Consider the following 72,089-nt stretch of genomic DNA (forward strand, 5'->3'; position numbering starts at 1 on the left):
TTAAACTCTCCTTGTGAAAACCTTTAGTCAATTATCATAGATTGCCCCCAAAAAAACATTTAACTGTTACACAATGTGCCGTAACTATTTGCAGGTCCTGTGGGGATGTTTGTAATACTGATTGAGTGTCTGTTTGGGGTGTAACAAATTTGCTGCTCAGTGCTTCTTAGTTAAAATCCTGCCATATCGGGTTTGCTGTAGTATTGCTACATAGAGCAAATTTAAGATGTTGGAGGCACATACACTGAGCAATGACAGTCAAAAATATCTTGGGCATTGGCATCAGTGCAGATTGAGCGCAACATAAGGCATGGAAACATTCATTTTCCACGATTTTGAAAACAAGGCTGCAATTCCTTTTTGTTTTTTTCCTGTTTTGCTGTGATAACAAAGCTTCCCATAAATCAAGCAACAGTGTTTCAAAATGTCAGATTTATGAGGATATTTACAGCTTGTTTTTTTTTCTCCAGACTTAGCACAATTGCTTGATCGACCCCACATTCATCATAAAAATGCAAATTTCAGTTTAACGCTCGGCAATATTTTTGTCCCCACGCGTTAACTTTAATTGCCTGCAACTGACAACTGGACAATCACACAGCGATAACCATAAGCAGCACATGCCGTATTGTCCTCCGCTCTCCCAGACTTCTATGTGAAAGAGAAATAAAGCTTTTTTTAACTGCAGCTGTGAGAGTCAGACAGTGAGCACCATTATCAGAGATAGCCTTTCTTTCTGAGGCCAAGTTAAATGAGCACAAAGGCGGTGACGGGGTGCTGAGAGGAGATAAGGTGTATTTTCAACATTGCTCCAATTTACAGGCCTGTGGAATCAAAGGGAGGCTCGGGCTCTTGTGCTAAAGGTTTAAAATTGAGTGGCGTTCTTATTTCTTTTCCCTGGACCTGCTTTTTTTTATCTGTCGCGATACCGATGGTGCGATTGGTTTTTTCGAGTACAAAAGTGCTTCTGCCCCTCACTTCACTGGTTTGTCAGATTGTGTGTGTGTGTGTGTGTGTGTGTGTGTGTGTGTGTGTGTGTTCAAGAGCAAATGTGTTCCTAAGTTGTTTGTTGTTTATCAGACAGGGTAGCCCTCCTTCCTTTGAATAGGACGGTCAGAAACTGCACGTGAATTCTTTTCAGAAATGTTTGAATAAATATGCAACATTTGGCAATATTAAATAATTATGTAAAACCAAACAGACGAGCGTTGGTCAAATAAACACATGAATATACATGTTGGACCTTTTATTTATACTAGTATAAAAGAAGACAAGTTATGGAAGCAAAATAGCCAGACATCTCAAAATTGACCAGGGCTTGAAAAGACAATGTTTTTGTCTGCAGTGTCTCTCCTTAATGTAAGAATATAGCATCAACTGGGAGACTTTTCTCAGCAAGGCACCGACGTGTAAAAGATTACAAGGAGAAGAACATTGCTCTGAAACCACTAATACCTTTGATGTGGGAAGAAAAATAGAGTGAGTGTGAGAGAGAGGGCGGGTGTGATAATGCCTGGTGGTGGTGGAGGTAACGACACGCTGTCTGCAAGGTTAAGAAGAGAGAGCATGTTTCTGGTGATGGCTGACATTTTATTGATCTGTAGTGCAGACAAGTAGCCAAGCAGAAGATGAGAAAGATAATGTTACTCGATTGGACACTTTAAACCGTGATAATGAAAGACTCTTTCCCACTGGGTATTTATCTAACCCCTCTGTATTTTTCTTCATGTGGCGCTCCAAAATCAAAACCATTTCGGAATAGTAACGTCAATGCAGTGAGGCCATTCTCAAATCGCTTTTGGTACAGCCAATTCAAAAAAATACTGTACTCGAAATGCTAGCGTCAGATGCCTCAAATGAATATGGGCCTTAATACTAATACTTCCACTTTGTAGTCTGCTTTTTCAGCATCCAACCACAAGGCACTACAAGCGTGAATGCAGGATTTGAGGAAAAAACACATTTCTGAAGTTGACCTACAATTAAAGCTACAGCGCGTAACTTCTGTCGCCCCTATGAGGAATTCTGAGGAATTACAACAAGAGTGTCTGCGCATTTACACGAGGTAAGCCTTCGGTCATCGTGCATGGATTGTATTCATTCTACCGTACGTCCAGGTTTTTTCTTAGCAGTAGAATAAACTATTGAAACATGTCTTGGGTGCTTCTAAGTATTTTTCAGCACCAGTGTAGGGCGGATGACACCAATTTGTAAACGCTGCCATACCGAGAAATACAGAGAGAGTTTTGTGGATCTGATAGGCTTAATCAACTTTGGGTCAACTCATTTGCCGACGGCTTGAATGTAAGCTTTAATGAGATCTTTATTTGACTTTTAAGGAAACCTTTTCTTTCCTACTCTCTTACATTTATCGAAATAATTCGCAAAAGGTACAAAAAGTTCCAGAGATGCAGGAGACAATAGTGAGCTATGGCAACCATTGTGTGCTGTAATGTAGACCTTGGATACTCCTTATACTTTCTGTGCCCCGAGGGTCAACCATGTTTATTTCATTAAATACATGTTGCCCAGTCTCACAGGCACACACAGGTTCACACAAATAGAAAGAGTCGCACACCGAAATAATGAAAAAAGAAAGGCGTTCTCTTCTGCTTGGGAGGCAGGGACCTTGAGACAGCTGCTGTGAATGGCAGCAAAACAATGAAGCACTTTTCGTCCTCCAGTGAAGAGGCGTTGCCAGGCAGCAGTGGCGTGACGTTGCTACCCAACGCTAGTAGCTGGGAGGCGCAGGATGCATGGATGTAGGGGTGTGTGTGTGTGTGTGTGTGTGTGTGTGTGTGTGTGTGTGTGTGTGTGTGTGTGTGTGTGTGTGTGTGTGTGTGTGTGTGTGTGTGTGTGTGTGACTTTGGCGATGGGCATTCACAGGAGCTTCTCTATGCACTGCAAAACATTCTGAATCTTACCAGTAGGATATTGATATAGTCAAATATATACAGCTTCTCAATACAACACTCTAAAATATCAATTAATAATCTTATTTTAAGTATGTGATTATCTCGTGCCACTAATGTATTGCTACAAACAAGTTAAATTACACTTGAAAGTAAGTGACTAGCATAGACAAGTCAGGGGAAGAATAATGCTTTAGAGCATTACAGGCTTATTATGATACGTAACACCTTATAATTGTAAAATATAGCTCAGAATTAGTTTTCACAGCTATTTTCTAGATATCTTCTAAGTTGAAAGGCTTGAATATAGAATCTTATTTCAAGGAATCTTAAAAAGTTTATTTTCATTGTCAGATTGTGGAGGGATGCGGGACCGTGTTGCCAATGCATAACAGCCTTTATGCCTCTGTATGTGTGTGTGAGTGTGCAACTCTATTTACCGATGTTGAGGCTGAGATGGAGGGTCTTTTTGAACATCATGCCCCAGAGTCCAGCATCATTGCTTTTAATGAGCACTTCAATCCCACATACAGCCTACCATTTCTAGAAGTGGATATCGATTTTCAGGGTAGAGAAAGAGAGGCCGGGACAGAAAGTAATATAGCCTACTATTTATATGTTACAACGTATTGAACAGTAGTTAGGCATGACCCTTAAAAAATAGGGCTGGGTGTGGACCCTTAATGTATTCTTCATATCGAATGAAATATCTCCAAAACAAAAAAAATTGTATGTAAAAACAACACATTATTTATTTGTTGTACTTTTTTATCAGAATTTGTATTTGACATCAGTATCTTGTGGATTGGGTTGTTGTCTTTGCATGGCACTTGGGTTTTGCAACTGTCAAGTGCCAAAAACTAGCATTGAATATCTGGTCAGATTTGTGAATTGTTACTTATTAAGTAAACGATATATTTATGTTAATATATGTGTTAAATCGCTCTATATCCATACAGTGATCGCTTATACAGTAGGGATGGGATTCTCCGAATACTAGTATTTCCTGCGCCACTGCGCATGCACACCACACAAGTGCGAGTTGTTAAAAGTGGCGACAAAAAGGGCTGAGAGCAGCAAACCCATATGACCTTTACTGGCTTTGTGTCTGTTTATGTTTTTGTATGAGAGCTGAATTCCAAGCCATGCTTTTTGCACAATGTGTTGAAATGACATAGAACATAATAGAATAGAAATCCTATAGAAACATGATTTGCAAGAAGAGAAAGAAAATTTAAGTGAATCGGTTTAGTTTTTACATACTTCCATATTGTGTTGAAAGCTGCATTGATTATTGCACTGTTCATAGAAAGTCATATTTGTGACAAGAAAAGCTTTTTCTCTAATACAATATTAGAGAAGGCAATTCATCTGTTGATTGTATTTAATGATCATCACAAAAGTAGGAAGTGATTAGTAGGGATGCACCGAAATGAAAATTCTTGGCCGAAACCGAAACCGAATAAAATTAAACAGTTCGCCGAAAGGCCGAAACCGAATACCGAAAGAGGCTTTTGCATTTTTGTTTATTATTTAGTAAATTATTTCAACATTGCATAACTCCCAAATGTTCTGCTCAAACATAGCCTACAACTAAAAAGCCACCCTAAATAAATACATAAACAGTAAAACCTTCAAATCTAAGAGTAAAATTAATATTTTACTAGGAATTAATTTGTGAACCACTCACTGATTTTTACCTTGACTTATATGAGGATGAATCTACAAAAAGATCGACTTATTGCCTTTTTTCATTTTTTGCAGTGCAGTGCAGGTTGAGTTGCTCTAAAAAAAAAGCTGCACCACAGATCCCACCGTAATGTTCAGACTTCAGAATTTGCATCAAAGCCCTGATCATAACAATGAGAGGCTTTAAACGATGTCCATGCTTAGGAGGTGATAGTAACTTTTTCGTCTATAGACTGAAACTAACGGGGGGAGGCGGCTCGCTGTATTCAGGCTCGAGAAATGCAATCAGACCGTAGGAGCCTTTTCCCCCAACAGCGCTAACGGACAGGATATCTCCGGTTATCATTTTAGCTGTCAAACTAAAGTCTTTTTTGCGTGGCGGCCCTCACCGGCGAGGTGTCACTGTGAATGACACCGTTACCAACTGTCACAGAGTTTCACCGGGTGAATCGCTGCTTCGCTCGCGCAAGGCTTTTGTGTTTCTATGGTGTTTAAACATCAGTCTTGGACGAGCGTTTTAACTTTATGCTGCATAAAGCATTGCACTGTCTGCGCCGTGTTTCATCCATTTTGAAAAAATGCTCCCACACTGGACTCTGACATTTTCATGCACGCACCAAACTGCTCCTGCTGCGCGCTCACAAAGAGACGTGGACTCGCATACACGGTTACGTCTCTCTTTACTGCCATTTCCTGGTTTACAAGCGCGCAGCTCTTTATAAAAACATATTTCCTTCGTGTCATTTAGTTCGCCAATTTTCGGTAATGTTGTTCGGCTTTTTAACTGTTTCGGGCCGAAACCGAAAATGACTTATTTTGCCTTTTTCGGTGGCCGAATGTTCGGTGCATCCCTAGTGATTAGCAAACTCTGAGTAGCAAACTCAGATGCGTATACAAATATATTTTTGAAAATCACACAAGGGTATGTACGTAAAAAAAAATACATCGGGATGCATTGATAATCGATTTTGAATCGAACCGTTGACCTCTGAATCGGAATCGAATCGAAACGTGAGGTGCCAAGAGATTCCCACCCCTATTGTACAGTGTGCCCACTTCATAACACAGGTTTCTCAGTCACTCCGCTCTGCACGTAATCGGCGGATAAACTTTTCTGGTATCCCACAACCGTCTATCCAATCAAAAGACAGAACGCTACAAACGGGCACGTCTTTCTGCCTGTGCACGCGCAGAGAGCGACAGAGGGATGAACAATTACCCAATAATGGTGGAGTAGGTGGAAATCATACATAATGTTAGTTTTTATGGTTTTAATCTTGTTTTATTGCACTTACAGATCTGAGATGACGCTAGATAACTTGCTTGAATGTGCAATAATGTGGGGACGTAGGGACGAGGGAGGGGACCGCTAAATGCAGTTACTGACAGGGAGTTAGCTAAAAGAACCATTTTGCTTACTTCTCCTTTAACTTGGACTTTTAATCAATAAGTTCCTGATTTGGAGCCACATGTTGTTCACAGAGGTGGCTGTTGGTGGCTTAGCAGGTTTTTGATCACAAAGCAAAGTGCAGGACCAATTTTGACCTGCTGAATGGCGCTGGATAAAAAGTTACCGGATAACTACCTGAATGACTGCATGACTTTCACTGCCATTTATTCTCTAGTTGTAAACACATCTCCATCATTCCACCCACCTGTTCATCAGTCAGCCTGTAGAGTTGTTTATCAGGGTTTACCACTTCTGTACAACTGTCAGTTATACTCAATTAGTGTCTGTGAGTCACCGCAGAGCAGAACTGCTTTAAAATCCTCCATCTCATCTTTGGCTCTCTTTAATACGTTTTGTGTAAATATATTACATACTTTTTTTTATCTCTAAGTCACTAATGCTTTATAGATATTATCTGCAGCAAAAGCATTTCAGTGGATTTAGAGGTGTTGCCTTTTTAGGTATACAGTAGTTCACTGTATGTGCAAAGTCTCATGATAACACTGGATTAGAGTAAGAAGGAGACTGACGGGAGAGAGAGAGAGAGAGAGAGAGAGAGAGAGAGAGAGGCAGACGGATGGAAAGTCAGACATTAAAAACAGACAGGAAGGATTATGATAATGTATGATAACTTTGTGTTAATTTGCATTCCGAAGACCGCATGTCTCCAATGAAACAGCAAAAAGTCAGAGCTGACTTGTGCAGCTATATCTCCCTCTGTGTAATCTCCTCACACACACACACACACACACACACACAAAAAAAACTTTCCTAATTTGTAAACTCCGCTGTGTCCGTTTCATTTACACCCACTGGTGCTGCAGAGTTGAAAGCGACCTCACCAAGGCACAAATACACAAATGTATTAGGTAGATCAACCTTTACCTTCAGAATTTAAACATTTTGCTAAAATGAGGTTATGACGCAAAAACTGAAATGAAGCAGAGTAAACACAGCAGACTGATTATAAGAGTTAAATAATAGCGCAATCCAAGTGGAAGCAGCTATGTAGAATACAGATTGATTGACAACAAATATTTGAGTGAGAGAGAGAGAGCAAAGACAATTGCATTACCTATTCATGTAGTTAAAGTTATCTGCTGTGCTATTAATCCTCCAAAATGGCTTAAAGCTATATTGCGTAACTTCTGGCACCCCAATGTGGAATTCTGAGTAATCACAACAACACTGTAGGCACATCTACATGATGTAATCCTTTTATGGGATTTTATTCCTTCTGCTTTATGTCCAGGTTATTTCTTAGAAGTAGAATCAACAACTGAAACATTTCCTGCATCGCTTCTTGGTATTGTCTGCCATGCCTTCACCTGTTGCATGCAGTTCTCTTGGCCGCTGCTGCTCCTCTCTCTGTCTTGACATAATAGATCCCTTCCTGTCCACCCGAGCTCAATTACAAATGTTGTTGAACGACAACAGTTTGTAAAATCCCTATGTATTTCTCAGCCATTTGTGGATTTGTAAAGCTTGATCACTTGTGTCAACTAATTTGGCAATGGCTTGAATGTAACAGACATTCACCAATTATAAAAAGTTAAGCACTATAGTTTCAATAAATTACTGTTTTAATTAGAAGTGCAACGCTTTGTCAGGCTTCATGATCAGTGGGGGGACTAGTTTACTGCCTTCATGCACTTTCAGAATTTTGAAACATTTCCAGAATATGATGTGATTACAAGCAGGGATCATTGAGGTGTGAGAAACCCAGCTGAGTTTCACTGTGATCCAACTGTGGTATTGGATGTCTGGCAGACATTTCAGGAGACACCCCCCACACACACACTCATAGAATAAGCCTCTAACTGGCTCACCAACAGGACAAGGTGTCACTCAAAATGTAATAAGCACAATTTGTTCAAAACTGCATCTGCCACTTTCTGTTAAACGTCAATCCCGAAACACAGCTGTGGTTTTGTTTAATTTCAAGAAATAGGAGAATGGGGCTGCTGATGAATAGGAACCAAAACTGCGATTGCAGAACACACTCATCATTAAAAGCTTTCATATGTGTAATTACAAGTTTGCCCACTGTTTGATAGACATATAGCCTTCATTAAACCTCATGTTTGGCCCTTCTAAAGCCTTTGACACAAAGGAAAAGTCAAATATTAGGCCGCAGTTAATATATTAGCACAGTCTTTGCTTAAGTCTTGGAAAATAAGGTCAAATTCAGTTTGCCACGGGAGATTTGAAAGATGACTCATCATATAATACTGAGATCTTAAGATTTAAAGAACCTCCCTCACCAGAGAGTCAATGAACAAGTCGTCTCTTGCTGAATAATATTGAAATTATCGAATACTTTATTTTATTTTATTTTCAAAGATCTCGAGATCTTTGTCCAGTCACATAGGGTGTATTCACACATGCCGTGTTTAGTTCGGTTGAAACAAACTCAGTTGCACTTCCGCCTTCGGTGCGCATCTTTCAGGCAGGTGTGAATACAGCAATCGCACTCGGGGGCGGACCAAACAAGCGCTCCGAGACCCAGCTGAAGAGGTAGTCTCGGTGCGTTTCCAAACGCACTCTGCTGCAGTTCGTTTGTGGTGTGAATTTGTCCGGACTCGATCCGACCCAAATGCAGGAAGCACTGTGCCTTTTCTTTTTTAATAAATTGCCGTCAGCTTCACTTATGGGAAAGTGTTGTTGTCGCCATTGTTAGGACGATAAGTTGTGGTTTGACCGAGAGCCCAGAACAATATATTACATGCCAAAAGGTTCACGCTGCGCAAGAAGTGTGTGTTTTTATTTTGCTCCCCATGAACGGGACCGTCAATACTATCCCCGTGTCAGTTTGGCGCTGAACTGCGCCAAACTGACACCCAGCTGATACACAGCTTAATCAGCTGAGTGTAGGCAAGAGCCTATTCTTCTCGCGAGCCGCACGTCCAGCAGCAACAATACAGTACAAATTATGTTTCACATCGTAGACTACAAGCCACATAACGTGGCATTGTCATAGGGCTACATATTATAACCATATGAAACAACAATAATTTGATATTTTTCTTCTTTATTTATAGGCTAGATGTAGGCCTTTTTTATTATGTTTAACCCAATATTATATCAATGATATATTTCGCAGTTTTTACTTCATTCCTCCTGCTTCTCTCCACCCCAGAATGTCTGTCCAATGAATGAATGACCTCAGATCACGTGTGGTTTTGCTTCGTAATGCTGGTTCACTTACAAAAGGGGCAATATGAAAGTGGACCACACCAAACAAAAAACATCTAAACTGTATTTGGTCTGGACCAAAGCAAGTGAACTAGCGGACTTTCCCTGTGTGAATACACCCATAGTTCCATCTCATTAAGTCCAGCAGTGTAGAGAACCATTCCATTATTAGGGCTGCACAATATATCAAAAATGTATCGTTATCGTGAAAGTTGACAAAGACAACCTGAACTGTGATAAATTATACCCTTTCCCATGTGCCATGCATTCACTCTCTGCATGTCGATACATTTGGCCAATCAGATTAAGCCCTACTGTTCTAGATGCCCGCCTCGCATGTTGACGCTAGTGTGAATCAACACAGACAACGGCGCCAACGTCATGAAGGCACCAAACTCAGAAACTGGGTCACACTGTTCCGCTTAATTTGATAATATGCATAGGCTACTTACTTTCTGGGTTCTATATTGGCAGTGACCTCATAGCAGAGAGACATTAACACTGAACATTTAGGTATTTTGTTCAAATATCCCAAGTGATATTGTCATGGCAATATTCAACAGTGGTATCGCATATCCCATGTTTCCTGATATCATGCAGACTAACGGCCTCCACACACATCCTGCGTCTCTCTGACTTTTCCCGGCCACACATGGAACGTCTCAGCAGCTGCTGCAGTGCGTCTGAGGTTGGATGTGTGCCCGCTCTAGGTCGATTACACGGTCGGTGACAAAAAGTCAGATGCAGACGCTAAGTAGACGCGCAGTAGAGGTAGGAAGTGTGTGGAGGCCGTTACTCATTACAGCAGAGTAGAGGACCATCTCATTATGTCCAGCTCTGCAAAGTCTTCAAAACTCAAGCGAAAATTGCTCTCTGACATCTGAGGTCTACTGCTGATATACTTGAGGCATTGGAAGTATTAGGGTCTAGCTCTAAAGGCTCCTAAGGCTATGTGTTTTCCTTCCCCTGGTTGATAGGACAACGGTGGGCTTATCCTCTGCTCATGATTAGAGACACATTCTGACACTTTAAGGATTGAATGGTTTCATTGGTACATTTGTCCTCCATTTTTATCTTGGGGATTGTAAAACATGTTCAGATCACCAGGTCCCTGGCAGGAGACTACATTGAAAGGGAAAGCACCGTCCGAAGAAGAAAATACCGCAATGAATCCACTCAATGCCAGCGAGACAGGTTAAGTAAGTGGGGAGACCAGCAGAAAATGAATTACTGGGATGCCATGGGTGAAACACTTTTTCGAGCCACTGTAGGTAATACCTCCTATTTGCTTTTAAAGGTCACATATTATGCTAAATGCACTTTTTAAATGTGTTCTATCATATCCATGGGTCCACGGTGTGCCTAGAGACTGCCAAAATATTTTTAAAAATAACAATCTCTCCTTTTCTCACTCTCCCCCTTTCTGAAACCCCCACCCCTCCCCCCCAATATACTCCAGTCAGAATTCTCCTCGTTTCTGACCTCAAAAACTGGAAAGCCAGAAGCTTCCACTGTGCAGCCCACACCCCTATTTCTTATTGGTCCACGGCCCTGACAGACAGAGGGCGAGGCGTATCTGGCTTAGCTTCCGGACAGGGGGCGGGGGGAGCTCAAAGATTGTATATTTACGAGGGGAGCTGCAGCTCTTTTTAAAAAATAGGCCATTGTGAGATTAGCTGAACATCAGCATAGTACAATAAATTATCTGAAAGTTTTTTTCAGCAAACAATTAAAGAAAAACTTATTAGGGACCACTAAGACCATATAATATGGTGTATAATAGTACCGAAAAGTGTATAATATGGGAGCTTTAAGTGTTTTTCAATCGTAAAATTAGTGTATTGCTGGACAAACCAGAAAATACATCATGGTAAGGACGGTACATATATTTTTCAATCTTATACCTTGCCCCTCTGAAATCTTCAAAGATTCCAAAACCAAATATGGGGATGACAATGGAGCTGACTTTAGCTTTATTTCCCTCAACATACGTAGCGTTAAATTACTTCATATTGCATCTTGTTATAGTCAGTGACCCCTATAACAAGACAACCTTGAAATGAGGAGCTATGAAGGAGTTTGTTTTATTACATTTCGAAAGGATGTTTTGTATGAGTTGTAGTTGGGCAGTTCAATGACATTGAAGCTGACTTTACCTTTATTTTGTTCTCAACATACGTACAGTTAAATGACTTCATATTGCACATGGTTATAGTGAGTGACTCCCTTAACAAGCCTGATTGAAAGTATTTTCTGAACGGCCAGTATTTTTAATATAAATGTAATGTAATATTCCTATCGACTGAAGCCGTGGCAGTAAATGACTGAATCTCAATCTACAATCAAATTCAAGTGGCTGAACATTCAACACTTGATCACAGTGGCAGGGATCCTAGAAAGGGTCCCTGCCACTTACTGAATAAGAAAAGCCTTTTTTTTAGAAAGCCTGGTGCTGCTTTGTCCCGTTGTGACTCTGAGAAACCTTGACTCAAAGCTGCTACTGTCTGCTGCACATCACCGACTACCTCTGGACACACACACACCACTCTGCTGCCACCACTTGCTCTATTTCCCCTCCAAATGTGAATACTCTCCTCTGTCTTCCGTACTGCTTAGTGACAAGTGTTTCTGTTTCTATGCCAGCAAGGTAACCAGTTATGAGCCTGGGCAGCAGTGGCCCTTCCCCAGCCAAGTTTGATAAAAAACAAAACTTGTAACAAAAAATACATGTATAAAAATGCATGTGATTAAAAAAAATAATAATCATAACTTGATGTGCGTATAGCCAATTTAACGTAAGTACCACAAAATGTCTAAACAAACAGTCTTAATTGTGATATTGCACAGAAGCAATAGTTGAGGAAGACATAATGCCGCTGCCTCCACCCACCCGACTCAAAGCAGCCCAGTTCCTCAGACTCATTAGCACCCTGTGGTGAAGCCAGGCGCACCTGCTCCTGTGCTCTCAACGGGTGTGTTATACCAACTTCTACATGACCACTGCAATTTGAAAGAAAAATACACCTCTGGAACTACTCTCCATAACACAGCTGAAAATATACTAAGGCCTGAATATGATATAGTAGACAGGGTTTTGTCTGCATTGTGGTGTAGAGCTTTTATAAACTGGGCTTCATTGGTTGAGCATGTTGTGTAGCCTGTGTTTTTCTGTTATGGCCTTTATAATTTCAGATTGTTGCAAAGTCTAATTATCGCAATTTTTTTCTTCGTTTTGTCGAGAGTTGTCCTTTTTTCCACTTTAACGTTTTTTAAAAATCTTTGTTTTCCTATGTGAAAAGATGGCCCATCAATTTATATAAAAAAAAATAAAAGTAATGTCTACGCCACTGGTCCATGCGTGTTCAAACAATGTGTATATTGTATACTTGTTAATTTGGTCTGCTCCTTTATGCATTGTGTTTACTCCATATTTCTCCAACTCCCACATAATCCCCTTAGAATCAATTTCAATGGACTGTTTCTGTGTTTAATACCACTACGTGACTGTGGCTCTCTCATGAGGTGCAGAGGGACTGAAGGTCGGACATTTTGGCTAGCTTCCAATCCGATACAGTGTAATTCCTTGCTTCTTTTTTCCCCCTCAGGCTTGGTTGACATTTAATTTCTCAATCCCGGTGACCAATGCGTAAAAGAAAAGGGCTTGCTGCAATTACGGTCAAGGTTGGTCCGATGGGGTGTAGTGTGCCGTGATATTAAGATGTTGAATGGACGCTGTTATGGCATCAATATTATGCCGTGCTTAAAAACACACACACACACACACACATAGGCTACACACTAGCATGCAAATATGGGCAAGAGGGAAAGGCAGCCTTCATTTTCTTTAAACAAAGACCTAATTTTATTACCACAGAAATATATTGCAGAGGCCAAAACCTCCTGTGAAAACACAAATGTAATGCAGCATTTTGTCTCATTCTCTATACGTCAGTCAGGATGTTTGCATACTTAATTTAATCCATTTATAGCTATTTCATTCAACTGGCATGGAAGGCATGCATGTCACGAATCCAGCTTCCTGGTAATGGCTTTAACACAATGTTTTGGCTTTCTCATGTTCATTAATGACCTGTCAGTCACAGGAGAAGCAGCAAAATTGCAACCATTCGTCTACACACTCAGGCATTCGTACGTGTAATACACCGACATGCAAGCACCTACATGGACACACTCGTATGCAGATACAAAGGGCAAACAAGCGCATGCATACCTGCAGACATTTGTCCATCCATCTCTAGCGTGGTCATTAGAATGGGGCCTCTCTCTCTGTGTGCAGACGCTGCATGTTTGACTCTATAATCCTGCCTAAGCGTAACACACCAGCCTATCTGAACCTAACCAACTGAAGCAACCAAGCAACACCTTATTATAAGTTCAGCCATTTTTTTTAAAACCCCAATTACTGCAGCTCTCTGTCCTGCCAACGTGGTTTATCTCTCTCTCTCTCTCTCTCTCTCTCTCTCTCATTCTCTTTCTCTTAGCTCTTCTTATCCTCCACTCTCTTATTTTCTTCCCTATTGGATGCTCATTAAGAGCTTACGCTGGACTCATGCCCGGCCAGAGACATTGCCTGTCAAACTAGAACTAATGTGGGGTGTGAGGTGAAGCGGCAGTGAGCTACCACTGGAGGTCGGTAGTGTGACACAGAGTAATGGCCTCGTCACCTCTATTGTTCATTCTTTACAGAAATGTGCCAGAGCAGATATGACAACAGAATAATTTTAAAGTATGGAGATGATTCTGTTATTGTTAGGTTTCTTCGGGAGGATGAGGCTAGCCATGGCCCTGTTGTTGATGTGTTGGTACAGTGGACTTACATCCAGCCTATCATATCAAAAACTAAAGATGTTCTATTGATCTTAGGAGGGAAACTTACACTTACAAAGTCCTTTTGATAAAAGGTCAGACCATTGAGCATGTGCAATCTACGGAGCCCCTCTGGTGACATCTGTGAAGAAAAAAAATCTGTTTGCTCGATTTAGTGATCTGTTTGCGCGACTTAATAATCTGTGGCCACAATTTATTAAATTGTGGGAACGAGATAATTAATTTGTGGCCACAGTTTAATAATTTGTGGGAACGAGATACTTATGTTGTGGCCACAAATTAACAATTATAAAAGGAGTGTGTGCTGTGTTGTCTATCGTTGTAGTGTGTGTACTTCCGCCTGCACCGGATGCATGCGCACTCGTTGGTCATCAACGAGGTTGCAAAGTTGTAACTTCGGGCATATCTCTCCAAATAAATGTTTTTATTCTTCCTACGTGTTGACGATCTGTATTCAGTCATTGCGCCGCGGCCGAAGTGACAGCTGTCTACTGAACCAGCTGATCGTATTTTAAGGCTAATTCAAATTTCAGTTGCAACATCTGCCTTTCATTACCCTACACAAATAAATACGAAAAATAGCCAAACGGAATAATGGATAAATAAAGCCAGCTCAACTAGGTAGGCTACAGGTTGTGAAGGTAACGGAAGTAGGCTATCCTGTAAACCCTGTTGGCTCACGCATACGCCCCCTTCAGTGAGGCAGAGGAAGCCTACTTACTGGCTGCCTCATTTCATGCCTTTTTCAGCGCGGTTTTATGTTAGATCAGCATTTTATTTAGTCATGAAATAAAATGGCATTAAATAGGCTATCATTGTAAATCATTCCGAGGTTAAAATAGAACGATATTTCTTCTAGCTTGTCCATAGCCGACATGGTCTAACCCCTGCTGCAACGATAGACAGCACACACTCCTTTTATAATTGTTAATTCGTGGCCACAACATAGCCTAAGTAACTCGTTCCCACAAAGTATTAAACTGTGGCCACAAATTAATTATCTCGTTCCCACAATTTAATAAATTATGGCCACAGATAATTAAGTCATGCAAACAGATCACTAAATCGAGCAAACAGATTTTTTTTTTCTTTCACAGATGTCACCAGAGGGGCTCCGTAGCAATCATATAAATATCATTGATGATAATTTGAACTTTGAAGCTAACGGTGAGGCTGTGTGCACAAAGGGTTAAGGCAACTGTCGATTGAATTTGATCGAACCATCATGACCTTTTCCTTGGTGGCATGGTTCAGTCACACTCCCTTAAAAGAGAAAATTCACTGATCCAAATAATTAAATGGTCTAGCCAGCTACTCCCATCCTTTTACAGTGAATTTTAGCTTCTTACCTACGGACTGAGGTTTTTCGTCCCAAGGTGCAGGACAAAGTTGTTAAAAAATGAATTCATCCTTTTAGCACTATTTAGTTGGTTTTACATCTGCTTTTATCCTGGTTTTATTCCAGAGGATATTTATTCATTATTGGTTTTTATTGTCTTATTGATTGATATTCCGTTGCATATTTTCTGATTGGTGGGAACACAGAGTACTTGTGTATCTTGCTAGAGCAGGTTGCTGTTTTGTGTTATAGTTTGTTTCATGATCGGGTGCACATGGTAATCATCTTGCTGTACAATTAATGTACCCAAGGATATGAATAAATGTACCTTACCTTACAAATAAAGTCTTATTTCCATGCTCAAAATGCCCTCAACATTATTTTTTGCATCCAGCAGCAGATGGACGGACTGAATTAACAGCATTGTTTTCCCTGCACTCAATAGCAGATTGTGAGAGTCAAGCTTGTGTATTAAGCAACCCAAACATTACAAAGTATGTGAAGAGGCTGCGAAAGAAGGATGAAATGTAACCGAAGGCTGGGTAGCATGGGAGCGAGGGAAGATAGAAGGATGGAGCAGATGGCAGACAGATGGAGCGGGAGCGCAGAGAAGAGAGACTCAGAGAGAGAGAGGAGGAAAGGGCAGGATCCAGGGTGAATCCATCAGCGTCTTCCTGTGAGGCGTGACAGAGCGTCGGACAGCTAAATGGATGCCTGTAGGTGTGCTCACCGAGCTTCATAGCAGCTGCCTGGCCCACTCCCCCATCTTTTGTTGCAGTCACCTGGATAGCCTCATTGACACTTATGCTGACGCTGTACTGGTACCACACAAACACACACCCACCCACCCACCCACACACACATACATTCGTACCTTGCTAACAGGGGACTATTGGTCTAAAATGAGAAAGTGGGGCCCTGTATTTTTTGGTCCTTTAAAAAAACAAAAACAGATTGGAAAATTTTCTTTTAGCATAATCTGTCAAAATATTACTTCAAATTTACTTTTTAAAATCTTTTGCCAAGAGGGGACATCAGACAGCTAAATGGATGCATGTAGGTGTGGGTTAGGTTCATAGGAGCTGGCTGCTCACTGCTCACATCTTTTGATGGAGTCACCTGGATGGCCTGACAGTACTGGTACCACACACACACACACACACACACACACACACACACACACACACACACACACACACACACACACACACACAAGTATTCACCCACATGGCTGACAGCTAGTCACAAACATGCTCAAAGGTGCTGTAAGCGGAATGGTTCTTTTAGCTAACTTCCTGTCAGTTACTGCAGTTAGCAGTCCCCTCGCTCGTCCCTACGTCACCATATTAATGCACTGCGGTCTTCAATCAGCGAGTTATCTGGCATCATCTCTGATCCATAAGTGTGATAAAACATGATAAAAACCATCAAAACAGACATTGGGAAGGATTTTTACCTGCTCCGCCATTGTAGGCGCATAAACATTCACCCATCTGTCGCTCTGGCCTGCACCGGCAGTGAGACCATCAGTGAGACGGGTGTCGGTTTGTAGAGTTCTCTCTTGTGATTGGATATTAATTTTGGGATCCCCCGAAAAGTTTATATGCCGATTACATGCAGAGCAGCTGACTGAGAGATCGGCTTTATGAAACATGCACATTATGTAAGTGATCACTGTATGAATAAAAAGCGATTTAACACTTATATTAACATAAATAAATCGCTTACTTCACCTTTAAAATTCCGAGTACATCCTGTAGATGGAAGTAAAAAGGCAAAAGCACAGAGCAGCAGGGCAGACAACCACAGCGTTGTCTGCAATACAATTAATCTCAATGATGCAATTGCAATTCCAGGGCTTCACTTGATCAAGCTATCTTAAATGGAAGTTGATCCACTGTAGCTTTTTTCAGAACGGCAATTACACTTGGGAGCAAAGCCTATTGGCCGAAACCTGGGTGAAAACAGGACGCTCATAATTCTGCGGTGGCTCAGCGATTGGATGCAGAGATGGAAAGAGACAGGAGGGAGATAAGTTGGTGAAGTAGAAGTGGAATGCTGAGCAGGTTCTTCCCCGAGGGCTCTGAGCCCAATATCCGTCACCGTGGCATTAATTATATTCTCTATTCATTAGAGCACACCCTTGGGGCTGCAGTTATTAGACACAACCCAATTAGGCCTGTGGTGAGCTAACGACGCCGGGCTAGGGTGAGGGGCAGTCGGACGAATAAGGAAAGAGTTGCAGCAGTGCTTCCATCAGCTCCCTTCTCTGTGAGTGGGAGGATTCAGAGCAAAAAGAGGATGTAAGAGGAAATGTAATCATACAGGCCATATCCTCTGCCAGAGAAAAGAAATGACAAGGGTTTATATTATACGGAATATTAACATGAATGAAGGCTTGTGTCAGAGAATGAAGAGAAGGAATACATTTCTCACATTGGCGTTGGAATTTACACCAGAAATAAACCCTTTCAGTGAGAATAGCTCAGCAAAATCATGAAGTTGACATGATGGAATGTGATATGTGTGGGACAATGTCTTAGTGTTGACTGATTTATTGTATGCTGTAAACCTTTGTGCAAAAGTTACTGTCCCTTGAAAGGCAATTACATCTTCTATTGCTCCTTTCTAAGGTCCCACAAGGATACAGTGGACGTTAGGAGGCAGAGCCCTAATTCAAATGAGATAATACCTCATCTTTATGATTCCGTGATTTGCTTCCAGACATAGCTGGGTATTAGCAGATGAGAGGAGCTTTATAGTCAGCGTAGCGTCCTGGCTGACACATTCTAAATGAATTTATAAATTTCAATGTGACTCCAGTTTCAAGACAATATTGGTCTTTAAAATTAAGAGTCCGTCAGATTGAAGTGGAGGTCCAGGCAAGACAACTCCATCCTCTTCTGATATTAGAACACAGCACTGCTTAACATTTCATAATAATCTTCTAGTTGCACACACTGTCCTCGTTTTTGGCTCAATATCTTTCTCTCTGCCGTGACACATGTACTGTATGTATAGATGAAGATCGGGCAAATCCGGCTGTTATGGCTTGAGGTGAGATGAATCGATGTATCAGCACTTCTTTGACGCAGAGCCTGTTTCCCTATAGCACGTCTTTGGTTGATTAAACACATTGACTGGCCTGTCAGCGGGCTGGAGAGGGATGGCCCACTGCAGGACTCTGTGGCACCACTTCTTCACCATCTCTTAGCTTTAAGCTAGAGGCCAAAAGGTGAAGGCAACGCTGGATGGAACCTGATGTCAGCACAATGCATTTGCTTTGACAACACAAGAAAGCATGTGTTCATCTATTCTGTTTGGCCCTCTTATCCTGTACAACTCTACTGACAGAATACTGTCATAGTTTACCCTCCTCTTCCCCGCTACACATTCTGCAGCCTACTCCGAGCTCCAAGACTAGACAACCCAACTACCCATGGCAGTAGCGGTCCCATTTGAATGCTAAATAGACGGCCATACTCAGTAAATTGCCTCGGCTTGCTCACTGTCCATTACTGAATTAATTGTTTTAGACTTTTTTTTCTTTCTTCCCCCCTCTCACTATGGAATGAAATCAGTCTCAATATTAATGAATGCACAGAGAAGGATTCACACTTGTATTTTGTGATTTATATATAAATGACTCTCTTCTCACAAATACATTTCAATGCACACACAAATGAATACCGTTCCATAATGTGCCCTATATATACGTAGAGCAGCTTCTAAGGCATAAGGGTTGAGAAACATTTGGTTCAAGGCCTTGAAGAAGCGTCCTGCACCTTGGAGGCTCCAGAAGCACCTCGTTCCTGACCTGGAGAAAGTATTATTGTACAGGGACATGCACTGGTACAGCAAAAATGTTTTCATAGTAAAATGAATTTAGTTTATGCTCCTTCAACCAAGGTAAGCCATCACAGAATATAGATAAAGAGATTTGAGAGGTATAATACATTTGTTATTTACTGCACACCAATGTTATAAACTGCGACATACAATTTCAAATAGTTACTGTCGTCGTCTCGCACTCTCCACGGGAACACCTGCAAGTACAATATGTTGTTTGTTAATTGTTTATTGTACATACACTATAAGATTAGCATATGTATTCATAAGTACCTGATCTGCATCCAAAGTATGAAAATTAGACAACCAGTGGACACTCCTGGACAACACCTTCCAAGTTGGAGGTCTGGTACAGTGGGCTGAGCTTCAAGATGTCTTTGAGTAAAACCTTGTTTCTAGCCAAAGTTACTAAACTCTTCTTTGGAGAAATGGACGCTGCAAATGCTGGAATTGTTGGTGACTCGTTTATGATTCACCAAAAACGTGGTCCACTGCAGCAAAACAACTCCACGGCAAATAATGCATTGAGGTTGAGCTCATTCAGTCGTGCCGTACCGTCCTGTGTCTTTGGGCATAAGCGGACCCTTGTGAGACTGCGCTCATGTGATTGGCTGAAAACGAGGAAGACATCCGATTGGCTATAGGTAGTTCCTGGTTGAAAAAAAACACATTTGTGAATCCAGCGACGTCAGGGGAGTCTCATAATTCCACACACAAATACAGACCAATTCACACACAAATGCAAGGAAGTTCACAAATTAAAAGCATTTTGTAAATTCAAATGTAACAGTTTGTATATAAATGTAACAACATCCAAACACATTTTTGATGAAAATTGCAAATCTTTTTTAAATTAATATATTTATGGATTTATATTACATTTATTTAAAACAAGACACATTTGTGTGTGGATCGGAAATGTGTTTGTGAAACTTTTTTTTATAGATGGATTTATTTTACATTTATATATGACGGTATCCATTTGTGTGTGCACTGAAATGTATTTGTGAGAATAGAGTCATTTATATATAAATCACAAAATACAAGTGTGAATCCTTCTCTGTGCATTCATTAATATTGAGACTGATTTCATTCCATACTCATCCACCCTGTCAGGTAAATGTCTCTCTAACTACCTCTGTCCCTCTCTGTCCCGAGCTAATGTGATGATATCGATGGTTCTCTGACTGCAGTTCATGGGCTGATTATGCACTTTTCCCCTTCCAATCTAATCCGGCTAATGATCCAGGGATTTCATATTTATTAGGCAGCAAACCGTAATTTATCATTTCATAGCATCCAATATAAATAGCCATATTGGCGTTGGGTAAATGAGAAGCCAGGCAAAGGCAGGAGCTAACTGTCTGGAACCTTGGGAGGTATAATGCCCCCATCTACTTTAACGGGGCCATATCGGGCATTTGTCTCACAGATCGTTATTCTCTGCAAAAGAGAGTTAGGTTACCCCCCAGAACTGTCCATGCAATACGACAAATGTCCTTGCACATGTGTGTGGACGTTGATGTCTCATAAACACATGTGGCACAAGTTACCTACAAGGCATACCTTAAGATTTAAGTTAAAGAGGAACCAATTTTATAAAGTTAATTCAATTGCCACAGGGAGCACTGCTGCAGCCTGTGAAAACAGTTATTCGAGAGGAGCTCTATCATGTCTGAGACAATAACCCCTGATATTTCAAAGAAGATTATAGGACATTGGAGGCTACAGTTTTATAAGAAAAAGGTTCCAAACAGGGCTTTACAAAATGAGGGCATTTACCACACAGAGAGGTCTTAGAGAAAGATGCTATTGTGTAGGATTCAGTGCTTTTGGAGCTTAACCAATGCCAGTAGGGGCTAAAGAGGGATTTTGAGAGGTTATGGCGATCCTACATGCCACCGTGGTAACCCCCAGGTGGCATAGTTAACATGGACCTCCTCACAAATGCTATACACGTTAGGGCTGTGGTTGCTGCTTGAAGTTCCCGTAATCTTCTTATTTTTTCAATAACACATGCCCAGCAAATATTTTATCAATGCAAATATTGGCTATGAATAACAATGATAATATTTTTGTATATATGTCAATCATATCAAACAACACTTAATCAGTGGAGTACCCCTTTCACATCATCCAAAGGAGACAAGTTGGGTCCCCCCTTGCCCTTTGAAACATTCATCATGGCTGTCTCATACAAAGTGTGATTGCTGCCATGTTTGTTTTTGCCTCTGCTGCCAACTGAATTTCAATTGAACAGGATGTATGGCTTTCCTTGTGAATAAATAAATAAATATAAATACGATAAGCTACTTAAGTTGTTTTATACCATAATCTTAAATCCATATTTGAGTTCATTCTTTCTCTTTCTTTATCACATTTGCCTAGCTCACACTGCACTTCTGCCATTGTGGGGGAATTACCATCTTTTTTCCCCTTTCTCTTTCAAGGCATACCCTATGCTGATTTTTTAAGTATTCACATGCGCCCGTTAACACACACACACGTCGCACGCACACACACACACACACACACACACACACACACACACACACACACACACACACACACACACACACACACGCACACACACACACACACACATGCAAACACATACACACCACAAATGAAGAAACACATAGTGTATTAAAGATGGATTTGATATAGTATTTGCTTTAACTTGGGCCCTATGTTAATTGATTCCATTGATTGTGTCAGGCTGATCCAGAGCCTGCATCCACAGAGCCGCCCCACCTCTTTCAGCTCACATCCCCCCCCTCCCCACAGTCCCCATTTCATATTCCTTTAACCAAGACACACATACGCACACACACAGCATTCCACCGGTGCCACGTGCGGCATACAAATACATATTTCACAGGTCATGGAACTCCTATTTACTTTACTGCTTGCGCCGTAATGGCCACACACTGTTCTGTAATGGGAATTTCTGTTGTCTCAGCAAGTATGTGCGATGCGTTCATTCATATGCCTGAGCAACTGTAATATAATAAGAGGGGGGCCATGGGAATATGACAGATCACATATTGGAACTTCACACCACTGCTGGAGAGATTAACTGTGCATAGAAAAAGATGAATCGAGCTACAGTATGAGAACGCTTATTGTTATGGACAGTATGAAGTCTGTAGGTGAGGATCGATACCTGGCTGGGCTGTTCATGAGGTCACGTTGTATAGTCCCAGTCGTCAACACTGGAATGACGCTGACTATCTAAGGCAGCTCTGCTCTCTGTGCCCAGTACAAGCTTAACAGAGTGGGCACTTGCTAAAGGCTGAAATTATAAAGCAAGAGGTCACTCCAGAATAAATTCACAAGTTTGTATGGGGAAGTTGAATTGTTGTTATGCCCTACAAATATGGCAATTGATCAATGTTTTGCAGCCATTACAGTAAAAGGTCAGTAAGGCGTAAAGAGTGGAAATGGGTAATATGCAACCCTGTGTTGCTGAAATTCTATGTTACCAAATGCCAAAAGTCTATATGTTCTGTCTGTTTGATTATTTGCTCTGATGATTTCCATGTTTCCATAAAACCCCTTAGCTCTCTCCATCCATTCAACTCTCCAGCTCCGAGCCGGTGCACAGATTAAGGTGCAGGGAGACGTGGAATATGAAATCTTTTTCTGATGCAGCCTGCTGTGATATTGCAAACTCCCTCTGCCCTTGCACCTACACACACACACACACACCCTTTTACTTTTTAAGTTTTTTATTATACTTGCACACACGCACAGATTTGTGTTTTGATGGATGTCTGTGTGAGCGGGGGCCCCCCTCGCTCTCCCTCCACCAGTCGGAATAATAGGCACAGCTACTCCAGCTCAGCGGCATTTCTAATTACATGCAAAAGATCAAGGCAGCATTTCACTAGTTTCACAGTGAAAGCCCACAGTGCTTCTACATATTTGTCACCTGTTATAATTATGTAAGGCTGACAAATAGGGGGCCGTAACGGAGGTCCGGGCCAGATATGCAAAGTGTTTGGCTCTCATCCCTCTGTCTTGCTGGATAAATAAAGGAGAAGGGAAAGAAAGAAGGACAGATGAAAAGAAAGCGCAATGAAGAAGAAACCAAGGACATACAGTATACTAAAGCTGTATGCTAGAGCTGGAAGTGTGTGGAAGATAATGATATAGGCCTGGCTGGTCCAGATAAGATTTACTCCCCAACAATGTCAGACAGACAGTGAACTGTGGCTTTGATGCATCGAGTCATGGCTGGGCAGAGAAGATCCATGTTCACACTGATTTTCTCTAATGGGCTCACCCATGTTGAAGTGCAAAGTAGGGTGACATTAATTCTTAATGGGAGCATTAAAAGCTTAGTTAATGGAGAATAGTGAGCCTTTGTGATTAACTGGCCAAATTAATAGTGTCACATTAAAACTTTCAAAAATATATAGTTGTCAGTTTTTTTGAATGGTCAATTGTATTTATACACATTATGTGCTTAGAGTAGTGGGATGTTGTATGGGCAATTGTCTCTGGAAAAATAATAAAGTCCCCATGTTAACAGTATGGAAACATCATACTGTATCCCCCAGTGCAACAATGTGGCTCATTAGTGTGTTTTTGGACAACAAATGAGATAGGCCTATGATACATAGAAATGATTTAATACATCAGGGTTTTGCTACACCGCAGAATACTTGCTGCATGATAAATGTGTTTGTTGACAATAAGGAAAATATTAAATATTACCAGCCTCATCCTTAAAAAGACTTTGCACTACACTTGTTTAACACTCTTAGACTCAAGATGAAAAGCTGAAAACAAAACAAAATAGGATTTGAAAAAAAATAGATGCAGTAGAATCAAAGAGATCATCTTTTTTATTCAACATTTTCTTCTTCCTTGGCACACTCATTACCCACAATGCAACGGCTGCCAATTATTCAGTTGGAGATGTGGCTGTGCTATGCTAGTGGTTGCTAATGTCGCTTTGAGCCACCAGCTTCAAAGAGAGATGAAGGGGAAAAGCCACAGAGGTCTGGTGATTTCTCTACACCCCTGGAATCTTTTTCATTGTTTCAAACCTGTAGTCATCCCTAACTGAGGCTGACTCATGTGACATCTCTGGAAAAGGCTTTGAACAACTTTTTTTCACAAATGCAGTTGTACTCCCCAAGACCTTTGAATACACTTTGATGTGTAAAAAGCTCCTGCTATGTTCCTAGGTTTTTTGTTTTGTTCGTTGTTGTCATAAAGCTGCATGAGGTTGATCTCTTACTCTTAGTTCTGGATTTATCTGATTCATCAATTCAACCTTCATTGTTATGAATAGTACATGACACAGCCCTTGTACCTGCCTGCCTGTTTTGGAAGACTTCAAGCTTTAACTCTGCAGTCTCTTTGTATGAATCTATTACATGTCTGTGAATCACAGAGGTCTGTGTCAATGTTGTTGTTGTTGTTGTTGTTATGGGGTGGTCGTACTTTGGATGTGTTACACTGTAAAGTGGTGCATCATTCATTACATGAGATCAATACCCATTTAAAAGAGCAGTGTCTTTATATGTAGAACATATCATTTACAATCAAAAGACACAGCCCGCTTAATATTATACCTGTTTGTTTTCCTGCTGTTTATGCCAACTAGTGCAGAACATGTCAGATGAAAATGCTGCGAGCGGTTGAGATACTCTGACCTTAGGGAAGAGAATTCCAAAGCTGAAAAACAACTACTGTAGATTTAGCTTTCATGCTTTTAAACGGCTTCTTTCATGCTAATATTGCCAACGGGGTATGGACAAGCATACCAACAGATGCTTAATTAAAGTGCCTTTTATATTATTGACATCCTCTGCATATAAAATGGCCTTCAGTGGCCTCGCATGCCAAATGCATCATTCTTCAAATGATTTATGCCTCTCATCTATCTCTCTCATTGCATTGCCTCTTGCACTCTGATGTGATGCACGCAAATTAGCCGTTATGTTTTGTATGTTCCAAATAAAATCAAAGTTACACCCGGCTATGCATTGTAAAGAATTTGGTACATACTATTGCACTTTATGGATCAATTGTACATGGTATTAAATCCCATGATGAAATGAAGTATTTCTTGTTTAGCAAGTCAGAGCAGTTCAATATTAGCATTTCTACTGCAATGATCCCTAGGAGTAGTAGTGCATACATACATTAAGCACACATGAAGTACTTCTGAGTGTTTGTGTGTATGCATTTGAGTGAATGCAAGCTCATGTATGCTGCCCTGTGTGTCACTTCCCTTTCTGGAAAACCAGGAGCGGAAAGGTTAATGCATTGTTTCGGTTTTTGGCAGTAAATCTCCAGAGCATACAGTTCCACTCACACACACACACACACACACACACACACACACACACACACACACACACACACACACACACACACACACACACACACACACACACACACCTCACACTCATGCACTGTCATGCAACTCACACACAAATGTACCATACATCCGTGCTGGTTTATTTTGATAGAGCTCAATTGAGACACAGCCTACAGAGATGCACTCAGTCACTGATCCACTTCCTGACTTTTACGGTAGGGGTGGATCTGCAGGGAAGACCAAGTGCTTATCAGTCTAATTTGGTCCAATCCACTTGTTGCATAAAAACCCAGACTTTCTCCTTTAAGAATTCCGATCAGGCGTATTACAGGAATGTCTGGAGAACTATCCCCCCTCACTCCATGGGACACTCTCCATTCTTCTCCACGATCTTCGGTTAGACTAAAAATCAATCCCCCCGTGGAGCAGCGGCCCATTTGTCCTTGGCTTAGACAGAGGCTTGGGTCAATAAAGGCACTGCATCACCACTCTCCTGGTTGGGCCTCCCAGCAAAGCCTCTGCTTGGCACAGCAATACGCTGACTAGCGCCCGTGATAAATGGCGAAGGCATGAATGGAATTACTGGAGCAAGAGCAGAGCTACTGGGCAGCACTTGACACATTCTGTTGCCTCTCTCTGCTTTTATCTCATGGCGGTTGGTTGCATCGAATGGTAAAAGGCCATCAACTTTGACTCAGCCCAGCAGATATCACAGTGGATAACACCCTCTAAATCTTTTCCACTCGTGTAAAAGTTGTAAACTACTGTTGTCTAAATTAAGGTAACAGGGTCAGTGGTTTAATAGAAACAATTTATTTATGGTTACTCTACGATTCCTACTAGTATTTATTTTCACAGTAAATGACAGTACCACATAGACCATGCAACCATTTTGGTCAATTTCTTTCAGTTTACCATTTTGATCCAGACTGAAATATCTCACAACTATATACTACTGGATCGATTGCTCTGAAATGTACTACAGATAGATATCTATGATGCCTAGATGATAAATGTTCCTGACTTTGGTGATCCCCTGACTTTTCCCATAGTGCTACCATGAGGTTGGGATATTTGTTTTTTGTTGAAAATGTTGAACATTGGATTGATATTCAAATTTTGGTACACACATTTTGTGTTCACACAATGTTAGCATGCTAACACGCTGAAGGTGAATGGGGTAAACATTATACCTAGACATCAGAATGTTAGCGTGCTAGCTCAAAGCACTACTGTAAGGACATTCTTACAGAGATGCTAGCTTGATTTAAGACTTGTCATTCAGAAAATGTTGTCCATCACACATGGGATTACAATACTCTATTATAAAATGTCTCTTAAATGCACTGATGAGATAGTAAAAATCATTTATTTATTTCTAGCTTTTCGCTCATTAATAATGTTTTTCTTACAATATGCTAAAATGGCATCAGGCATGTGCGTGCTTGCCTCAGGCCTCACATTGAATATGTCGGTTACATATACAGTATAATGAATCAAAAATAATAAAAACAATATCATTGTGTGTAGGCCTACTTCTACTTCTGCTTTCAAGCAAAATGGTTGTATTTGCTAAATTCTAATTATTTGTGCACCAGATAAATACAAAAAAACTTGCCTCAAATTTACCCAGAGATGAAACATTTATCCTCATCTCTAGTTTCATCTCTCTCTCTCTCTCTCTCTCTCTCTCTCTCTCTCTCTCTCTCTCTCTCTCTCTCTCTCTCTCTCTCTCTCTCTCTTTCTTGTTTTTGTATGCATGCCTAAATAATCTTTTACGTGTTTTTGAATTAACCATGTTGAAGATCTCTGCCTGTTTTTCTTAGTGAACACACGGTTGCCTATAGTTTCCTGATGAAAAGGAGGAACTGAAAGATGTGGGAGACTTGTTTTAACCAATAAACGATCGTCATCTGCTTCAGAGCATGATAGGCTATTTACTTCTGATTCACTCAACTGCAGCTCTTCTTGCCTTGCCCCGTGGTGCCTATTTCTCAGACAATGTCTTGAACACAAGAGGACTTGAATTCTTCTTGGACCCCGTCGGTTGGTGGAGAATGTGTATCAAACAAGGATGGCAAATTAATTTCCTTGGTGTTAATAAAAGACAGCTTAGCCCGACTTAGAGGAACGTAATTAACAAAAATCCCTTCATTTACTTGAGTGTCCCTTGGATGAACATGTGATTTTCTAATTAACCTGCTGCAGCCCGCGCCGCTTCCGTCCCAGTAATGAGCAGACTGGTGAATGCAATCAGCCCTGACCCTATCATTATTATTTGTCATGAATAAATGTATGCGTTACCATTATTATCAATTACTTGCCCTGCATTATATAACCATGCAGAATTTATGCATATCTATTCAGTTCACCCCTCGCTATCAGCTATTTCCTGAAATTGCTCATTTAAAAAACATGAGATAACAGCTCGACTAACAGCTATAACAGTGTCCTAGAACACACACACACACACTCACACATACACACACACACACACACACACACACACACATGAACACACACATGAAGAGACAACACAACACACACACACACACACACACACACACATCACCTGCTCTGAGTGGAGTTTCACAGACTCTCCAAATGATGTCAAAAGCAAACAACTGTGGAAATTGTAAAAACATTTTGAGATTTGTACAATCCGACTGCATGGAACATTACAACACAATGGTTTTTTTAAACACCACAGTGGGAGAGGCCCTGTATCTCACACAAACCAAAAAACAGTTGTCAGTGTCACTTCCTATTCTCATAATAACTCTGTATATAACATGTGGCTCTTGGCCTGGCCCTACTTCCTCTTTTGCTACGTAACAGTATGCACTACACTATTTACTTTCCACCACATGCTTAGCGGAGACCTTGTGAAGACAATATTCATAGCAGCGTTTTAAACTTTTTTCATTACTGATTTATTTGAAGCGTGGCTCGACTATGGATGGAGACGTGTTGTCCTTGTCATCTTCCTCGTCACTGTCATGCCTGTCAGCAGCAGGGACACACAGAGATACGTTACCGAAGAGTGACAGCAGCCTCGCTCACAACCAACAGGAACACCCATCCACTGAAGAATTATGGTATGTATATGCTCGAAATGTACACAGACAGGCGATGAAACAAACATGTAATAGTGTAATCTTTGACAATTTATATAAAGAAACCCTACCACCTTTAATAATACTATGAAGTTAAGTCAACATCTCTGACTGAGTGTCAACACGTCTTTATTTTAGGTGAAATATTATTTTAAGTATATTGCATTTCAATGTTGAGTGATTCGTGTATTGTACTGTGTCCGTATCATGTTTTTACCAGGCTTTCTGAGTGATACAGTTTTAGACCTATCAAGTCATATGTGAAAGATTGGAAGGTTTCATTTGTTTACTATTGTCCGATCATTATACGTAGATAATCTCCGAGATTCTAGAAACAGCTTAAAGCACACATTACATTATTACATTATTTATGTTTCGTATCACATCGTCAGATATGCTCGGAAAGTTGGATTACGAAATGTCAGCAAAGTGAGACTGCGAGGAGGAATAAAGAGTGACTGTGGAGTTTCCCATGAGGTCATAGATATGTAGGCCTGAGTTCAATATTGCACAACACTGAAACTTCATTGTGTTGTGCAATAACATGCTATAAGGATGCTAATAATAGGCTATCACATTATTTTAAAACTCTTTAAATCTTTAAATTATGGTCCCTTCTTTTATATTTTAGTGACAGCTAGTTCTACATATGGGAATACTTTCTACATAAATGATCAGGCTGCCTTCAAATAACCGTGTTCTAATAGTTAAAGCTCCCATATTATACACTTTTCGGTTCTATTATACACCATATTATATGGTCTTAGTGGTCCCTAATACGTTTTTCTTTAATTGTTTGCTGAAAAAAACTTTCAGATAATTTATTGTACTATGCTGATGTTCAGCTAATCTCACAATGGCCTATTTTTTAAAAAAGAGTTGCAGGTCCCCTCGTAAATATACAATCTTTGAGCTCCCCCCGCCCCCTGTCCGGAAGCGAAGCCAGATACGCCTCGCCCTCTGTCTGTCAGGGCCGTGGACCAATAAGAAATAGGGGTGTGGGCTGCACAGTGGAAGCTTCTGGCTTTACGGTTTGTGAGGTCAGAAAAGGGGATAATTCTGACTGGAGTGTTTTTGGGGGGAGGGGTGGGGGTTTCAGAAAAGGGGAGAGTGAGAAAAGGAGAGATTGTTATTTTTTTTGATATTTTGGCAGTCTCTAGGCACACCGTGGACGCATGGATATGTTGGAACACATTTAAAAAGTGCATTTAGCATAATATGGGACCTTTAAAGTCCACACAGCTCTCCTCTGTAAGGATATCCGACTGTGGCCATCGACCGGTTGAAAAGCAGAAACAAATCTAGACTGATATTTGTCAGGGCTGCCAACAGCTAGACAGAGAGAGATATTATATCCCTCTTCATCATTCGCTATCGGGGTGAATTAACATATTGCTGCGGAAAGGAGTGGCATGTTGCTGGTGTCCTTCCAGCACGGCATACGATTGAAAACTTTGTTAAACTGGGTCAGACATTGTGTATTGGCTGTCAGAGAAGCCAAAAGAGAAAAAAGGCCATTGATCATGGAGACATGGAGAATGGTGTGGTCCCAATAGGGAGGCTGTATAAACAGTGTTGACTTGCCAAGACACGGTTTTGGACTGTGGTATGTTAGCATTCGTGCTCATACTGGCCACTAAAATAAGGCTCTATTTTATTTGTTTGAGCTTCTGCCTTCATACTCCCAAACAGAAGAACTGTTTGTTGTGTGTGGATGATTCGCTCATTAGTCGCTATAAACACTTTCCTCTAAATCTCTTTTTACTGTTGAGTTGAAACAAGAGGAATGACAGACTGTAGGCTATGGATGAGGTGTACGTCTGTAGATTTAGACATTTGGACAGTTTTGATCACACTATATTACCATTTTGAAATCTCCTTTGTATTTTTCGCAAAATTAGCAACTTATTGTATTTTCAAAATTGTTGAAATATTCCTTTAAACTTGACAGGTCCAAGGATTTTTATTCTCATCTTTCCATGATCCCACAAGGGACTACGTTGTTGTGCTAAATCTTTATTACCAACAGTATCGTGTTATGAATAAATAACTGAAGATTAACTCCGTAAATGTCATTCAGGCATTAAAATAGACCTGCATCAACTGTTTTGTAAAGCCTTGACCTGACAATGCAACTCTCTACAATTGTGTAACACCGGTGTTCACATAGCAGGACTCTGTACGTACAGTAAGTGGATACAAGCAAGTGTTTGCGGGGGAGTTTAGCCTTAAGGGGGATGAGAGGTGATCGCAGATTGTGATTCTTTGTAGTACTTATGTCTCAGAGGTTACAGCAGTCCTACACTGTGTTTGTGTTAAGAAGCCCTTGGGGGACTACATGCAGAGCTGTGTGTTCCTACATCAGCAGATTACCCCTAGGCTTTAGATCTCCGCTACCTCCCCTGTCAAGCTACTTCCTTCCAGACAATACCTCACAATATAGCTGGTGGAAAGGAAGTTAGTATCACTAATTCATCTTCACAAATATTTCCCTTCATTGCAAGTGGTTGAATGGACACCGACATTTTTCCAGGGATCATCACCCTCATTGTTTCCCAGGGATATCAATATGCAAATACATTCGATTGTAAACAGAGATTTCGATTGGCCGGGAGTCCAGGTGCAAAGAAATGCACCGAACTGTATGCCAGTGTCTTAAGTGCATAATGTGATTTGCATGCATTGTGTGTGAGTGGGTGTGCATAATAGCCACGATTCAGTTCTGTGCAAGTGCACTCTGCGCGAGTGGGTGTTCAGAAGTACTCTGACGGTCTTTTGTGCGCATATCTGTTCGCTTATTATTAATGGAAATCCAATGCTAATATTCTTCATCATGACTTTATTTATGGAATATACAGTATAAACTCTTGTCTATCAGTGCGTTGGTGAAATGTTTGTGTCTGTGTTCGTGTGTGTGTGTGTGTGTGTGTGTGTGTGTGTGTGTGTGTGTGCGTGCAGGACAGAGTTGGAATGCCCTGTGGGTGACAGGCTGCTGTCTACAGAGGAGCAGGTCACTCTGATCACAGAGAGCATGACTGTCACCTCCACTGACCAGGAGAAACTGCTACTACTCAACAGAAACACTGAGCTCCGCAGAGTCAACAAAGAGGTAGCCTCCACCATCCCTTTAAACTAGTGCAGGTACACTCTCTACAGGCTCACATTTGTATTGCTGATGTTGGCAATTACATTCAGTTCTCTCTGTAAAAACCAGAGGAGAATCGTGGGCGTTGTGTGAACACTGCTGCCTGCCAGGCTGTGAAGAATCATTACATTACATCGCATTTTTTTCCACAATTATACAACCTTCACTAGTTGATTTTAATGAAATGCCGCTTAGTAAAAAGAAAAGGAGACATGGGGGAAATCGTCCTTTCTAATGTGATGTACTGTACACTCAGAAAAATAATGAATTGGATGAAAATAATGTTTGTCATGCCATCTCTATTCCATCCAAACAAATCAAGTTAAGTCAGCCAACATTTATCGTATTATCTGAACACAGAATACATCTGTGGGTTAAACATAATGTTTATAATTCCGTTCAACTCATTTGCATCTTGTTGAATTTAGATGGGTTTTTTTCTAGTTATTTTGGTCAAATCAAATTGAGTGTATTCTACCTTGGTTAACCACTTATGTGTCACAATAGAACAAATCTATGAGAGAGCACACAAGAGTAAAAAGAAGATTGTCTCACCTCACTAAATTAACTTTCTGATGCCCACGTTGGTTTGTCCAACAGACTTTGAGTGACGGCCATGGCACTGATGGTTATTACATGATGATGATGATGTGTTCTAGCTGATGAAGCTGAACCAGGACTGGGACCAGGTGTACCGCAGTGCCACGCTGGGTCTGCAGCACAGATTGGAGGCTGTGGAGCTGGAAAACACTGCCATCAAACAGCTCAACAGCAGACTGCTGCTCAAAGTGGAACACCAACAGGTATACTGTACAACGCATTTGACAGTCTTTTTAGCTTGTACGTGGGAATAGACCCAGGAAAGTGTGTGTAGATACAGTGTATGGGGAAAATCCTAAACTGTGGGTTACTGTGTAGCTGGTATAGATAAAGGTAGACATAAAAGATGTGGTGTAGGTGTGTGGGGTTTCCTTAGAGGCGGACTAATCCGTTAGGCAAAGATAGGCAATCACCTTGGGCTCCAAGTTATCAAATACCCCATAAACTGCCTCATAAACGTACTGTATGATGAAGGAAGGTTTTTTTTAAAACTGGTCACTCATTCATTTTGTCATTGAAAAAGTCCATACTCTAAAATTGCATCAGAACACTTCATTCAGGAGTTCATTCATGAGTGCAACTACAGTATGTAAACTGTTGCGCCAGTCATTTATTGTGTTCTGTATTTTGATGCTTCGGCAACTGTATTTGGAAGTTACAAACTTAAGACATTTGAATTGGATTTTTTTTTTAATAATAAGTTCTACGTATAGGTCTTTCTTAGATAAATAAGGATTGAAAACAGGGGAAACAAGGGATGTGAAGGGCCCCATGCTTGTACTTGCCTTAGGCCCCAAAACTACTAAATCAGCCCCTGTCGTTTACTGATGTGTTTGGAATTGCAGAGTGCAAAGCAGTATTATGAGCAGGCACTGATGCATGAGCTGAAAAAGAACCAGGAGCTGCAAGAATACATCACACTGTTGGAGAGCAGGAGGCACCTCCCAGACAAAGACTGCACACCTGCCCCACAGGTATTATACAAGCAGGCTTTACCTGTCAGTGGTTCTGCATACCTGATCAATTTTTACCTTTATCATTTCTTTCAATGTTCATAATTGATCTTCCGTCTTTACCAAAGGACAGCTTCAGTGCTGTGATACGAGGCCCTGTGTCATACCGCACAAGTCATCCTCCTGGCCTGTCACCCAGTCCCCTCTCTGATTACAACCCTCCATCCTCCTCCTTCTTCCCAGCCCCTTCCAGTCAAGAGGCAGGTCGCAAGGGAAAAGGCCCAGGCAGCAGCACTACCCCACTAGGAGACGCCCAGCATGAAGTGAAGGATCTTAAAGAGCAGCTTGAGGCACTGAGATGTCAGGTTGGAAGCTCTCTCTCTCTCTCTCTCTGCACTGCATAACACATTTCAACATTTCTGATGTGATGAGAGCAGAATTGATGTCGACCGACTGTTGCCAGGGAAAGATTTGCTTAATGCTTGAACGCAGTCTCGAATTAGATGGTGAACTGCTCCACCAAGTGGTGGATCTTTGCTTGCTTTTATGAAATGTGCTCACAGTTTATTAAGTATGTGGGGATGAAGAGATATGGCTGCCCTGTCTACCATATTGATGTTTTTGCCAACAGACCCAGATTTATGAAGCTGAATATGAGACGGAGCATAACGACCACAAACACACACAGCAGGAGAACAGGAGGCTGAGGAAGAAGAGGGAGGAGACGCGCCAGCAGGTGGCACTACTGCAAGAACAGGTACAGTGGTGTATTACTCATTGTTTTTTACACAATCACAATACAGATTAGCCGGACAGATATGGATTTTTAAAGGGCCAATACCGATTCAGATATTAGGGAGTAAATATTTTTGATGACTGATTAATCGGCCGATTAGATTTAAAAACATTTCCAAAAAAATATATCATAACAAATAACTTATTTTTATGATCCCCTTAAATATAGCGCAAACAACTGTGACAAAGATATTAATTGAAGGCGGAACATTTTACTGTTTTAGAATACTTTCACTGTCAAACATTGGTGCATGAACTTTTTTTATTGTAATAAGAAATTGCTTAAAAAATAAAGTGTTACCGATATGTCTAAAGTTGCGTAGGCCATTTTGGAACTCAGACATTGAGCATTTTCAAGGCAAGTCATGTCTACTCAAAAAAAGCTTATATTTACAAATGAGGAAGGCAATAATCGACCGGGTAAATTCTCCGGCAGATTCATTGTTTGGGCTCTAATAGGGATATCTGTATGTTTGTGTGCATGTGTAAAATGCAAACCTATGTTGAAATACACATGCATTCACACTTGAACAGGGATTATTAAATGTGATGATCTCAACCTACTGATAGTAACTCATGCATTTCCATTTTATATGTACTGCCTGTGCTCCTGCCATTGCTGCAGCTCAAGGTTTATGAGGACGACTTTCAACGGGAGCGCTCAGACAAACAGATGCTGCAGCGGCTCTTGTTGAAGAAAAATCCTGCCAGCAGTAAAGACCCAGTGCTCATCCACCGCTGCAACAACGAACAGCAGCCACTAGGGGGAGACAAGAGGACGCAGAGCGGAGACAGGAGGAAACAGCACCACCCATTCTGCCCCAACCACCCACACAGGGACAAGGAGTCAGACTGAAAATAAATGAAGAGGACACGTGATCATTCACACAGTAATGATCACTTAATTCACGTTAAGTTTTAAACCTGGTGAAATGAGTGTCACAAAATGTGTCCAAAACTCTCATATCCTTTTCCTAATAAGGAAAAGTATTCACTGATGAATTGCAGATGAATAGTCCACAATAATTGTCTGTACATTACTTAACAAAGATTTGCTGACTTTGGTACCTATTTAATATATTTCTTATATATCTATTTCTAATATATCGCTCTTTTCATAGGTCATTGCTTCGCTTACTCAGACTTTGATTGCTATCAAAGCCATTTAAAATGAACGTAAATAGTCAAAATATTAAGAGGAACAGCTGATCTAAACATGGCAGTGGTGTGTTACTCGCATCAACATCTTTGGGACAGCAGAGGGCACAGTTGTCAGCTTATTTCCTGATTATTTCTTCTCTATGTTGTTGCATTCCTTTGAAGTCTGGTCTCAAATATCTTGGCTGACACTAAAACAGTTTGGCTTGTGTTGCTGGATGCATGTTTGATCAGACAGTGATATGTGTACTGCTGCTGTTTGTCACTGATCCACACCTGGGGCCTATTGCATAAAAGTGGAATAAAGACATCCAGGATGATTGATAAAGCCAGCCTTGACAAAGTCTAGCCTGGGCACTTTGGATTAGTCAGTTGCATAAACGCCAATCCAGTATGTAAAGGGGCTGCTTTGTCAAGCCAGGTGTAAGTAATTCTGTTAAGTGCCAGCCCACAGTTTTCAGAAGTAGACCCAAAGATCGAACACAGATTTACTGATAGAAAAATGGAAAAGACGGCCCATTTTCCCACAATGTTTTGCTAGTTTAAACCGTAAGTGAGGGGGCAGTTCATTTCATACAGGAGATGTATTCTCTGCCAACTGTTCTTGATGTCCCAGCATTGTTTTATGATAAAATAGTTGACAGTGAGCAGTCTGCAGGTGCATCTAAAAAATTGAATATCATGGAAAGTCCATTCAAAAAGTTAAACTTTCATAGATTAATTACACAAAGTGAAATATGTCAGGCCTTTTTTTGGATGATTGATTGATCATGGAATAAAAAATCCAGTATCTCAATATTAGAATGTTACATACAACCAATCAGAAAAAGGATTTATAATACAGAAATGTCGACCTTCTGAAAAGTATGTTTATTCTAGATTAATTTCACTCCATGTGTAATGAATTTCTAGAATATATTTAAGTTTCACTTTTTGAATTCAATTACAGAAAAAAGGAATTTTTCATTGATATTGAATTTTGTTTTAGATGCATCTCGATATAGTGATAAGTACAAATTGAATTTATTTGACCCACACTTGCAACGTCATCTGCCATCGATAATCAATTGTATAAATATAGCCTGCAATATTGAACAGCAATTATTATAATTTATATCATTGCATCTTAATCTAATTATAATTAAGTTAATTATAAATGGTTCAGGTTAAATAAATAAAAAAGAAGAACTATTTAACTAAATGACAATGCAGTCTTTTATGTGGTACCTTAAAACAGGCTAATGAAAATAAAGCAATACGCAGAAGATCATGGAATAACTGTTGAACACCTTGATTTCAGATCGGAGTGACAGCTGACTGAGCCAATCAGGCAACAGAATAAGTTTATCCTTTACGTTTAGCCTGGTCCCGACCAGGCTAAACGTAAAGGATAAATCTCCAGGGTAACTTATGTCCCTCCTCTTTTATGCAACCGGATCATGGCTAACGCAAGCCAAGATAACCGAAATATCCTAGGTTAATCCCTTATCCTAGTTTTATGCAATAGGCCCCTGAACTGAAACTACAGACACACTTCATGACGCCACAGAGGTGGTCACTAGGGGATAAGGGTTTTTTTCCCTCTGCGTTACTGGAAAGTTCTGTAAAATGAGAACAAGAAACTGAGAACCATCCTTTGACCTGTGCACATGAGAAAAAAGAGGATTTTTTTTTTTTTTTAAATCTATTGATATGGGTTCATTTAGTAAGTGTAGAATGAGAATGACGTCATGTGTCCAGGATGCAGCATTACATTTCTAGAAACTGTGAAGAAAGTTCAAATGTGAACACTGCTGTTTCTTGACCACAAACACATAAGGCTGTCTGAAACCACAAACTTGACTCTGACACACACAGACAAACAAAATTGATTCACTCCACAGCATTTCCCTACTTTTTTATTTTCCCATATTTATAAGTGAAAATAGCAACACCCAAACTATCACTATTTTGTCATGTTTGTCATATACATATTTTATGTTTCAGTTTGCTTGTTTGTTTTTTTCAATCGCAAAAATATGTAAATTGCTATGGAGGGTCTAATAAATCTTAGCTTCTATTTTATATAGTTAAATATAAAATAGAAGCTAAGATTTATTAGCTTTATATGTACACCACTTTCACACAATGAGTCTGATATTTTTCATATACATATACATAGAAAGTAAGTGTAAATGTATATTAACAGTGATGTTGTATCCAGACAATAATTAAGATAACAATCAAACAGAGAATGAATGGCTAAAATGTTTAAGTGAAACACTGGCGAATAGGATGACATTTTTAACTTATACAGTAGATTTCATCATGAAATTTGCGAGTAAAACAAAGACCTTAATGAACATTTTGGACATTTTATTTATACTAGTAAGACAGAAGAATCCAAAAATCTCAAAACTGACCAGTGCTTGAAAACACTTTTTTTTGCCTGCTGTGTCTCACCTTTATTAAAAACATTTTAAAAAAGATTAAACTTTTAGGATTTTTCTTTTCAAGAACTCATGCACCAAGACACATTCTACACACATTATGAACTATTTCTTTGTCCTCAGAAATCAGTCATCGTTCCTGACAAGTAACAGAAAGGTAGAATATAAGGTGGTGATGATTGCTATAGGTTAACTGACCAAATGATGAGTCATTATTAATCTGGACCGATTCCAAGATCAGATACAGGTCCTAAAATAAGCCTTTGTGTGGTCACTGTGTTCCTGTTTCAATGACGTTAGATGAAATGTAAAATTATTGGAAGATGGGAAGAAGAACTGGAGTTTCCATCAGGTGTTGTGTGCAGTATATAATCGCCACCACATATGGGCATGACCATATCCAGGAGACAGAGAGAGGAGAAGACTGAACAGCAGACAGGTATGGAGACAATGGAAGCCTTACTGCAATACGTATAGCTTAAACTAAAAGGCAAAGTTACTTTACAGATTAACATTTTAAATTAAATAATACAATAGTGTGAGTGTTTAACGTATCAACATTCTATACCATTTATACAGTAACAAATACAACTCTGAAATATTGCTTTCAATTTGTTAATGTAATCATTTGCTATAACTTAAAACTCTGAAAATAAGTTATTTACCTTTCTGCACATTTTACCGTGTTATGTATATCCATTTCACAGGTACACTATGTAACTTTAGGTGTGTCAGAGAAGTGAACATTTTCTAATGTAGGCTATATTCTTATAACTGAATAAACACATTTTCCTCAGAGGACATTTGGATCCCTGGAACACTGTTTGAAGATAGAAAGCTATCTTAAAAGTTTCTGTTTCACTATTGTTGTTTACAGCAACAGGGCCCAAAGTTTTTTTTTTTTACAAACATTATTCTAGTCTTGTGTTCAGTTCCAGCTGTCATAAAATAACTTATGATTAATGACCATAGAATTATTCAATGCTAAGAATAACATGTAGTGAACTATGTTTTGTAAACTAACTGCAGGCTCTGCAAATATAAACAAATCCCCCTCCCCTGAAACTGCATAGTGCACCTTTAAATGAAGAATCTTTCACTATGGTTTATCTGATCGTTTACGTATGGGACTATGGAGGCCAAGGGAAACTTTTCCGTCCATTATGTTGAGTTGAATGCTCTTGTCCTGTTCCGTTCTATTCAACATATCTCATGTCTTAACAAAGAGGCCTCTAACACGGACAAAAGACTGGTTGACACATGGAACGAAGGTGTAGCCGTCTCAGTTATATTGGTCTTATTAGGGCAGGTTGAATAAGGTGGTGCTAAGTGCCACCGAACTAAATGTGGTCAAATGTTTTTCCCATAAGTCCAGATGCTGAGCTATTTTTTGCATCTGTGTAAACAAGTATCAACCTGTCTCAGAAACTAGATGGAAAAACACACAATCTAAGACATAATATATTTAAACTTAACTTTTTTCTCGCTGTGTTCTTCTTCCTGCCCAGACTCCACCAGACAGCACCACCAACAGCCTCGACCTTATAACTCTTTGAAAACAGTCTAATAGAGACGCTGACTACATCCATGGATAAACTGCAGGCCATGTACAACCAGCAGGGCTTCCTCACCGCGCTGCCGGTGCTGGATGAGACCGAGCTGAGGGAGGCCAGGCGCGCCTTCCATGAGCTGGAGGAGGAATTCGGTGAGTGCACCTGGAAGAAGAGGGAGGAAAAGGGAGAAAGAGAGAGAATACAGAGGTTAAAGGGGACGTTGTACTATTTTAATGTATTATCTAGCAAAATGTGTATAGAAATGAATCAGTTTTTTCTGCTGCTAGCCTAAAAATATTGTACAATCAACTATACATTATGCATGTCTATGCTTGATTATGCTGAAATTGTAGGCTTCTCTTCCTTCACCTTGAAATCTCTTGACTCAGTGTATCAAAGTGCACTGCGTTTCATCACTGCAGATGCATTTGCCAATCACCATTGCATCTTATATGAAAAGTTAGGATGGTCCTCCAGCAGGGAGAAGCACTGTATGTTGTTTATTTAATAAGGCTCTACTGCAAAAACTGCCTTGTTACCTCTGCGCTCTGCTCACATTTAAATATAGCTCTTAGAATGTCAGGTCAGGGGACATTTTAACTTTGATTGTAGCCTCTTTTTCACACTGAAGGTTGTGAAAAAATAGGTTCAAATACTTTACTCTATTACCTCACTTCAAAAATGTAAAAGTTTGCTCTTAATAGTAATTGCTTCTTATATATTATGTGTTTGTATGGTTCCAGGTGAAGAGTACACTCAGTACAGCCTCCACAACGTTCACCTTCAGTATCCCTGGGTGGAGGGCCTCATCAAACACCCTCACATCCTCACAGTGGTCAAAGCCATCCTGGGCCCTGACGTCCTCCTGCTGGACTCCCGCTTCATCTGTAAATACCCAGCGCTGAAACCCGCCATCCAGGAGAATGGAGGAGAAGAAGAACAAGCTAAACCTAATGGAAATGCTGATAAGGATGCACTTCCATATGTGGCCTGGCATCAGGATATGAGGTAGATTTATGCTCGATGGTTTTTTGTGACCCCAAAGGATCCTAGAAGCCAGCACTGCCTTGAAGGCTCTGTTGGGGGCACAAAACACCAAATACTTTGATTTACATGCTGAAAAAAAGAAATCTGAAGGTTTTTGCTGTGCTTTGTCTGACCGTAATGGTTTTGTTCACAGGTATTGGGGTATTGCTGGTGGCCCCGTCCTGACTGTATGGCTGGGTTTAGATGACTCCCTGAAAGAGAATGGCGCCCTGCGAGTCATCCCAGGTACCTTGGCTATACTAATGTATGCTTCTTATGCAAGTGTGTGCCTTTAGCCACAGCTGATACATAGTTGAACTATTTTTTCCTGTAGGTACTCACAGTGCTGGCATGCTGCCCCATCGCCAAGCCATCCGCCCAGGAAACATGCTGTCAGTCAACCAGGAGATCCCAGAGGAGCTGGTGCAGGCTGATGAAGCTGTGTTGTGCCCCCTTTTAGCTGGACAGATGTCTGTGAGTTTATTTAGGTCTTTTGAGAAACGTGAACGGGTTAATGAGTAGGTTTGTGTGGCATACAAATTGAATTAATTCATATTTGTCATGTGTTTAAAAGGTCACCGATTATGCAAAATCCACTTTTTCTTTTCTTGGTTAACATGGGTCCCTGGTGTGACTAGAGACTACCAAAGTATGAGAAAAAACGACCCTCTTTCCAAAATCTCAGTCAGATTTTTTTCCCCTTATGACATTGTGAGTAAAATATAAAGGTTTTTTGGACACTGCACCATAGAAACAGTTTCTAGTAGAAACCCAAATTACAAATTTGAGCAATTGAGTAATATTTGTGACCTTTAACAGATTCATGATGGGTTCCTCGTCCATGCCAGTGATCCCAACACATCCCAGAAGAGGCGCTGTGGCTTTGTGATCCGTTACGTTCCCACCTGTGCATATCCCATACAGGTGAGACAAGCATGACTATAGATTTATTATTATATTATGTGGTGGTTATATTTTTTATCACAGTCAAACTTGCACCGTGTACTGATCCTGAATCTTTCTGTTTTTTCTTGTTAGGATCTTGACCGACCCAGGAAATTTCATGCGACAGCGTTGGCCTGTGGAACTGATGAATTCAATAATTTCTCTAACCAAGCCTCATGAAGACTTAAATTAATTATTTTTCCTCTTGCACACATTTTCGAACTATTTTTTGTTCTATGTTTAGAATAATATAGTTCATCAAAACTATAATAGTACTGTATATTGTATAGTATTGAAATGGTTCAACTGTCATTAAATAAAATAATACTTTTAACAACCTTTAAACATAATCTCTTTTTTTACTTCATACAAGAGGATTTATATATATATATATAGTAAGTAAGTTTAACAGCCCTATGCAGGGACAGAGGTTAATCTCATACATCCTTTTCCAGTTGTCTCCATACTTACGGAAAACCATCCAAAATGTACATCTCTAGGATGATTTTGTTTTTCAGTGGCTGGTGTGATGTAAATACTGTATGTCATGTAGAATGTTTAGTTGTATGTTTAGTTGGTCCTGTGGGTAATTCTGAGTTGAATATGTTCTAATGCTTCAGCAAAGAGAAAACTTAGGGCGTTTTCATCTGGTGATCCTGTATAGCCTCTGACTGCACATACCCCTTTAGTGAACACTACTTTTAAGAAATGTCTGAAACATTAAACTACTACTAGCATCTCCCCTGCAGAACCTCAAACATTACACAAATTCACAGACAAAACCATCATCAACATATACATTCTCAACCTGTCAATCTGTGTTAATGTGCATGTGTGTGGGCGCGCGTGTGTATGTGTGTGTCTTAATGGCTTTTGTGATGTGTAAATTATTTTATAAGTGCAGCCCCTGAGACACCAACGGTACGTACCCTGGTGGTGTAAAGCCTCCATGGAATGAATAACAAAGGTGATGTTTTACCTTGTCTTATGATGGGTTCACTTTACAGTTTTTCACAATTGTTTAAACACATTTTTTGGAACATCAGACACAATGTGCACAATCTGTAACTCATTTACCAACAGCTCAACCAATTCTGCTGAACTCCAAACACATTTCCTGCCTTAGACTCATATTCTCATTCGAAAACACACATTTTTCACAACACTACACACAATTCTCTATATCTTGCACACTCTTCCTGAATTCTCTCTCATGGTATTCACACAGAACACACTGCCAATCAAATTTCTAAACTCAAAAGGCTTTTGTGCAGTTAGCTATAGAAGGGTCAGAGATGAGCTCCTGTTTGCTGTGATTTACAGTAGACTGCACATTTTGGTACAAATACAGTTTTTGCCGAATACTGTAAACACTAAAAGTGACTGCTATGACCACAACCTCTAACTTTTGTAACTATGCCCTAAAGCACCAACCCTACAAACACGATGCTTTGCACTGTGTTTGAAATTCTCCAACACACTTCTTGAAAAAAAATTAAACTAATTGAATACCAATCAGTCTTAACCTTAGCACTACAAATAGTCCCCGGGTGAGCTCAGCTCCTTTCTGAGACAGTAAGAGTCAGGGGAAGAGGAGGAGAGAGAGTGACTGGAGTACCAGGACAAATAAGGCAACAGACGGAGACACATACAACAGGAACACTATAGTGGACCATGTTATAGATTATGGCCTATCAATGAGGGAGCCTGGATAGAGAGTGCAGCCCAACCTGAGTCGCTCCATAATTAGGAGATTTAGACTGGATATCAGGTGATCATTTCCCTGTTGCTTCTCAAAGGATTGAGTGTGATGTTGATGAGGCGATGTGACCAGACACAAACAGGAGGCGGTATCCATAAAAGGATTCATAATCCAACCACCCAATTCCTTACAATGCTGTTTTTTTTTACCATTGTTCCATAATTTTACTGTAATTGTTTCTTAGTTTATGATGACACACTGAATTGCTTGAACTGCAGTCCTACCTATTCATTGTGTTTGTTTGAAATGGCAAAATAAACTATTCTGCAACATGTGTGTTAGCATTTGGCAAAAACCGTAAAGTATTTGTTGTTACTGTAGGTGAAAGTGTATGAACATGCAAAGGCATAATTCTACTGATAAAGCATTCATATAGTGGTTTGCATTTATACTACAGTGTTTTCCATTCTGCACACCAGTGTTCAATGAGTGCTAGAAATGTCTACTCATATGATGTGTGTGTTTGTCATTTGAAAAGAAAACACCATTTAGTGAAGAGTTAACATTGTTTTGAGGGTAAAGTGTGCTTTTGCAAGACAAGTGAAGGATTTTGCATTTTTTGTTTGAGTTTTGAGATTTGTGTTTAGGGTTTTGAAAAAGTGAGGTAGTCTATCAGGAAATGTGTTTAAGCAATTGTGAAAAACTGTAAGAATATTTTGAAATTTCAAGTAATAAAAAATATAATTTGAAATGTTCTCTCTTTTGTTAAACATAGTAACGGATTGTTTTTCGCCTTTGAGACAGCATAAGTCTCGAGGGCGAAAGTCTCGAAAACTTAAAACTGAAACATGTCAATGGGTTTAAAATGATCTGCCCTCTATATACAGTATATGAGTAGATAGATCACAAAACATTCCACAACAAAAATATTCAGGGACATTCATCGTTTCATTTCAACAAAGAAAACAAATGGAATATTGTAAATTGTACGATATCTTTTATTGGAAATCACAAATGAACACATTGAAGCTGAAATGCTATAACTCTGATATTAAACACCATGTTTTATTAGAAACACACTGGCAACAGGTTTTCCAAGTGAATAAATACAAAAAAAACAGTATGTAATCAGCAACTTCTTAAGCCAGTTTCAGGGTCTCCTTGACCATGACTCCTATTCCATCATACACTTTGTGAAAGGGAGCATTGCACATGAACGCAGGGGTGGTCACCAGCTTGTTTTTGACATCGACGTGTGCCTTGTCCACATCCGTGTTGACATGCTTGCAGCCCAGGTCCTTCACAGCACACGCTGTCCCAGCATTGGGCCACCTGAAGAGGAAAAGAAGAGGGGAAGTTAGAAACTGAAGATTGAAGTTGTTGTTTTTAAAATACCCATCAGCATCTGAAAGTGGCAAAACATTTCACTCACATTTGACACTCTTTGTCCTGGCCCACAGTCAGCTCACAGCCAGGCAGGAGCTTGGCAGCGAGGACAGGGGAGATGCAGCACATGCCCAGCGGCTTCCCGGCTTTGTGGAAGGCCTTGATGATCTTCTCCATATCTGGGTTGACGGTGCACTCCTTATTCTTCACTGCCCAGTCACTCAGGTTCTTAGCCACGCCAAAGCCCCCTGGAAGGAGAGCGCACAGTATTTTTTTTTGCATATCACAAAAGTGCTGATCAAAAAACTAAAAAATTAATGTTAACAGTTGAACTCTGTAAGATATGTATCAAAGGGCTAGGCCAGACTAACCTGGGATGATGATGGCATCAAATGCTGAAACATCTAACTTGGCCAGATCAGTCACGTCTCCCCTGGCGATGCGGGCACTTTCCTGCAGGACGTTTCTCTTCTCCTCCGTAGGTTTCCCCTCACAGTGATTTACAACATGCATCTGATCTGTGTTGGGAGCAAACATCTGCACCTGGAATTAAACACAAGCATGGTGATATTAATCTACATCGGACCTTCCAAGGACTGAAAAGGGGTAATATGTATATTTATATGTGACTATCAGATTAATCATTGTAATATGACGATGCAGGAAGCAAAGTAAACTTTGATCTTGTACAGTTCATAAACAGGTCTGCGTAGAGTAAATTGTTTAATTAAATCGTTATATGTAAATTACATTATTTTATACTAATGGTCTTGTTTTCTGTTACAGGTCATTTATAATCATCAGAGGAAAAATTTGACTGTTTCTTGAAAACTTCTGTGTAGTCTCTTTTAAAAATAAACTGGCAGCACCATAGCCATGAAAGTTGCAAAGTCCCACTAAATGGGTCTGGATCCAGATGGTTGACACCAAATTACACATAAATACCTGTTATTCTAAATACCCTGTAATAAGTGTAACTATTTTCTTGCCCCTTACTTTTGCATCAGCCCGACTCAGATGGACGAGGACTGCGGAAGCCTCGTGGATCTCTGTGCCGTCATACACGCCACATCCTGAGAGAATTACTGCAACGCGCTTCACCATGGTTCCTATAATACACACACACACACACACACACACACACACACACACACACACACACACACACACACACACACACACAGAGCAGCACATTACATATTCATAAATACTCTGAATTAACCTATCTACAATAAATAACTTTTCTTTGACATAATTTGGTGCTTATCGCCTTATTTGTTTCCTCAATGTTGAAGAGCACTTCACCTGAGCCACCTGTTTACATTAAAAATTGAAAAGAGCCAGGTGACAGAGGACTTACCAGACGTGTGAATGGTGCCAGGTTACACCGTTCTCTAGGCTACGGTAAGCAGGAGTTACAGGGCGTGGTTGCATGCATAATTATTAGTAAAATGTTTAGCAGTCTTATTAAGTAATTAAACCATTTCCCTAACTCCCTTTGCAATGCTACTTTGCATTTAAACATAACATTATTGTAAACAATAACTTGTTTGTAGCCTACCTCAAATTACATAAGCACAAAGCATCGATTAAAGTTTAGATGGTAAAGCGAGGACAGTTTAGAATATAGATAGATCTCACCTTGTATTAGTGCGTAGATGTCCTGCGGTGCCTGTCTCTGTATGTGTGTGTGCTTAGAGTCGTTCAGTGGAGGTGTGCTGGCTCAACGCAGAAGCGCGGACTCTTTATACTCCTGCCTGCCTCTCTTGTCCCCTCCCACTACCTGTTGCCGAATACGCTGACATCATGCACCTCAACAGGCTTCTGCTTGTGTCCCTTTGAGATGCGTTAAAAAAAACCTTACCGTGCATGATGTCAGCGTTTTTTTTTAACGAACATATTTAGGCCACACATTTAGTGCCGAATATTTGCTGCACATTGCACATTCATCAATTTAAAACTAGACCAAATAGGCTAAACACTGGGAAAAAAAGAGAAAAGATTTGTTTAGAACCATAGCCTACCACAAAAGCTACACAAATGCCCTGATCTGTGTCATTTGCATTTAACTCGTTAGGATTTGTGTTAATTGTAATTAGAAAATAGGGTAGGCTATAAATGTTTTTTCGCAATCAGCTTAATTAAATCTCTAGGCATATGATACTGGATCAAAATGTATTTAAGTTCTCACTTGGTTCACTCTATAGACACAGTCTTTGCGGCGGAGGCACTTGCGGGTTTTCCCCCGTAAGATGGAGCTTCTCTTGTATTGTTTCTTTCTTTAGAAAGGTGCAGCTTCTCCTCTCAGGTTTCAGTTTCTCCTGCGTGCTGACGTCACACACAAGTATAAAAAGCAGCGTCGCGTCCGCTGTGCTCCACTTGTGCTATGGCTCAGCCTCACTCATTGCATGTCTCCGTGGGCATACTGGGCATCTCAGGCGGTAAGCTGTCATTTTATTCAGATTTTATTTTATTTTATATAGTACTAGTGCAGTGCCCGTAGGAAGCAGTTAAACAAAGAAAGATATTAGACTACATTTGGCTGCTATCATTGATGGCAAATTTTTACACTGTTGAAGGTTATTATCAGTAACTTACTTTGTAGAAGTTGGCTATAGAGTAGGGCAACATTCCTTAATGTATTGTGTAAAGATAACTACAAACTAATTCCATGTGTTTTGTTAATTGAAATGAAACTGAAAATGTTATTAATTATGTGTTGAAGCCTAAAGAAGAATCGAGCTGTACAGGTGTTACCTATACAACCTGTAAATCAGTAAATGGCTGCACTGTGTATAAAAGGAGGCTATGCTGCACGCCAAGACAACATTGTCAACTCCATTACCATTACTGTTAGGTATTTTAAAGATAAGACAGAGTTTGGATAACTGTCAATTAACGTCAACGTGTCAGTAGTCAGCTGTGTGTGTGTGTGTGGGGGGGGGGGGGGGGGGGGACCTTTCATTCATGCAGGTTTGTGGGCCACACATACAGTAAAACATATAATGTCAATTAATCGCTACAAATAAATGGTACTTAAGGTAGTGCTAACTCAATAGATATAGTACTGCTAAATGGAATAAACTTGTCAGACGCATTCCTTTCTTCTTCACTTTTAATCGCATCATTATAACAATTGTTGTTCTTACATATTTTGGACACATTCTTATGATTCAACAATGTTGTTGGAATCATCACAAAACAGAACTACTGTACATGTGGGACAGTTTGAGCCTGTTTCAGTCAGTGAGAGAAATTGCACTGCCTTGATTTTGCTATTTCAGCATAGTTTGGCTCATCAGTTGTAAGGCCAATCCTGAGACACTCATGCAGCTTCATGAACCAGCCTCATAGGCATGTGTAAAACTGATTTACTGCATTCGTTTTATTTATCATATTACAACGTGTATTACACACGCGAACCAGATTTGCAGACAACAATTTTCCTTAAAAAAAAAACCACGGGCCGCTAGTTGAATAGGCCTGGACTACACCTTTAGTGTTTTATTATATCATGTCTTGTAACCCCGTGTGGGATGGGCCACCTGTGTTGCATGACACAAAAACAAACCTTTCATTCATGCATCCATACGTGGTTGCTTGTTTGTTTTTGTCGTGATAAAAGGCAAAATGATACAGTGTTTAAAGCAAAAGGTTTATTTCAAAATAGCAAGGGTTCCTCCGGAGGGGTCACTAGTGGCCATATACACGAGGGTATCTTGCTAAGAGTGACGCAGTTTCCTTAAAATCATCACATATTTAAGGAACATTTGCTCCCCAGGGGGGGAAGACGTCTAAATTACATTACGGTGGGGTTGGAGGAGAGACAGGCTGAGAGGCAGACAGTTCAAATATACATAATGAATAATAATAATGGATTGGATTTATATATCGCTTTTCAAGGCACTCAAAGACGCTTTACAGGGTTCCAGGTTCCATTCATTCACACACAGTCATACTGGTGGTGGTAAACTACCATAGTAGCCACAGCTGCCCTGGGGCAGACTGACGGAAGCGTGGCTGCCATTCAGCACCTACGGCCCCTCCAACCACCACCTCAAACATACAGCAGTCATACACATTCACACGAGGCAAGGTGGGTGAAGTGTCTTGCCCAAGGACACAACAACCATGACACAGGTGGCAGAGCGGGGATCGAACCGCCAACCCTTGGATCATTGGCCAACCCACTTAACCACCTGAGCCACGGTCACCCACATACATTGAAATTGTAAACATGTGAGGGGCAGGCAGACCAGAGAAACCGCAGGGGGCTGTCTGCATGGACAGTGTGTTTATTCAGATGTATAGTCAGGCTGGCTAGTTTCCCCCTACAGTTTGTTTTTGGTGAGTTACTAACAGGTGGCACAATATAACTGAATTATTCTGAATTCTAGGCTCTCTCCTGCTCTTGGTGAACAGTTATGCCAGCTCACCCGAAAAAGACTTCATCCCCCATACTGCACTGGGGATTCTGCTCCTCATCATTGCAGCCCTCTTAGCTTATGCAGGTTAGTTTTGATCAATACTTGGTGCATTTTTTGTTCAAATCATTAATGTGTTCTAGTGTGAGTTAAATCCCTGATCCTAATCTCCCTATTAACTCTCCTATGTTTACTCCTTTTGTCTGTCAGGTATCCGCCGCAGTCTGTCCCATGCTCAGCTCTTTTCCTCTCTGTGCCTGACGGTCTCGGCCCTATGGTGTGGCTCTGGTCTGGTGTACATCCTGGCTGGGCAGGGGGTGCTGCAGCCCACACAGTTGAGATTCTCCCTGGTGCCCGGCCTGGCTGCATTTACCTTAGCCCTGCTCGTCTTGGGCATCGTCGCAGTCGTAGTAAAGAAAGCAGTTCTTTTTCTAATAGCTTTTGGCATTAGCTTAGCATGTGCCCATCAAATCGCCGGTTTGTCGGCTGTGGGTTTTGGTCAGTCTGCCACCGCTGCCAACTACCTGATGGTGTGTCTGGTGGGTGTTTACTTTGGGTCTGGACGCCTGCTGTCCATCATGACTAGCGGTCAAGTTGAGCTTCCAGGCACGGGCCTGAAGTCTAAGCAGAAAAGAGATCAGAGCCAGGGCTGTAGTGATCTAGTGTCTGTAGGGCTGGTGATGAACCTGCTGTCTGCCTCTGTGTTAGCCTGTCCTCTGTTAGGTGTGGTTACCCAGCTCTCTGTGGGTCACGTCCCCTGGCTGTGGACGGCCGGAGTCTTCCAGCTCGCCATGTGTGTCCTCTTCTACCGAGCCCTGGACACCCTAGCTGCCACTTTTTACGCCTTCACTGCTTTACTGAAATTTGCAGAGGGCTACAGCGCTCTTCTGTCGTTCTACTCAATTCAGCCTTTCTCCCCTGTTCCCTTCCCTGCCGTCTTCGCTGTGCTTTTCTCCATCCTGGCTCTGTTCAGCTGTCAGAAGAGCCTGCTAGATGGCCTCTACCAGTTATTCTACGTGGCCTATTGTATCGCCATTGCTGCCCAGCCTAGAGGCTTCTTCCAAGGAGGCACACAGGGCGTACAGGGAGCCATATTTGTAGTCTCCGCCGGCATGCTTTTAGTTACCACATTCAATATGGTGTCCGCTACAAAGATTCCCACAGGGCAGGGCTATTTCAAGGCAATGGTAACCCGGATGCGGGGCCTTACTCTCAGAGCCCATGATAAAGAACTACACGCCCCTCACCTGGGCTACTCCAAGTACGCAGACGCAGAGGTGTTAGGCCACGCCTGTAGTGTGCTGGCCGCTTTTGCCGTCACAGCCACGATTGGCGACGCTAATCCTTTGTCTGTGCTGGTTCTGCCCTGGGTGGTGGTGGCTGGAGGGGCACTGCAGCTGCTGTGTGGCTCAGTAGCGTTTGCTCGTGGTAAAACCTTCGAGAGCACTGTGTTTATTCTCTATGGGGGGATGTGGACAGTGTGGGGGTTGACACGTTATGGCGGCCTGTATGCTGACACCAGGGGCTTTAATGTGGCCGTGGGGATCATTAGTTTCATGCTGTTTAACGGTTTAGTGACAGTCGCAGCGCTGTTTGTAAATGTGGCCTGGTTCGTTTATGCCCTCACCTTCCAGCTCATCCTTATTAGCTTCCTGCTGGATGCATTAGGGGCACTGCCTTTTGGTTATGACATTGGAGTCACCATCATCTTTGGTCTGGTCAGTTTTTATTGTTTCTTGGCGCACATTTTCAATGGTACCTTCCAGTCCCCCCAGATCCCCCTAGGAAAACCCTTAGTCAAGCTGAGTGGGGTCGGAGGAGGTGCAGATATATGTCCGCATCCAACAGCCCGCAAGGCAACATCGGTCCAACAGATTGCAGGTGAGAATTTGTTAGAAATCAATGTTGGTTTTAAAAATATATATATTTTTCATGGGCTGCTACTTGATAGGGTTGTGAATTGAAAATGATAATTCAGAGGATAAATTGAGTCAAAATTATTTAATTTAAATTCAAAAACCCGGCAATCAAGGCAAATAGCCTTTAGTGACATCTAAAGGAGCTGAGGTTGCACTTCACTACCCATTTAAAAAAGATTTTCGGAGCTGACAATACGATACAGATATCACAAAAAAAAAGTACATTTTTTTGCACAGCCCTACTAATGTTCTTCTTCTTCTTCTTCCGTATACAGAAATCATGAAAAATGGTGGCATATGCGGCATGCCAACTGACACCGTCTATGTGCTGGTTGCAGCTTGCAACAGGCCTGACGCGGTCGTCAAAGCTTACAAGTGAGCCTCACTATTCATGTGTTTGCCCTCATCTACACTCAACAAAAATATAAACGCAACACTTTTGTTTTTGCTCCCATTTTTCATGAGATGGACTTAAAGATCTAAAATTCATTCCAGATACACAATATTACCATTTCTCTCAAACATTGTTCACAAATCTGTCTAAATGTGTGATAGTGAGCACTCCTGCTTTGCTGAGATAATCCATCCCACCTCACAGGTGTGCCACATCAAGATGCTGATCTGACATCATGATTAGTGCACAGTCGTGCCATAGACTGTCCACAATAAAAGGCCACCCTGAAATGTGCAGTTTTGTCTCACAGCAAAATGCCACAGATGCCACAAGCATTGAGGGAGCGTGCAATTGGCATGCTGACAGCAGGAATGTCAACCAGATCTGTTGCTCGTGCATTGAATGTTCATTTCTCCACCATAAGCCGTCTCCAAAGGCGTTTCAGAGAATATGGCAGTACATCCAACCGGCCTCACAACCACAGACCACGTGTAACCACACCAGCCCAGGACCTCCACATCCAGCAGGTTCACCTCCAAGATCGTCTGAGACCAGCCACTGAGACAGCTGCTGAAACAATTGGTTTGCATAATCAAACAATTTCTGCACAAACTGTCAGAAACCGTCTCAGGGAAGCTCAACTGCATGCTCGTCGTCCTCATCGGGGTCTTGACCTGACTCCAGCTCGTCGCCGTAACAGACTTGAGTGGGCAAATTCTCACATTCGATGGCGTCTGGCACGTTGGAGAGGTGTTCTCTTCACGGATGAATCTCGGTTTACATTGTTCAGGGCAGATGGCAGACAGCGTGTGTGGCGTCGTGTGGGTGAGCGCTTTGCTGATGTCAATGTTGTGGATCGAGTGGCCCATGGTGGTGGTGGGGTTATGGTATGGGCAGGCATCTGTTATGGACGAAGAACACAGGTGCATTTTATTGATGGCATTTTGAATGCACAGAGATACCGTGATGAGATCCTGAGGCCCATTGTTGTGCCATACATCCATGAACATCACCTCACGTTTCAGCAAGATAATGCACAGCCCCATGTTGCAAGGATCTGTACACAATTCTTGGAAGCTGAAAATGTCCCAGTTCTTGCATGGCCAGCATACTCACCGGACATGTCACCCATTGAGCATGTTTGGGATGTGCTTGACCGGCGTATACGACAGCGTGCACCACTTCCCACTAATATCCAGCAACTTCGCACAGCCATTGAAGAGGAGTGGACCAACATTCCACAGGCCACAATTGACAATCTGATAAACTCTATGCGAAGAAGATGTGTTGCACTGCATGAGGCAAATGGTGGTCACACCAGATACTGACTGGTTCTGAGTCCCCAGACCCCCAATAAAGCAAAAAAATGCACATTTCAAAGTGGCCTTTTATTGTGGACAGTCTAAGGCACGACTGTGCACTAATCATGATGTCAGATCAGCATCTTGATGTGGCACACCTGTGAGGTGGGATGGATTATCTCAGCAAAGCAGAAGTGCTCACTATCACACATTTAGACAGATTTGTGAACAATGTTTGAGAGAAATGGTAATATTATGTATCTGGAATGAATTTTAGATCTTTAAGTCCATCTCATGAAAAATGGGAGCAAAAACAAAAGTGTTGCGTTTATATTTTTGTTGAGTGTACTGTACATTCACTTATTGGTTCAATCTCATTCTCTACTCTCTCATTGCTTTGTGTGACCTCAGGGCGAAGAAGCAGGCTGAGGACCGACCCATGTCCCTATGGATCTCCTCCATCAAGCAGCTGGAGCCTGTGAGACACCTGCTGAGCCCTCTGCTCCTGGACTTCATGGAGGCTGCATGGCCCTCCTCAATCAGCATGGTTATACCCAGAGGTGGGCATACATTTGTGGATTCAAGTTTGTATGTGTTCCATTGTGTGTACCATTGTCTCGTGTTGCATGGCTTTTGGATTTCATTGGTTTCTCGTCCTAAACACACAGGCACGTGGTTGGACAGCTTTGGTTTGGGAGATGCTGCCAAACACATTGGAACTCCACAAAGCATTGCAATAAGAATCCCAGACTGTTCCGTGGCCACGCACCTCATTAATCTGGTAAGGGCTGTGGAAAGTAAACACTTCAATTCTTATGGTGAGTGAAGCCATTTTGTAAATATAACAACTTTCTCTCTTCCAGGTGGGGCCCATTGCTGTGACCTCAGCCAACCCTACGGGCGAGGCAGACACAACTCACCACAACCAAGTGTATGCCAAGCTGGGCGACAAGGTGAGGACAATGGCAATGGATTTTTTTTACATTTATTTATTTTTTTTGCAGAAAATGACATGTGCCTTTTGCTTTTGTTAGGTGGAAGGAGTGTTATGTGACGGACCCTCTCCAGAGAACATTGCGTCCACTGTGGTCGACTGCACCAAGATCGAGACGGGGCACATTGGTTTCTTCAGAGTGGGGCTCATTCCTAAGTCTAAGGTAATATAAATGCCACTTCTCGTTCTATTCATTGGAAATAAACATATTAAGTCTGGTATACGCTTAAACTAGTATCTACTGCTTTTGTTTGTGTGTGCTCTGAAGGTTCTTCAAATCTTCGAGGAGGTCCAGCAGCAGCGCAGGCAGGGCCAGACCAATCCTGCTTTTGAACATGATTTGTCTGATACGCAAAGGGACGAAGGTTTAGGAGAAGACGACTAGGGCCCGACCGATATATAGGCCGATTATAGCACATATCGGCAAAATGGCCGCAGATTTTTTGCCGATTTTTTTTTTTTTTTAATTATTATTATTTTTTTATTTTTTTCAGCAATCATGTTGAGTGAGATGCATTGCTGCCCGGGGGTAGCCTTATAGCATATTAACAGCAGCAGCAGGGGTGTTGTAATACATTGGATTAATTCACACTTGACAGTTCCCCCTGACACCAATAGCAGAATCATTTGTCATCTCTTGACTGTTAATAGTAGTTGATATTAATATAGTTATTATATAGAATTTATATAGTGCTTTATTGGAGGTCATTCAAAGACACTTTACATCAAACATATAGAAAATCATACTTATAGAAAAAGAAAACAAAATACAGACAAATTAAAGATAAGGTTTGGAGTGGAGTCCGGTGTAATTATGCTTTCTTAAAGAGGTGAGTTTTGAGTTGAATTTTAAATGAGTTTATTTAGTCTGAGATGCTGATGTTTGGAGGGAGGGAGTTCCAGAGGGTTGGGTGCAGTTACATAAAATGCTCAATGTCTGAGTTTAAAAATGCGTCATTTCACTTTAGACATATTTGTAACACTTTATTTTTTTTTTGATAATGCATATTTCAATAAATAAAAAGTTCCTGTACCCCTATTGACAGTAACAAGTATTTAGATATATTTAAGGGTTCAAAAAAGTAAAAATGTTTCAATATATATTTATGGGATTTAAAAATAAAAAATAAAATCGGCCGATTTAATTGTTATCGTAATTTTTCTCAGAAAATAATCGGCATCGGCACCCAAAAATCCATATCGGTCGGGCCCTAAAGACGACACAACAGGGTCAGAGAGAGCAACGGGAAACTCCACACTGTCCACAGTTTCACCTGAACAAAGTCCAGTCCTCAGAAATGGATCATAGAATCAATGCAATGCGTCAAAGATTTCAGTCGTACACTGAGTTATCATTAAACAGAAAATCAATCATGGGTTGCACACTACTGTTTAAGGAGGCATCAAGTACATTCACACAAAGGAGAAGCCCTAAAAGCTGCTCATCTCCTGGTGATTTATTGTGGCCCAACTGATGATTTTATCCAAATGTATATAGCAAACATTATATTGATCTACAATGTCTATATAATATATGCACACAAACTCACAAATCACTTGTTATATGACTAATTGCATTTTTTTTATTTATGTTTTGTGATATGTAATGTATTAAAATTGTTATTTATATTGTCTGGATCGTTGCCTGGGAGTTCTAGAATTTAAATAAATGTACTGTGTATACTTTTGATGATTACATATGAATTACAATACTTCACAAAAGCAGCTGCTATGTATATAATACTGTTTTGATATATTATTGAAGGGTGTAAGGGGCTATTTTTGTATACATTTAAATGAGTAGCTGCATATGGACACGTAGCCAAGTTATTTTTATTTAATGAACAGTCATCACAATGTGCTTGAAGAATTCGTACCTGAATGAGATTAAGCCCATTAAAATCAAGACACTCTTTCATATTTTTTAATCACTTCAAATGTATGGGAAAGGCTAAATAAATGTTAATTAAAACTTGTAATAAACAAGAAAGCATGTGATCAAAATGCGTATGCTTATGTTTATAAAATGATGTCTGCTGAGTATTTCTCATTTTAGTTAAAAAGCATTTTGGAAAAATACCTGATATTTGCAAAATACCATTAGTAAAAAACTAAAAGGGTGCAGTATTATTAATACTACTTAATAGCACCGTAAGATGTGTGATTGATTATTACTGTTAAATGCACGCATGGAGACAATCAGTGGCGTGCACAGGTAGACCTGATTTTTTTTTTTTACAATGTATGTGGCCCATGTCGACATTATCATATATAAATGCTCAACGATTAAAAACGTTTGACAATAATGCCCCAATAAATATGCCCCCCCCCCCCCCCCCTCCTCCGCACACACTTCCTTTGTCAACGTGAACGCGCAGAGTGGACACTAACGGAGGCGCGTTGCCGCAGCTGCTGCACACACACACCTACTCCCCGGCCTGCCCTGCCCCACCAGCGAGGTAACACATACATTGAATGGAGTCAAGAGTGTATTGTTTGCCCCCTAAGCCTCAGTTGCCAAGCTATAACTTGCATTTATTTGTCTCTGTTATAAAGTAGCCTCTATCATGCAGCGCCACACAGCTGAGCATACATTAGCCGACTGTCCTGCTTAACAAGCTAGCCCCCCCCCCAAAAAAATAGATATGACGTGATGAACACAACTAATGTCGGCGGAGTTTGTCATTGGTACAGCATGTGAATCTATCAGTAGTATGCTGAATATTTAGTGTTGTTTAGGTTTACTTTAGGCTATATAATTAACACATGCAGTAATTTATTTGCTAAATGACAAACAGGCAATTCCCAATTGCCTGCAGAAAAAGTATCCTTGTGCCTTGTTGTAATGTAACCAAGCAGTCATATTTTATATGGTTGGTCTCTTTTATTTACAAATTGCAGTATAATGCCTAGAAAGGAGAGGTTAAAAAAGGAAAAAGAAAGGGAGCTACAGCATGCAGCCCAGGGGAGCAGCTCTCTGCTCTCCTGGATGAAAGCATCCACCAGCAGCAAGGAGGAAGATGAAGATCAGAGTCAAGACCAGAGTCATGTTATCTGTTCAGGGCCTTTTAAAGCTCAGATTTTAATGTTGAACTGTTCCTCAAATGTTATTGAAATATCTTAAAAGCTGTCCACACATTTTATTTTAACTACGCAAAGTGGGTTGGTGGTACTAAATCAGTCATGACGCTATATAAGCTAATTATATTGTTTTGTCCCAACCATAAGTTATTTCTATGTTACAAGACTTGCAGTAATCTTGTATTTACCTTAATAGGATATTATTAGTACGGAGATCAGGGGCCTAACGAAGACTTCAAAGAGAATTCGGGATAAGGGATTATTTAAAAAAATCCGAAACTGACTGTTTTTTTTCTTTCTGCTTTTTGGCAATTCTGTGTCTCCAAATTATTCCAGAAAATAGTACTAAATAGCCCACATTGACACAGGTGATTTAGCCTTAGCTTTCTTCTCAAAGTGCACCAGATTGATGAATTTTACTTTAAAAGGTTCAAATTTTTCTTCCGGGGGAGCATTCCCCTGGATCCCCCTAGAACAGGGGTGCCCACTGTTTTTCAGCTTGTGAGCTACTTTGAAAATGACCAAGTCAAAGTGAGCTACCACCTACTATTAGGGGTCAAAAGTCCCGGTTCGGTACGTACCTCGGTTTTTAAGTCACGGTTCTGTTCTGTACGGTACGGTTCTCAGTTAAGAGGAATTGTGTGCAGAATTGCAGCCTAAAGGTATTTTCCAGTATAGAAAAGAAAAAACTGCTGCATACAACCAAAGTCTCCAATAAATAAAATACTTCTTAAATAAAAGTGAAAGTTCTGCACCGCAAACCAAACAAGCCTGTACATATTTATTTAAACATATTGAAAATGAATGTACAATATAAGTTGGTGTACCTTGCATAACTGCATGAACCTAGGGATGCACCGATCCACTATTTTTAGTTCTGATCCGATTCCGATATCTGGGTTTTGGATATCGGTCGATACCGATACTGTCCGATACAATATTGTGCTGCCTTGTTAATCAGTTGTATGTTTCCTGTGTTGGCACCTCCTACTGGTGAGTTTGTGTAGTGGAGATTCAGGTCATGTGACCAGAAGTTACATCATCAGTTACTATGAGGCAGTCCTCCATCTTAGATATGAGAGAGAGGAAGCACATGTTCATATCCATTATCATCCAGGCGTTCACGTCCGAGAGAGAATCGTTGGTATGTGTTATCAATCTTTTGGGTCATCTATTATTTATATTGAGTTATATTTTGTAGATCGAAGCATGTTTAAGGTGTTTATTAACGGACACGGGAAGTGGTGTTTTCACATGTCACATTATGTTTAGCAATATCTTAACACTTTGGATTTAATATAGATACAATTTATGTTTGGTGTATTACTACATATTATTTGTCACGTATTAGCATACATACGAACGTGTATGTGGACATATTTATTTACACTGTATTTTCTTTGTAGTTTTACTCCTATGGCCAATCAATGACTACAATAAAGAACTTCAACTGGAAGCCTCTGTTTACGTGGTGGTGATTGGGACGGAGTTATCCACCTGTATATCCATGCAAGGCGTGTGGAGAGGACAGGACAGTAAAACAACGCTCTCTAACGGACTGAACTGTGATGCAAAAGACAAGGTTTCACGACGAGAGTAAGTGAAAACCTTTTTTATCAAAATGTCGGAGAAGAAATCATCAAAATCTCAGTCATCACGGACACGGTCTCGTACCTCACGTTCATCTTTATCGAAGAGCTCCAACAGCTCTTCCACCAATGCCGCTGCAGCCTTAGCTCGTGCTGAAGCCCAAGCTGCTAAAGTAGAGGCATCATTTGCAGAGCAAGAAAGCCACATCAAAATGGAACAAGCACGCTTAAAAGTGGAGAAAACACGTTTGGAGGTATCCCTCGACACTCTTCAACTAGAGAAAAAAGCTGCTGCAGCAGAAGCTAAGGCTGAAGCATTAGAGGCAGCAATGGATGAGCAAAGCGAAGCCCTGAGCTCTAATATTGATATGGCAACGGATGACCCAGCAGAGCGCACAAAAGCATACGTTGAAGAGCAGATAAACACTGCTCATCAGCCAGTACCTGCATTGGGAAAACCTTCTACTGACAGTATTAGTCAACAAGCTACGGTTATCCAGCGGGTCCCAGACGCTAGTGTACAGTGCAATTGGCAGGATAATAAACCAATCCACAACAGTCATCCTGGAGTGCAAGCATCAACAGTTGGACGCCAGAGAGGGCAGGCTGCTACTTACACTCCACAACCTTCTGATAGAAAGCCCCCAAAATTGTTGTATTCAGGACGGGGCATGGATCACATGAGTCCGACACAAGCAAATAATAACAGAGACTGTTCACAAGCTTCTCCGTATGCAAATGCTCATCAGGCTCATCCGTCTGACAGCCAGAGCATGTCAGACTTTGTCAGGTTTTTTGCAAGACGGGAACTTGTGTCTTCAGGGCTTCTCCAATTCAGTGATCAACCAGAGAATTACAGAGCTTGGAGAGCATCATTCCTCAATGCCATACAAGGTTTAAACCTAACAGACAGCGAAGAAATGGATCTGTTAGTGAAGTGGCTAGGTGCAGAATCAGCGACTCAAGTGAAGAGGATAAGAGCTGTGAATGTCCACCACCCACAGAATGGGCTCAAAATGGCTTGGGATAGGCTCAACGAGTGCTACGGGTCGCCAGAGGTCATAGAGAATTCGTTGTTCCAAAGACTGGAAGACTTCCCGAAGATCACGAATAAGGACCATAAGAAGTTGAGAGAGCTCGGTGACTTGTTAATGGAGCTTGAAGCGGCTAAATCAGATGGAGATCTGCTCGGACTTACTTACTTAGACACCGCTCGTGGTATCAACCCCATCGTACAGAAGCTGCCATACAATCTGCAGGAGAGATGGCTCTCTCACGGTTCTAGGTTTAAGGAAAATTTCAATGTTCCTTTCCCTCCATTTGACTACTTTGTGGAATTTGTGTGCCAGCAAGCCAAAATGAGAAACGACCCTAGCTTCTCACTCACTGCAAGCAGTACTGAACCTACGCCGATGAGGAAATCAGCACCTAAGTACGACAGTCCAATCTCTGTCCACAAGACTGATGTGTCACCTAGCACCTCAACATGGGCTAACACAACACAGCAGAACAACATGGATGTTGCCAAGCAATGCCCCATACATAACAAACCACACCCATTGCAAAAGTGTCGTGGCTTTAGGGAAAAATCCATTGAGGAAAGGAAGGCTTTTTTAAAGCAACATGGCATCTGCTACAAATGCTGTGCATCATCAGCACATTTGGCCAAAAATTGTAACAGCTGCATCAAGTGTGATGAATGCGGGAGTGAGAGTCACAACTCAGCCCTGCACCCCGGACCTGCACCATGGCTCTCGATGGCCCACACCCCTCCATGTGAGCATGGCGGGGAGGGAGGATTCAATGCTGATGAGGCTACTGTTTCGGCGACCTGTACTCAGGTCTGTGGGGGAGATCTCACCGAAAAATCATGTGCTAAGATTTGTCTCGTGAAAGTCTATCCAAATGGCCAGCAGGAAAAGGCAATGCGGTGCTACGCAATACTAGACGATCAGAGCAATCGTTCGTTAGTAAGGTCTGAGTTCTGTGACCTCTTCAACGTCAAATCCCACAACTCTCCTTACTCACTTAAGACATGTGCTGGTGTAGTTGAGACATCAGGCAGAAGAGCACATGGTTTCCAGGTGGAACCCATAGATGGACAAGTTACTCTCTCTCTACCTACACTGATTGAGTGTAACAAAATTCCAAACAATCGCTGCGAAATACCCACTCCGGAAGCGGCACAGCATCACGCACACCTGAAACCTCTGGTGCATCACATCCCAAAGCTAGACCCTCAGGCTCCTATTATGCTCCTACTTGGCAGAGACATAATAAGGGTTCACAAAGTAAGGAAACAGATAAATGGGCCACATGATTCACCCTATGCCCAGAGGCTGGACTTGGGATGGGTTATCGTTGGTAATGTTTGTCTTGGAAGTGTCCACAAGCCAGCCACTGTGAGCACCTATTTTACCAACACTCTGGAAAATGGACGCCATTCTGTCTTTAGACCATGTCCTAACCACTATGTTGTGAAGGAGAAGTTATATGACAACAAGGCCACAAGTCTCCCTGCACCTGTCCATGTGGAGGCTCCCACATGTGAGGACTACGGAGAGCATCTGGGACGTCATGTCTTTGGACAGACAAAAGATGATGACAAAATAGGCCTTTCTGTTGAAGATATGCTCTTTCAGAAGACAATGGAACAGGGAGTCTATAAAGATGAGGACAATAGCTGGGTAGCTCCCTTGCCTTTCAGAGAGCCGCGGAGACGCCTTCCCAACAACAGGTCACAAGCAGCTGATCGCTTGTCTTCACTACACCGCTCCTTTAACAAGAAGCCTGAGATGAAGGAACATTTTATCTCTTTCATGGAAAAGATATTCAAGAATGGCCATGCAGAGGTAGCTCCTCCACTTAAAACGGAAGAAGAATGTTGGTACTTACCTTGCTTCGGAGTTTACCATCCTAAGAAACCAGGCCAGATCCGGGTCGTCTTCGATTCAAGTGCTCAACACAAAGGTGTCTCACTGAATTAGGTACTTGTGACTGGCCCAGACCTCAATAACAGTCTCCTTGGGGTACTGATTCGTTTCCGAAAGGACTCCATTGCTATCACAGCGGACATACAACAGATGTTCCACTGCTTCGTTGTCAGACCGGAAGACAGGAATTACCTACGATTTCTCTGGCACAGGGACAACGACCTGGAAAAAGACATCGTGGAATATCGCATGAAAGTGCATGTCTTCGGCAATAGTCCATCGCCAGCCGTTGCCACTCACTGTCTCCGGCGAGCCGCAGAAGAAGGAGAGAAAGAGTTTGGCAAAGACGCCAGGCAGTACGTCGATCAGGACTTTTATGTTGACGACGGACTGAAGTCTCTCCCCACAAAGGAAGCTGCCATTGATTTGCTCAAGAGAACGCAGAACATGCTGGCTTGCTCCAACCTCAGGCTACATAAAATAGCCTCGAACAGCCGAGAAGTCATGGAGGCATTCCCCATCGAAGATCACGCCAACGATCTGAAGGATCTGGAAATTGGCGTCGACCCCTTACCTATACAGCGCAGCCTTGGACTCTGCTGGGACTTGAAGACCGACACTTTCCTGTTCCAAGTGGCAGAAGAAAAGAAGCCCTTCACTCGCAGAGGAGTTTTAGCAACAGTCAACAGCCTTTATGACCCCTTAGGATTTGTGGCTCCAGTCACCATACAAGGCAAGGCTTTGCTTAGAGACCTCTCATCTGAGACTAGTGACTGGGATGCTCCATTGTCTCCGGATGGACAGGAAAGTTGGGAAAAGTGGAGAGAGTCCCTCAAAGAGCTGCAGCTCCTGAACATTCCAAGGCCATATACAAAAGTGTCTCCAGCCCTTGCGCAGCACAGAGAACTCTGTGTCTTTGGGGATGCTTCGAACAAGGCAATGGGTGCTGTTGCCTATCTAAAAGTCACAGATTCAGAAGGTAACTGCCGCACAGGGTTCATTTTAGGCAAGGCAAGATTGGCTCCACGGCCAGAACAAACTATACCTCGGTTAGAGTTGTGTGCAGCAGTGCTGGCTGTGGGCATGGCAGAACTCATCATTTCCGAGATCGACATTGAGTTTGATGCACTCACCTTTTATACTGACAGCAAAGTAGTCCTGGGCTACATTTACAATGAGAAAAGGAGATTCCATGTTTATGTCCACAACAGGATCCAAAGGATCAGAAGGAGCACAAAGCCACAGCAATGGCGTTATGTGTCTACTGAGCACAATCCTGCAGACCACGCCACAAGGTCTGTACATGCAGCTCGTTTGAAGTACACAAGCTGGTTTACTGGACCTCAGTTTCTGTCTCAACCAGAGGAAACACCTTTCAAGACAGATGTGTTTGAGCTAGTAGACCCAGGACAGGATAAAGACCTGCGCACCCAAGTAACAGTGCTTGCCTCCACCACCGATGACAGCCGACTTGGATCCCAGCGTTTTCAACGCTTTTCGACTTGGAGGGCTCTTAGTCGTGGCATCTGTTTCCTCAGACGCACTGCCTACCACTTCAAGAAGGCTTCAGAAGATCCTGGCCGTACCTCCAAAGAATGGCATCACAGTGGAACACCATACTCAGTGAAGGAACTCAGGCAGAGTAGAAATGTCATCATTCTATCGGTGCAGCAGGAAACTTATGCTGAAGAGATCGATTGCATCAAGGATCAAAGAAATATGCCCAAGAGCAGCCCTCTCAGGATGTTGGATCCATTCATTGATGAGGAAGGTCTCTTGAGGGTTGGAGGACGGATACGGGAGTCACATTTGGGATACGAGGAGAAAAGGCCCTTAATCATTCCTGGACGTCATCATGTTGCATCCCTTCTTGTGCGACATTATCATACAGAGTCACAACATCAAGGACGCCATTTTACTGAGGGCGCAGTCCGTTCAGCTGGCTACTGGATTGTGGGGGCCAAAAGGTGTGTAAGCAGCTTCATCTTCAAGTGCATCACCTGCCGTAAGCTACGCGGTACATGTGAGGTCCAGAAAATGGCCGACTTACCTCTGGATAGACTCAGCATGGACCCACCTTTCACTCATGTCGGTGTTGATGTCTTTGGACCTTGGACTGTCTCAGCACGTCGTACTAGGGGTGGCCATGCCGAAAGTAAAAGATGGGCCGTCCTATTTACCTGTTTGAGCGTCAGAGCTATCCACCTTGAGGTTATAGAGTCAATGGACAGCTCCAGCTTTATAAATGCGCTGAGAAGGTTCCTGGCAATCCGTGGGCCGGTCAAGCACATCCGCTCAGACCGGGGTACCAACTTCATTGGAGCGTGCAAGGAGCTAGGAATCCCTTCTAATGTTGATGAGGATATGGTGAAGAGGTACCTCTCTGAAAAGGGCTGCACCTGGACGTTCAACCCGCCTCATGCCTCCCATATGGGTGGGGCATGGGAGAGGATGATTGGAATCACCCGCAGAATTCTCGACTCCATGCTTCTCCAGTCCCAGACCTCCCGGCTCACTCATGAGGTGCTCACCACCTTTATGGCTGAGGTGATGGCAATTGTCAACAACAGACCTGTAGTACCTGTTTCTACAGATGCAGAAGATCCATTCATCCTCAGTCCTGCCACACTGCTGACGCAGAAGACCGGTCCTCATCTCATCCCTCCAGGTGACAACAAGAACCTACATAAGCGACAGTGGCGACAAGTGCAAAGCCTGGCCGATACCTTTTGGGACAGATGGCGCAAACAGTACTTGTCTACCCTGCAAGCAAGAAGGAAATGGACGTCTGACAAACCGAACATCACTCCAGGTTCGGTGGTTCTCATGAGGGATAGCCAGTCTAAAAGAAACGATTGGCCTATGGGAGTCATATCTCAGGTGTTCCCCAGCAAGGACGGAAGAGTCCGTAAAGTCGAGGTGAAGATCTACAGACAAGATGGACCGAAGCTGTATCTCAGGCCTGTGGCTGAAGTGGTTCTGCTGTTCTCTTCCGAGGAACAGGCTTAATCGATTTCCTCCTTTAGAGGTGGTTTGTGGAAATGTTATGGTATCTAGGGATACCAGACGGGGAGTGTGCTGCCTTGTTAATCAGTTGTATGTTTCCTGTGTTGGCACCTCCTACTGGTGAGTTTGTGTAGTGGAGATTCAGGTCATGTGACCAGAAGTTACATCATCAGTTACTATGAGGCAGTCCTCCATCTTAGATATGAGAGAGAGGAAGCACATGTTCATATCCATTATCATCCAGGCGTTCACGTCCGAGAGAGAATCGTTGGTATGTGTTATCAATCTTTTGGGTCATCTATTATTTATATTGAGTTATATTTTGTAGATCGAAGCATGTTTAAGGTGTTTATTAACGGACACGGGAAGTGGTGTTTTCACATGTCACATTATGTTTAGCAATATCTTAACACTTTGGATTTAATATAGATACAATTTATGTTTGGTGTATTACTACATATTATTTGTCACGTATTAGCATACATACGAACGTGTATGTGGACATATTTATTTACACTGTATTTTCTTTGTAGTTTTACTCCTATGGCCAATCAATGACTACAATAAAGAACTTCAACTGGAAGCCTCTGTTTACGTGGTGGTGATTGGGACGGAGTTATCCACCTGTATATCCATGCAAGGCGTGTGGAGAGGACAGGACAAATATCATAATTGTTATACATTTTTTTGTTGGTGGTGATGTTATGTATTAGGCTAGGAAGGCTTAAGCAATTCTAATTTAAAAGAACAAGAAATATACACAAATCATATAGGTTTATCTTAAAGGCAGAATTATAGTCATACAAAAAAAATCCTTCTCAATGATCACTTCTGTCCCACTAGAATATGTGGTGGTCTGTTTGTCTGCACAGTCTTCCTCTCTCTGGCTGTATTTTACATAGTAGAATTTGTCACAGTGCAGAAGCCTCTCCACTTCCTTGACTTGGATTAGCTTTGGTTAGCTCACTGGCTAACAAACTGATATGCAGGGGCGCAACTACCCACTTTCTGGGGGGTATGCAGGCACTTAGCAGGCGCCCCCCCCCCCCCCCCCGCCCCAATTACAGACTTCCATTTTAAGTTGCATATTAGAGCAGGTGATCGGCTCAACCATGACATGTCTGCCTGCACTGATTCTCCCAAAAGTAAAGGACACAGTGAACAACAGGTTGGTCATCAGAAATAAAACTATATACTGGGCATTTAGGTTTTTGTGGCCTCACTAGTGTCAGGCATGCATACTCATAAGACATGAAAAAGGTGACATGTCTGAAAACACACCCCTTTAGGGGGGTCTGGGGTTTTCCCACCCAGAATTTTTTGTGATTTGAACATGTAAAATAAGCAATTTGGTGAACTCTGGTGAAGAGAATTAAAGAAAAAATAGTGAATAGTAAAATGAGCCAAACAAGTTAGTCAGCCAACCTTCTTGACTTTATCCATACAACGTGTGTAGGTGTTTACTAAGAAACACGTTAAAAAAAACAGCTCAGAAAAACGGTTAAATTGGAAAAACCTTGTTGATAAAACAATTTTTTCAAGTGAATGAGAGAGAAAAGGCAATAAATAAGACAAAAAAACTTAGAGCCACCAATCTATCGCACCAAATTCCCTTACAATAAACTATGATACTCTCTCTCTCTCTCTCTCTCTCTCTCTCCTGTAATACTGTATGTGTAACTTACACACTATTCAAACCGATCCTGAATTGTAATGCTTTGGGGGATTCTAAATTGAGATGCTTTGTGGTGCCCCCCGCCCCCCCTTCCTTAGCCTTGTACATCATACTTAGCATTGCACAACATACTTAACACTATACATGTACATAAGCCCTGCAGCTCACCCGGAGAAAACATTTCCTCAGAAACATTTTCTTTGTCGTTACACTCATAGCTCCAAAGAAAAACCTATTGTTCTAGTTGGGCTTACACTACCTGGGAATCTTATCTACTGTCTGATCAGGACCTTCAAATATCTCTTTATCATTCATCCAAGCGAATCCATCATCTTGTTCAGTGAATTGGAAACAGAAACTAAGACAAACTGTGTGTGTGTGTGTGTGTGTGAGTGTGTGTGTGAGTGAGTGAGTGTGTGAGAGAGAGAGAGAGAGAGAGAGAGAGAAAGGGTGTAAGGTCTCCTTACAGAGGCAATGTGCCAGACTCACAATTTCAGTTGATTAAAATGTATAAATAACTAAACATGAAAAGTTGAGGTTAAGTTTGTCTAAACACGCAATCTTTCTCCATATCAATCTTCCCGTTTTCGGTTTTGTGCCCCCGAGAGCTTTCTTTTCTGCCTCTCCAACTTTAGGTCCCTGTCATCAGATGACAACACGATTCAAATGAAAGCTCTCGTGCTCCAGCGTGTGTTCGAGGGGGCGCACACTGGAGCGCCTATAGTGTGGGGAGGAGGAGGCGAAGGAGCGGGGGGCGCCTTATCAGTGACGTGCTTCTGTTATTGATCATATCATTTACACAAACGCTGTTAAATACAGACAAATGCCGACTCCAAATAATTTTCCCCCGATCGCTTTGGCGCCCCTCTAGTGCGGCGCCCCTATGCGCCGCATATAGTGCTTACCCACTTTTTGCGCCACTGCTGATATGTACTGTATGTCAAAAGTGGTGTCCTCTCTCCCTCCACCGAACGTCGGCGCATGCTCGCACAGCTCGTTCGCTCTTTCATAGTTAAAAAATAAATAAATAAATGCCACGCGATCGACCCATACTACCCTCGCGATCGACCTAGTGGGCACCCCTGCCCTAGAAGGTCCAGGGTCCCAAACAGTCTCCCAAATCCCTTTGAGAAACACTCTATGTGTGGCTGGGTATTAAAAGTCATTAGGCCAGGGGGGGGATTTTGTACAAGTACCCTTAAAATGATTTGGTCATTCATCGATATAATATATTGTGCACTTTTTTTTGCATTGAGCACCTGCCCCCAAAAATGTCTGTGCACGCCACTGGAGACAATACTATGAATAATATCCTTATGTTAAAAGCCCAGACACTCCCAAAGTCCACCTACAAAGGTGTTTTCACTTCTCACAAGACATGTGAGCGTGTGCAGTCTGTGCTGGAGGCAACGTTCAGTCACTATCCTGTCAGCTTTGTTGCAAATCTAAGAAAATTCAGTTGCACTGGTATTCTTGCTTTTAGTTCAAAGTTATATTAGGCTTGGTCCAAAATGCCAGTAATTCAACACACCTGTGTGGGTGTGCATGAAGATAGAAACGTATCCAACATTTCATTTCTTAGCTACATCAGGAGTGTCGTAAAAAAGCGACATGGTAAAAAGGCCCATCTGATCCTGACCACCTTGGCGTTTATCAAAGTTTGTCACGCATTAGATTCAATTCGTCAGAAAAAAACCTTATGAAAAATAGTTTTTTTCAGTCATTACGAATTTCATACTAATGCCTTCTTTTCAAGTGAAGAGGCACACTTTTTTTATATTCAAATAAGTATTTAAACACATGCTGACCTGTCCTGCCCTTCCTGGGGACAATAAAATATGTTTTTATCATCTTTAAAAAGGAAGACGGGTAAGATCACTGAACACAAAATAGCTGTTGAGTTTTAGTTGAGCTCACATGGGAATAGTCATCTAGTGACATAAAGGGAAAATCAATATCGATTTTATACTTATGTGGATTGGCCTTTAGAGACTGGTCAAGCGAATGTGTTATTTTAGCAAGCTGCTTCACAATGGCCTCAAGGAAGACTGAGGGGATTTCCTAAATTTAAGGAAATTGTTCCATATTAAAACAATGGCCTGTTTATAATGGCCCTTAAAGTGATGAGGAACTTAAAATGTTTATGAAACTGTCTCATGATTCCTCTGATGATTTTAAATGACCTGTAACAGCAAAGGAGACCATCAGTAAAAAAAAAATTATACTATTTTAATATAATTATTATGAATGCCTTTAATAAGGTCCAAATCCCCGCCAACTCAGACAGAAAAGTGTAGGGCAGGCAGACAGGAACATCCTGTGTTTCCCCAACAGTACTAAATCAAAGTTTACTATACAATCGCTGTACAATTAGTTTTATTAATCTGACATAGTCATATATAAATAAATTACCTCATGGCCATGCATCCTGCCGCCTGTCTTTCACTCGCTTCCTAAACAAATGTACACACTAGCACAGATCTTTAGGATAGCAAGCGCTAGTATTTGTAAAAATACTACCGCTTTTCTCCAAAGATCTCTACTATATATTGTGATGGGAAACCATGTCAATTCTCCTCTTTCCATGTAAAATGTTTAGAAAAATTTACTTGAAAGGGAACGCATGCTTACATGCAACACTAAACTGGTGAACAATGTTAACGTGCCTTCTAAACATCACCATGTTGGCATCTTCATTGTGCATATGTTCGCATGATAGATTTGTGTATTTATTTTGTTGTATGGAAACTCTGTTTTGTCATTATTACAATCAGGACCATTCGGAAATCCGGTGAGTTTTCACATGAAGTTTGTTGTGTCATTTTTATGATGAGGATGAGGAAATCCGGAGAGCTTTGTCAATTTTTTTTTGAATTTTTTTATTTTATTTCAGACATATCAAAAACAATACAAAACTAAATGAAAAGCATAAAAATACAATAAACAAAATTTATGTTTAAATGACTTCACAAAAAGAAAAAAAAGAAAACAAATTATCTGTATTGATGTGATATGCCTGAAAAGGAGCGGGAAGAAGTATACACTTATTTAATCCTACCCCTTTTCCATAGTAAAAAAAATAAAAATATTTATTATATTCGCTTCTTGTAAATGCAGTCATCCGTGTCATAACTATGATCATGATCATGAGGAAATAGCCTACGTGAGTTTTGTCACATGAATGGGCGAGTATCAGTACCAATGAATAAGTAATAGTAAAGTATGTCTTTTCCGTAAGACTTCAGTTTCCTGATTCAATGTCAATGAAGACGTGTGTTTTATGTATTTTTTTATGAAGACACTTCCTTGCCGTTAGAGCACCTTTTGTTTCTCTTGTAGACACTTGGAAAACACGACTAATCCTTTTATTTACCTTTTCACCTGATAAATAAGTAAACCATTGCCAGATTGAGGAACTAGGAACCATACAGGTCCGAGCAGGGTTTTTGTTTTTCGGGAACTCTTAATTTCCTTGTTTTTGGAGGTCATTGGGTAAACTGTCTGGTTGACATTGTGTGTTCTGTGGAGTAGACTGAGACAACATCCACACTCGGGCCTCAGACTATTACCTCTCACAGCTGTCATTATGTGAGACAGTGTTTGGCTATTTCAAGTGGACATGTGTCTGCACTTGAAATGCACATACACACAGATAGTTAATCTCTGTGTATGTTGACTGGCCAACAAGCTCCTACATTTTCAGATTGTGTGCTGATGTGTTTCATTTGCCATCAGAACGCCACTGGGCGTTTTATTGAATACAATGCTACAACTGTCCTGTCATTTCCTTCAGGAAGTTACATGAAAAAATAACACTTGAAGTTATGAGCGATGTTGTTCTTTCAAAGACATTCATCTGTCAAGACTAATGAACATACCAATCAAATGTTTTATTTGACTTAACTTGAGTGTTTCCTTGTAATGTGTCACTCAGTCAGAGCAGCAGTTTCCTCATGAGCATTGATTTATTATTAAAAAGGGAAAATCCCAAGCATTGGTTTCTCATTGAGATACTTTCATTTTTAAAAAATGTGTTATTCTTCTTGATCCAATATGTTTTTACATAACGTTATACTTATGCTAACTCTGCTTGGAATATGATGAAATAAACATTTCTATGCTGATATTTTTTGTTGTTGTTATGCTTGTATGGCTTGTCTGTTGTCTCATTTGGTATAGTTTGATAGTCTTGGTTTGTTACTATTTAATTGTTGTTTGTGATCTATTTCTTATGTGTAATTGTCCTTAAGGACCGCCTCAAAAACAAAACGTCACATCTCAATAGGTAAGTGACCTCTGGTGTTACTGTAATGTCTGGTCATTGTGTCAAAAACTTCCAAAGCATAAGGTTGCTCTGCTTTACCCATCAGGGAAACGTATGCTACACAATTTAAGTAACAAAAGAGAAGATACGTGTAATGTTATCTCAGCACCATGACCTATACAACACGTATGTTCCGGGAAGGGCCTGAAAAAGATTCTAGTACAAAAGAACAATCATTCATATAGTTTCCATGTGCGATCAATCTCTTTGGTTGTGTTAATATAATAGTATAATGATAAAGTGTGTTAAATATATCTAGGGGTGACCTCCTTCAGGAAGTTACATGAAAAAATAACAATTGAAGTTATGAGCGACATTCATCCGTCAAGACTAATTAACATACCAATCAAATGTTTTATTTGACTTAACTTGAATGTTTCCTTGTAATGTGTCACTCAGTGAGAGCAGCAGTTTCCTCATGAGCATTGATTTATTAATTAAAAGGGAAAAACCCCAAGCATTGGTTTGTCATTGGGATACTTTCATTTTTACAATTTGTTGTTATTCTTTCCTTTTTGGGAGCAGATATTTCTGCTTAATCCAATATGTTTTTATATCACATTATACTTACTAACTCTGCTTGGAATATGATGAAATAACCATTTCTTTGCTGATATTGTTTTGCTCTGTGTTTATTATGTTTTGTTTTTCATTTTCTGCTTGAAAGTCTTGTATGTTGTCTCATTTGGTATAGTTTGATAGTCTTGGTTTGTTTCTATTTAATTGTTGTTTGTGATCTATCTCTTATGTGTTATTATCCTTAAGGACCGCCTCGAAAACAAAACGTCACATCTCAAGAGGTAAGTGACCTCTGGTGTTACTGTAATGTCTGGTCATTGTGTAAAAAACTTCCAAAGCATAAGGTTGCTCTGCTTTACCCATCAGGGAAACGTATGCTACACAATTTAAGTAACAAAAGAGAAGATACGTGTAATGTTATCTCAGCACCATGACCTATACAACACGTATGTTCCGGGAAGGGCCTGAAAAAGATTCTAGTACAAAAGAACAATCATTCATATAGTTTCCATGTGCGATCAATCTCTTTGGTTGTGTTAATATAATAGTATACTAATAAAGTTTGTTAAATATGTTGATATTTTTTTGCCAAGCTGGTGTAGCTCTAGGGTCCACCACTACCTAAGTTTATCAAACAGCCAAACTAATGACATTCCTATCAGACTCAGCTGCATTGTGTTTGGTTCTTATTAACAAAGGTTAGCATGCTAATGAGAAAAAATATACACATGTAAACACGATTGTTAAATATCACCATGTTTGCAGTGTCTTTGTGCACATTTAGCATTTAGCACAAAGCACAGCTTTGCAGAACTGCATAGTGTGGCTTTTGATTCACATAACATGTCCTTGATGATGCTGACAGTCCCCATAGAACGATGTTAATGCTTTAAAGTGCCTTAAAACACACGTAAAACATTTAAAAGTAATGTAAGAAGATTTTTTTGTAATGCACCAGTAAATTTATGTGTGTATGTTGACTGGCCAACAAGCTCCTACATTTCCAGATTGTGTGCTGATGTGTTTTATTGCCATCAGAACGCCACTCTGCGTTTTTTTTAATACAATGCTACAACTGTCCTGTCATTTCCTTCAGGAAGTTACATGAAAAAAAACACTTGAAGTTATGAGCGACATTCATCTGTCAAGACTAATGAACATACCAATCAAAGGTTTTATTTAACCTAACTTGAGTGTTTCTTGTAATGTGTGAGAGCAGCAGTTTCCTCATGAGCATTGATTTATTATTTAAAGGGGAAAATCCCAATCATTCGTTTCTCATTGAGATACTTTAATTTTTACACGTTGTTTTATTCTTTCCTTTTGGGAGCAGATATTTCCTTGCATTTCTGACGGGTAACGTCTGGTGTTATGTATTAGATTGTTAGTGAATTGGCAGTGACACAAAACAGATGACAAAGCAGGGTTAGGTTACTCCGCTTTGTCATGAAACCACCCACCATGGAAATACTTTAGCACTTTTACACACCACACAAATCT

The 72,089-nt window shown here is 41.0% G+C and overlaps 4 protein-coding genes across 5 annotated transcripts; 3 read left to right on the forward strand and 1 right to left on the reverse strand.

Moving 5' to 3' along the window:
- Positions 1-28,659: 28,659 nt before the first annotated feature.
- Positions 28,660-35,087, forward strand: LOC307256887 (uncharacterized protein; the record flags this gene model as incomplete). Its single annotated transcript, XM_080036003.1, has 7 exons — positions 28,660-28,720; positions 31,697-31,847; positions 32,543-32,686; positions 33,329-33,457; positions 33,565-33,801; positions 34,068-34,193; positions 34,857-35,087. Exons 2-7 carry the CDS (start codon positions 31,770-31,772, stop codon positions 35,085-35,087), a joined length of 945 nt encoding a protein of 314 aa, XP_079892129.1. The 5' UTR covers positions 28,660-28,720; positions 31,697-31,769.
- A 4,318-nt stretch (positions 35,088-39,405) lies between these two features.
- On the forward strand, positions 39,406-41,522 carry LOC307256888 (L-threonyl-[L-threonyl-carrier protein] 4-chlorinase; the record flags this gene model as incomplete). The annotated part of the gene is made up of 6 exons (XM_080036004.1): positions 39,406-39,523; positions 40,115-40,379; positions 40,552-40,643; positions 40,732-40,871; positions 41,217-41,321; positions 41,436-41,522. 6 exons carry the CDS (start codon positions 39,406-39,408, stop codon positions 41,520-41,522), a joined length of 807 nt encoding a protein of 268 aa, XP_079892130.1.
- Positions 41,523-44,030: 2,508 nt separating this feature from the next.
- Positions 44,031-46,186, reverse strand: LOC307256396 (glutamine amidotransferase-like class 1 domain-containing protein 3, mitochondrial). The gene is made up of 5 exons (XM_080035326.1): positions 46,072-46,186; positions 45,427-45,539; positions 44,802-44,973; positions 44,477-44,678; positions 44,031-44,376 (listed from the first exon to the last, which is right to left on the reverse strand). Exons 2-5 carry the CDS (start codon positions 45,532-45,534, stop codon positions 44,184-44,186), a joined length of 675 nt encoding a protein of 224 aa, XP_079891452.1. The 5' UTR covers positions 45,535-45,539; positions 46,072-46,186; the 3' UTR covers positions 44,031-44,183.
- A 630-nt stretch (positions 46,187-46,816) lies between these two features.
- On the forward strand, positions 46,817-55,363 carry LOC307256302 (uncharacterized protein; the record flags this gene model as incomplete). Of its 2 annotated transcripts, XR_013845057.1 has the most annotated exons (10): positions 46,817-46,871; positions 48,828-48,941; positions 49,065-50,735; positions 51,049-51,148; positions 52,880-53,028; positions 53,137-53,249; positions 53,332-53,421; positions 53,503-53,625; positions 53,731-54,292; positions 54,630-55,363. XR_013845057.1 is itself a non-coding variant. In XM_080035218.1 (9 exons), the coding sequence occupies 9 exons, from the start codon at positions 46,817-46,819 to the stop codon at positions 53,845-53,847; spliced, it is 2,532 nt and encodes an 843-aa protein (XP_079891344.1). In that variant the 3' UTR covers positions 53,848-55,363. The 2 variants fall into 2 exon arrangements, 1 of the variants encoding a protein (XP_079891344.1); XM_080035218.1 differs by having other exon boundaries at positions 53,731-55,363.
- Positions 55,364-72,089: the final 16,726 nt, after the last annotated feature.

The sequence above is a fragment of the Ammodytes marinus genome, assembly GCF_949987685.1.
Source record: "Ammodytes marinus genome assembly, chromosome: 10".
In the NCBI taxonomy this organism is placed as follows: Eukaryota; Metazoa; Chordata; class Actinopteri; order Uranoscopiformes; family Ammodytidae; genus Ammodytes; species Ammodytes marinus.

Excerpts from the sequence above, each read along its gene's own strand:
- LOC307256396 (XM_080035326.1), bottom strand. The coding sequence starts at position 45,534 with ATGGTGAAGCGCGTTGCAGTAATTCTCTCAGGATGTGGCGTGTATGAC. Across the intron at positions 44,679-44,801 it reads TGATGCCATCATCATCCCAG|GGGGCTTTGGCGTGGCTAAG; the intron begins GTTAGTCTGGCC and ends CTCTCCTTCCAG. Across the intron at positions 44,377-44,476 it reads CAGGACAAAGAGTGTCAAAT|GTGGCCCAATGCTGGGACAG; the intron begins GTGAGTGAAATG and ends TTTCCTCTTCAG.